The sequence below is a fragment of the Chenopodium album genome, chromosome 16 (genome assembly GCF_948465745.1).
Source record: "Chenopodium album chromosome 16, dcCheAlbu1.1, whole genome shotgun sequence".
In the NCBI taxonomy this organism is placed as follows: Eukaryota; Viridiplantae; Streptophyta; class Magnoliopsida; order Caryophyllales; family Amaranthaceae; genus Chenopodium; species Chenopodium album.
In genome coordinates, this window is record NC_137849.1 from 35,198,831 (window position 1) to 35,270,919 (window position 72,089).

A 72,089-nucleotide genomic window follows, 5' to 3' on the forward strand; every position below is an offset into this window, starting at 1 on the left:
GAGTCTGAGGTAAATTAATCTTGCTAATAGTCTGAATTCTTATGGTGGTTGGCCTGTATGTCCTAGTTCTTATGTGAAGTCTGGTGCTCAGTTGCTCTTTCTGTGCTCAGTTGCTCAAGTGCTTGAATCTGTAGTCAGGTGGGATCATTATTGTCTGCCTAACAAAGGTAATAAGCTCTTAAACCCGTATCCTAATCAGTGAAAGTGACCAGTTTAGGTCCTATGACATGCATGCATAACTCTGCAGAACAAAAGTCAATGCATAGATTTGTGACTTATTGCCTGCATCTGATCCATATAGGGAGAAAACCTTTAGTTTGAACTTAATGCATGGAATATCAGTTAGCTAGTCATATATGAACTTTCCCTAGTAGGTATGTTTCCAGTAGAGTTAAAACATGTTTAGCATGGTGTATCAATTAAGCAAGTGTCAAATCTAGTTATTAATAATTCAATCCATGAATAATAAAATGATTACTCTCACTTGATCATTTCTGTTTTTTCATATTTACATAAGAATTGAACAGCCCTTGGCAGTAACATAGGACCAATTAGGTTGAAAATTACTTACACGAATAATCAAACACCGATTCATCTATTAAATGGGATAATGTTTGAAGCTGTTAGTTATCTAAAAGTAGCTAAATTAGCATGCCCTAATGAATGTAGGAATCATACTTATAGTGACTCTCCCAAATGATGCACTGATAAGAATTTATTAGTTCATAGAATATTTAAAGGTTGTAGGTTCATTCTTATTTTCATCATATTTTGAGATGAAGAAATACCAAAAATGTGTATCATATAATACATAATATATAGCAGAAATGACAGGTGAAAGTACAATCTACCATGATAATTTTGTTTCTATATGTATTTTGTAAATTTTCATGTAAAAATGTGCCTATTTGACCAGTTACGTCCATTCATGGATGTAATGCAAGTTTGTATTCCTGTTCCTCAATGGTGAAGGAAAAACTATAGTTTTGTTCTTGCTAGTTCACTTTATAGTCTGCCAACGGTGAAAACTGGACATAGTTTTCTCTTTTGAGGTAAATCAAGAAGGTGGAATTAGCTATGTGAATTGAACATCAGGCTAATAATCTGCTAGGGGTCTGATACTCTGAAAATCTGAAAATCTGAAAATCTGTTTGTCATCAATAATGTCTGTCAACTGGTTGTCTTGTGTGTTCTTTGTAGGAAGCAAGATCTAGATGGCAGAATATGAAAAACTTAGACAAACAAGGATAGAACAAAATAGAAGCCAAATGAAGGATTTGGGGGTTACATCCATGGCTTATGAAATGAAAGAGTCGATGAAGGGCTCGAAACAAACGAAAAAGCACTGACTCTTAATATTGTGTTATTTCATTTTTGTTCTAGATGTTTGATATATGATGCTTTCACAAATAGGATCAAAGGGATCAAGATGAAGAATTGGGATAACAAGTGAAGATGCTACAAGAAGCACTAACTGTTACTGCTGTTTTGATGCTTTACTGCTATTTTTTTACTGCTGCTGCTGCTGTTTTTTGCTGTTACTGCTGTCTGTTGCTGCCCCCTGCTGCTGCTTGCTGCCTCCTGCTGCTGCTTGCCGCCACTGCTGCTGCTGTTTGCCGTCACTACTGTTTGCTGCCACTACTGTCTGCTACTTCTGTTTGCTGCTACGTAATGCTGTCTGCTGGTCTGTTACAGCTGCTGCCGCTATTTGCTGTAATTAATGTTGTTTACTGCTATCGCTGACTGTTTTTTGAAATTTGGAAGTTTTCTTATTTCCTCACTTTTTGCCAGCTAGAGATCGTAGTTAATTTTCATTTTGTTTGGATTATTATATTGTTTGGCCAAACATAAAAATTGGTGTTTATGAATTTTCTTATAAGACTTGTGAAATTATTTCAATTCAAATTGTTGTCTATCATATATGTTAATTTCTTATTCATAGTTGTTATACATATTAATATTAATTTTATATTTAAACAAAAACATTAATAATAATAATAATATTATTATTATTGTTATTATTATTATTATTATTATTATTATTATTATTATTAAGGTGTTACATTAGTTCAAAAAAGTGATAAATAATGTCGGATAAAGTGATACTATATGATTGAAAAATGTTACTAAAGATAAGTAAGTGTTCCATAAGAAGTATAAGGTATCATTTTAAAAATGATACTAATAATATAAAAAAGTGTTACATAAGATGGTTTATAGTAACACTTTTAAAGGTGTTACCAAATATTACCCAAAGTGTTACATAAGACCTTAGGTAACACGGGCGGATGTATCACCCACTAAAGTGTTACCTATTGTCTATAATAACTCTTTTACCACTTTATGTAACACTTTTTAGGTGTTACTTAGGGTGTGTTCTATTCACTTGATTTTCATTGATCTGAACTTATCTTAACTTATCTGAACTTACCTGAACTTATCTGAACTTATTAGACCTTATTACAACTTATTTTAGTTGTAATTTGTACTTTGGTAACCCTTATTAGAACTTATTAAACCTGAACTAAACTTATTTGAACTTATTATACCTGAAATAAGTGAAAATAAGGTGAACAGAATAGACCCTTAAGGTTAGTTTTGTACTAGTGTAGATATTAATATTGTATTCACCGAGATGAATCAAACTAATCCTCATTTGTCTATGTTTATTCTTATACAAAGAGAGAAATTTTAAAAATTTATTTCATTTTTAATAATCACATGATTGTAAATGGAAAGATCATTATAAAACAAAAAGTGTTCATCATTTTTCTATGATTATAATGCACTTTTTTCAATATTTTTTTATGTCATGCATATGAGAGTATTAGTATTGTTTAAGTGACAATTATTGGAGCTTGGTACACATGTTAATGCAAAGTTTTGACTAATAATATCAATAAATAGAGTCACAACAATTAAAAAGTTATAATCTATTCATTAGGACGATTTTAACAAGCTAATTATCAACATACTTTTTTTTTTCCTTATGTATACTCACCAATATATATTGGTCAAAGTAGGTATCATGATTAGTGCAAAACTTCCTAATGGGGCGCTTAAAAAGCAGAGGGAGTATTATTTTTTTTTTGAAATAGAGAGAGTATTATTTGAATTGTATTAATGTTAATTTTATTGCTAATATAAACAATTTATTATTTTTTTTACATGTTGATAATTAGATACATTAATCGTTAAAAAGTAGTGTAAGTTGGGTTAGTAGGAGAGAGATATAATAAAATATTTATGCAAGTGGCAATTAGTGGAAGAGAATTATAATACTAGTAATAAAATAGTGGTAGACTCTTACTAAATTAGAAGTTTTTTAATTATTATGAAACGGATGTAAAAGAAATTTGTTGTGATTATTACGAAACGGATAGAGTACCATTTTGTAAATTTTTTTTTTTATTAACCTTACATTACTGTATCCATATATAAGTAAGTGAAGCGATTCTCTTTTGCATGTATGTCAATGCAAAAATTTAACTAATTAAGTAAAAAAAATAACAATTGCATATTAATAACCTATTTAATGAGACGATTCTAACAAGTACCTACAAGATTATATTTATTCTTATGTATAAATCACAAATATTAGTCAAAGTGAATTAGATGAAATATTCATAACGTTTCAATTCACTTATTTAAGTATGGAGGGAGTATCATTTTTTAGTTACTCTTATCCATTATACTCGTACATGTCGTCAAAAGTTAATATTGTATTTAATAGGTTATGTCACTATGCAACCTTTTAGGATAACACCCCCCCCCTCTTTTTTTTTACTCTTCATCTCTATCTTTTAAACTCTCGTTAATGCTTACCCTCCGTGTCTTCCCCCATCTTTATATTATGCTGAGTATTACATAATATTCTGTAAAATTGATCGCAAGTTAGTGAACACGATTTTTTTATTGTGTTCGAGGTAAGCGCTTAAAAGTTTTGTAGTACTTCTCCGTTTTTTTTTTTTTTTTTTTTTAATGTGATGTTAGATATGAAGTATTTCATGATTACTAATTAATACTATGTATTTTATAATGCCCCATTTCCATAATAATTAACACATTCTGACTTTATTTACATTATCTTTTATAGCACACCACCCTAATAATGTATATATTTGTCTCATATATCTTCGTATTAATACATAAAATTAATATTGCATATACTAAGGGTCTGTTCTCTTCAAATTATTTTTAGTTTAGCTCAGTTCAGTTCAATTCAGCTCCAATAAGTTCAGTTTAGTTCTTACCATAATTTTCTTCTCTCGTAAAATATTCAGTTCAGTTCAGTTCAGCTCCAATAAGTTAAGTTAAGTTAAGTTTAGTTTAGTTCAGCTCAATTCAGTTCTGCTCCAATAAGTTTAGTTCAACTCAATTCAGTCAATCAGAACAGGCCCTAATACATAGAATCTAAGATTGTTTAGTGTTATATATTCTTTATTTAATAATAACAAAACAAAACAAAAAAAAAAAACCTTATGACAACACATGTATCTTAGAAGAGAGAAAGTAACAATTAATGAATGAATATTCAAATATAATAGTTGAAAAATAAGTGAAACTACTAAATCATAAATAGATAAATGACAAATAATAAAAATAGCAATGTTAGACTACTATAAGATGATCATTGTACAAAATCAATCATTTGGAAAAAAGGGCACAATGGAAGCTTTTTCAAAGCACTCTTGAATTATTTACTAAGTTAATTTATTGAATCAAATCAAGATGATTTACGAATGTGAGACAACATGAACTTAATTCCTTTATTGTATGTTAGTAAATAATCCAAATAATTGAAATGTGTGACAAATCATATGACAACATGAATACATGTATCTTAGTGCAATAATTTGATTCGTAATAGCTGAAAAGCCTCATCAAATGGTAAACTGATAATTAAATAAATAATACTCCATGGTAATGATAACAAAATTATACGACTATAAGATGATAATTGTAAGAAGTGTATTGGAAAAAGGGCCCACTAAGGAAGTTTTTACGATGAAAACATAAAATCACTCTTGAATTATAAAGCAAGTTAGTTCATTCCGTACTTATATTTTTGTTTACGTTCTTGTCTTTTATATAAAACGTCATTAGATATATTAATAGTTGAATATATGTATTGACAACTATACTCTATTTCGTATGTATATATAATCATTGTAATATATATTATATACTTTATAATTCTTCTGTTTTCTTTTAAATGCAACATATCTTCTTTGCACATAATTTAAGGAATAAATTAAGTAATGCAAACGGACAAATTATTTAAAATATTTTATATACGTAATATATGAATAGCTCATTTACAAAAGTGATTTTTTTACACTGAAATACGAATATAGACACTTAATAACAAAATGAAGAAAGTAAGTATTATTTGTTTTAATTTTAAAGTTGGTTGACGCGTGCGTGGCATACGGCGATCCAACTAGTTTAAACCAAAAAAAAAACCCCTAAACTACACATGTTAAACATACAGAGTTACTATACAGTTACCAATTAACATTTTCAAAAAAAAAAAAAAACAAAAACATATTAGTTGTTCATCCTTATCGAAAACAACCAATACTCTTTCAAAAAAAAAAAAAAAAAACCCAATACTCTTTCCTCGATAATAACTACCTTTTGTTTTTCTGTTTTTTTTTTTTCTATACAATTCTCTCCCTAAATTATTACTCTGTATTTTCAATCTTCACTGTTTATATTTATAATTGTTCATTAATTTCACTAACCTCCTCTATCCTTCAAAAAAAATATTATTTTGTCTAATTACAAATTGTTAATGTGGCTTCAGTCAAGTGATAATTATTTGTTTGTTCAAGTTTTTATCTAATTTTGAGTTTACTTTGATTATTTTCATGAAATTGATTATGATATTATTGATTGAATTTGTAGGGATTGCGGGTTGTTTGAGCACGATTAACATCATCTATCAACAGTTCAACACTACTATATTGGAGGATTACTAATTCACGGATGTTCTTTTTTTTATTATTTGCATTATCTTAGTTAATTTACACTTTTTTATTGGTGAGTTGGGAATTGTCTTGATTAAATCTTAATATTTTCGTTACTCAAAGTACAGTAGTCACTGTATTTTTATTATTTTATAGTATTATCAATCATTAACTGTACAAGCAAAAAGCATGACTTTTGTTTTTTCACGAAGGCAAGTCAATAGTTCGATAATGTATCAATTCCATAAACCAGTATAAATTTTCTGTTTCTTTTTAATTTACAGAATATCAATTGTATACACCCTTTTTATGTATTTAAACCTTTACACCAAAATTTGGAATGTGAACACAAGTATACTTAGATTATATGTTTTTTAACATGTAAAAAAGATTTCTTACGTTCCTCTACACCGTTATCGTTTTTTTTACGTTCTTCTCTGTACAATTGATTTTACAAAATTCCTTTGTTTTACATTTTATTTTATTTTTTTGGTATGAAAAGTGAATTTTATTTGTGAGGGTAATATATAGAATGATTGAAGTATATGAGTGTGCTTACGAATTTTTTCATGATAAATAATGTCAAATCTTTGTGAAATAAATATACAGAGTCTTTCATTCTTATTGTATAAATTCTACTCTGAAATACCATACTCCCTTCGTGTTTTTTTAAGTGATACACTTTCCTTAAACAACCGTTTTTTTTTTAAGTGACACACTTCCTGTTTTAGAAATTCCTTACATTTTAATAATATATCTTCACCCCACTATCTCTTACTTTATCATTTCTCACTCCTTTCATGGTCCCCACTTCCTCTCACATTCTTCAAACCCTTTTGCATGCACCCGGTGTACAGTATTTTTACTGTACATCGGGCTGTTTGCACGTGCCAACCATTTACTAGTTTTTTTTTAAAAAAATCAAAATCGCGGAATTTCATACCTCAAAATAAAAAAAAACGCAGAACAACAATGGAGGAGAGAGAAAGTGAGAAAACGCGGCTCTCGATCATCAATTGAGGAGAGAAAAAGTGAGAAAACGCAAAAATTGCAGAAATCGATCATCAATTGAGGAGAAAAAAAGGTGAGAAAACGCACAAATTAAAGAATTCGATCATCAATTAAGGACAGAGAACGTGAGAAAAGTTACAAATTGCAGAATTCGATCATCAATTGAGGAGAGAGAAAGTGAGAAAACGCACAAATTGGAGAATTCGATCATCAATGGAGAATTCGACTTTCGATACCACAAATTGTAGCAATCTCATCCACGAATTGCTACAAAAACAGAGGTAAATTGAAACTGAATTTGAAATCGATTTAAATCAATCTATTATAGAAGAAGAAGAAACTAAGAGTTTTGGAGATGAATTCGTACCAATATTCAACAATCCAAACAATGGAGACGATGCAGAAGAAGCAATTAACAATGCAGAAGAAGCAATTGACAATGCAGAAAATCAAGTGGTTCCTGGCAAATCAATTGATACAAATTCGGAACAAACAACCAAATCAAATGCAACTGAAGGTAATTTCTATAAACTTTTTAGATTGTATGCAAAAAGTAACCCTTTGAATGCCTAAATGTTACCCTTTTCATGCATAAAAGTGACCCTATTTATGCACAAATGTTACCCTCATATTGTATGCAGAAAATTTAGATTGTATGCAGAAAATTTAGATTGTATGCAAAAAGTAACCCTTTGAATGCCTAAATGTTACCATTTTAATGCATAAACGTGACCCTATTTATGCACAAAAGTTACCCTCAGATTGTATGCAGAAAATTCAGATTGTATGCAAACAGTAACCCTTTGAAAGCCTAAATGTTACCTTTTTCATGCATAAAAGTGACCCTATTTTCACACGAAAGTTACCCTATATTTGCCTCCAATTTTAATGATATGCTGCCTCTAGTTATTATATGATATGTCTGTATTAAATAACAGATACAAATCCAATTGATGCTTCTGGTTTAGATCTTAGAGGATCATTTCTTGGTGTGGTAAGAGAAACTTTTGAAGAAATTTTGGAATTGTAGGAAAAACATGTTGCTATAATGGGGTTTTCAATAAGAAAACATACAACTAGATTCAAACAACAAACAAAAATAGTAACTGAGAAAAATTATGTGTGTTCTGCTGAAGGAAAGAAAAATTCAGGTCAAAAGAAAACAAAGTTAGTTGAAATGGTTGATGAAGAGGATGTAAATGTAAAAACAAGAAAGCCAAGACAAGTAGCCATTACAAGATCGAATTGCAAGGCATGCATAAGAGCAAAAGTGAATAAAGAAAGGCAGTTTGAGGTAGTGGCTCATGTTATTGAGCATAACCACGAGCTAACAAGGTCACAGTGGCATTATTTGCATCATTCTGAAAGAAAAATGACCGAGGAAAAAGCTGAAGCAATCAAAACAATGAAATCTTCAGGTCTAACTACAATGGACACTTACAATTACATGGCTACAGAGGCTGCAGGAGAACAAAAATGTAGGTCATAGTGTTGTAGATTACCTGAATTTCTGCTCAAGGATAAGAATGGAACAAATTGAGGCTAGAGATGCTCAAACTTTAGTGAACATTGTAAATCAGGAATAATCAGAAGATCCAAACTTCTTTTTTAGAGTGAAGTTTGACAATGAAGGGAGAATTTCCAATATCTTTTGGAGAGATTCAATGATATTAGAAAACTATAGAATATATGGAGATTTTCTTGTCTTTGATACAACATACAGAACCAACAGATACAATCTTATATGTGCTCCATTTGTTGGCATAAATAATCACTGGCATAATTGTATGTTTGCATGTGCTTTTATTGGGGATGAAAAAACAGATTCATTTGTGTGGCTACTAGAAACCTTCTTGAAAGCTATGGAGAATAGAAGACCAGCTTCAATATTCACTGACCAGGACCAAGCAATGACAAATGCAATTGAGCAGGTAAAAGATTTATATTGACATTTTACAGATTTTAAGCTCTGACAATAATGTTTTTCTTTTTCCCATAAAGTTACCTTTTTAACTGCACAAAGTGACCCTATTAATAGCATAAAGTGACCCCTTTATTTTCAATGTAGGTGCTTCCTAATACAAGGCATAGACTTTGTATCTGGCATTTGGAACAAAATGCCATAGCCAGATTTGGGGCTCTCAAAAAAGACAAAGAATTCAAGTATGCATTCAACCAGTGCTTAAAGATGTGTGTGACAGAATAAGAATTTGAACCAAAGTGGCAGGCAATGATGCAAAAATATGACTTGACAGTACACTCTTGGTACCAAAGAGTGTATGAGTTGAAAGAAAAATGGTGTCCTGTCCTTAGTAGAGATTTCTTTTCAGCAGGAATCCTATCGTCACAAAGGAGTGAAAGCACTAATCATGCTATAGGATTCAGAGCAAGTAAAGCAACTACATTGACAGAATTTTATACCATATTTAAGAAGACAACCAATTGTTGGAGAAGTACGGAGAAATATGATGAGTTTACCTGTAGCAAGTCAATAGCATTCACTTCATTGCCACTGTCCGGAATGCTAAAGCATGCTGCACAGGTAAAAAGTTAACTGAAAAGTACTTAAATTACACATAATATATAAAAATTTAAATGTAGATACATGATTTTGGTAAACAGGTTTTCACTTTATCACTCTTTAGAGATTTTGAAAAGGAATTTGGATACTCTATGGCAACAACTGTTCAGATGTTAGGGAGAAGTGAAGAGTGCCTAGTTTATGAAGTAACCCTAGAAGACAAGCCATGGTCTGCACATCAAGTAAACTATATACATGAGACCCAGAGTGTATGGTGTACATGCAAAAATTTTGAAGCATCTGGATGGTTATGTTATCATTGCATCAGAATTCTACATTTGCATTCAGTAACAAGAATACCAGACAATTATGTTTCAAAAAGATGGACTAAGTTTGCAAAAACAGAGGCATGGGATAGGTTGAAGAATCAGGATCCTACACAGCCATATATTCCATGGAGGCAAACAATGATGAGGAAATACTACAATTTAATCTTAAAAAGTCAAGAAACTGAAGAGACAAGAGCATTTATGGAAGAAAGCTTCAAAACAGTCTTAAAATGGTGGGAAACTTACTTGCTAGTGCTGCTTAGAGAGAAAGTGCAGAAGCTGCTTCTAACATTCCTGATGTGGCAGACAGCACTTAAAGCAATAATGATGTTTCTTCGGCATCGAGTACAAGCACAAGTGTACCAACAATACTTGATCCTAAAAGGCTGTAACAAAAGGAAGAAGCAAGAGAGCAAAAGGAGGACTTGAAAAAAGCAAGAGAAAGAGAAAACTAGCACTGCCACCTCCACATTCATAATTTGGATCAAAGACACCTAACTTACGACTCTTTTAGGAACTTTGTTTGAACATTTTTTTTTCAAAATTAATATACATTGTATTGTAAGACTATTTTTTCTTTTTTTACTCTATTGTTAAACTATTTTGATGAAAATATCATTTACACTATTATTAGCAAATGTTTAATTACTGGAAACATAAACTTTTTTTTTTTGACAGGCAGGAAAAACATGAACTTATGTTACCCTTTTCATGAATAAAAGTGACCCTTTTCATGCATAAAAGTGACCCTATTCATGCATAAAAGTTACCCTTTTATGCTACAAAGTTACCCTTTTCATGAATAAAAGTGACCCTTTTCATGCATAAAAATTACCCTTTTCATGCATAAAAGTTACCCTATCTACCCACAAAACTATCCCTTATCATGTATAAACTAATTCTTTCTACCCAAAAAAGTAACCCTTTTTATGCTACAAAGTTCACCATTTTATGCATAAAAGTGACCCATAAAAAACATACAAAAGAACCTTTCAAATTACTTAATGTATGCACATACATCAATATTCCAAATGAACAACCAAAAACTATACAATAAGTTTAATTACATCATTGAACTTGATGTATATGCAAATACATGAAGTTTTTTCATTGTTCAAAAAATACTACTAGACCTAAGTTTTTTCATTGTGCAAACAGTCATTTCACTGTTTAGAAGGAGTGTACTTTTTTTGTCTACTTTTTGGTCCTTTTTCCTTTGGGCTGTTCTTCATCTGCCTCTGCCTTTGCTGCTGCTTCTGCTGCCATTTTTCTATCTTCATTTTCTTTCTTCTTCTTCTCAGCAATTGCAGCCTTTCTTCTTGCTTCAATTCCCTGGACATAAGCAGGATCTTTCTTCTTCTCGTTGAACTTGGCTAATTCTAACAACACATCATTCCTAGATTCATTCATATCACACAGCACCAGTGTGGTACAGATCTCTCCTCGCAGAAATTTTCTTCCAACAATCTCACAACAAGAAAAAAAAATATCAATATGTATTTAATAAAAGCATTAGAAAGGAAAAAACTACAGACAAAATATATGAATAATTACTGTTTTAAGTTCATTTAATTTGAACAATTCGCCAACAAAATGGAGCATGTGATACATGACAAAGACCCCACAATCCAAATTGTCAACTTTATCTTTTCTCCATTCGAAATCAACAATTTGAAACCCATAAGAAGGTAGTTGAGAACTCTTTGGATGATTTCTTTTGGCAAGAAAAGCACCCATTTGATCACACTGAGATAAAATATAAAAGTTTAGCATACATTAAAAACAAAAAAAAAAAGTTTAAATGGAAACAATGAATCAATAGAAACATAACAATAAATCAACAGAAACATACCAATTGTTTAGACAAATCTTTAAAATAATCCACACTAGAATCACGCCAGATAATGTTGTCAAGATAATATACAACCTCTTTTGTATGATCAATAACAAACAAAATGTAGTGATTATCATAAAGAACAGGATAATAGATCTGAAACAGCAAAATTAAAAGTGATTTAGACATAGCATATCGTAAACATAACTCTTTTAAAGTTATGATAGTGATACCAGTTCAACATCCATTATATCACATTTAGGATTCTCATAGCACAGCCAACCTTCCCATAGATCGTGCAAATCCTTCACAGCACTAGAAATATCACCTTGGCCAATGTGATCACAAACATGCAAGAATACAAACTATTAAAGTATAAGAACTCATTAATATATATATATATATATATATATATATATATATATATATATATATATATATATATATATATATATATATATATATATATATCAAGTAAATGTGTTTAAATGTAAAAAAAAATTAAACTACTTACACTTTACCTCACACCAAAGAAGAATTTTCGAGGACCAGAAGCCTCAAAACATGCTTTCTCATTCAGATACAGACAGTAGCAATCAATAATGCACCATCGAATCCTAAGTGGAGCAGCAAGGGACACCATGTCTTCTCTTGGAATTAAAAAATGCATACCAAAAGTAAAAAGGTTCTCACTGGAACAATAAAAAAATAAGATCAGCATTAAAAAAAATAGAGGAAAAAAAAACAGATAAAAAATCATTATCATAACAAATGACACTTAACTTCCTCTGCAATGAATCATCCTTCAACAAACAATAATCGAGAATTTCCAAATGTAATTGAGGCATACTCTTGTAAATCCGAGCATTAGCCTTCAAAAACAGAGTCACAAAAAACACATCCACACCTACTGGCCCACAGTCCAGAGAGCATTAAGATTTGTAGGATCTGATGATATGTCTAGGAACAACTTCCGTAGAAGGTCCAGCACCATTACCACTATTACCACCTTCATTAACAACTTCTTTAGCAGGCCCAGTAGGAACAACTTCATTGTCATAATTTAAACCTTGTGCATGTTCATCTTCAGGAACATCTCCTTTATGACCTTGTGCAGGTTCATCTTCAGGAACATCTTCTGTACGACCTTGTTCAGGTTCATAAAAACCACGAAATATCTCATGTACAGACTTCATCTTATTACACTCATCAATTAAACCACCTAAAAGCTTCAGATAATGAGGATCAGAGAATAGCTGTTGAGTTTGAGAAACTGCAACAGCATTATCAGAAGATAATGAAACAATATTGCGAGAAGCAATCATCTCACTCAAGGTTTCAAAACCCTATGTTTGAACCAACAATAAAACATCCATATTTCTTTTTACCAAAAGAAATGTCTCATGAACAGCCTACAAACATATGAACAAAGAAGAAAATAAACAAATGTGACAAATAAAAAAGTGAAAATTCAGGATATATTCATAAAGTGACCTTTTTAAATGCATAAAGTGACCCTTTTATATGCATATAGTCACCCTTTTAAATGCACAAAGTAACCCTTGTAACTGAATATTTAGGGTAACTTTAGTGCACATAAAGAGATAATAACTAAATATAAAATAATAATAATAATAAAACAGAACACTTACATCAGTTGAAATTTCTTTAATTTCATCATCAGTCATCACACCTTCCGGAAGATCAAATGCAAGAATGCGGCCAGTTCTACCACTTGTAGAAGCACCATAATCATATCCCAAAGTGCGAGGTTGCTCAACAACATTTTGCTTAATCACAGGCCGTGACACAGGATATGTAAGGGTATCCAATGGTCCCTTCCCAAAACCTCCAGCATTGATCTCTAAATTAATCTGCTTCTTAATCTTAGCATCTGTCCAATGCTGAATCAAAGGAACAGTACTACTTTCCTTTTCTCCTTGAAAATTTAAACGATGAAAATACATAATTTGCAAAGCCAGCAAACAACCACTAACATTTTGAGCTTTTTCATCGTTCTTATACTTCTTAACAGCCTTCTTTAACTTTTTCAAAACATATGAACACCAATCAAAATTTTTGATTTCATCAACTTCTTCAACAGCCTTCAGCAACTTCAATGAAACAATCCTATTAGTAGTAGGAGCTAAAAAGCTAGACATAGCATGAAGAACAAAACACCTCTTAAAATCTTCCCCTCCATCAACCAAATCAACCATCCGAGACTCCAACTTTGACAAATGAAGAACTTGCTTATCAGAAAGACCATAATTAGATCTCCATGCCTGAATGATACATTTATCTACACTTCCATCTTCAGCATTTTTCTTAAGTTCAGGAACAGGAATATCACTCATGGGCAAGCAAAACACATCGCATATATCGTTTCTAGTAACTACGAATTCTTTACCAATAGCAATGGTAAACATGCAGCTACCACCATTAAAGCGTTCAACAAGCCAAGGTAGCATTTGACGATTAAGTGTTTTCAATTTCAAATGTAATAAACCACCAAAACCAATTTCTTCAACAACTTGATTTTGGTTAGAACAAAAGGTCTGCATCATAAATTTCAATGTATGTGGTCTACACCTTGCAATCAAGCGTCTTTGTTCCCTAAAAAATAATAATAATAAAAAAATAACTTAAAAAATATAAACTAAAAACAACATATAATTAAAAAATGCAGATCAAATAACATGTATACTTACACAACAGTCTGAGAATCAGAATCAGAAACCATTTCGAATTCAGAAACAGAATTAGGCACTGTTTTAGCCTTCTTAGGTACAATTTTGGCCTTTTTAGGAATTGGTTTAGCCTGCTTAGGAACTATCTTGTCCTTCTTAGGAGCTGTTTTAGCCTTCTCAGACTCTGGTTTGGCCTTCTCAGAAACTGTCTTAGTCTTTTTAGGAACTGTTTTAGCCTTCTCAAACTCTGGTTTAGCCTTCTCAGCAACTGTCTTGGTCTTTTTAGGTACTACTTTGCCCTTAGCAAGCTCTTTAGGCATTACTTTTCCCTTTGAAGGCAATTTATAACGATATCCACCTATTAATGCACCTGTATCTAATTAATACAGAGAAATAGCCATAAATTACAAATTCACAAAGTACTCATGGAAAAATTCAAAATATATGCATAATGACCCTTTTAAATGCATAAAGTGACCCATTTAAATGCATAAAATGACCCTTTTAACAGCATAAAGTGACCCTTTTAACTACAACAAGTAACCCTTTTAACAGCATAAAGTGACCCTTTTAACATCATAAAGTGACCCATTTAACAGCATAAAGTGACCCTTTTAACCACAACAAGTAACCCTTTAAATACCATAAAGTAACCCTTTAAACAACATAAAGTGACCCTTTTAACAGCATAAAGTGACCCTTTTAACAGCATATAAATGACACAAATGTCTATTACTCAAACACAATGCACATATTCCTTTTACTCATACACAGATGCACAAACACAATGCAGATATGCCTACTATACTCATAATCTAACTAAAACATAAAATCTAAACCTAAAATCAGTTTAATTAGTATTCTCCACCTAAAACCTAACATACAAAATTTGAAGAATAATAAGCAATGAATAAAAATTCTAAAAACAAACATGCACTATTAAAAAAACAAACAAACATGTATAACAAAATTTGAACCAATTATAAGCGAAATTCAATTGAAAAATTTGAAAAAATAATGAAAAATTTAAGTAAACACACCTTCTTCAGCATCTACAGACTTCTTTGTACTTCTCTTCTTCACCATTGCAAAATCAAAGACTATGAAAATCGAAAACAAAATCAAAATCAAAAAACCTAAAAATCGAAGAATCAAAACAACTTAAACTAACAAAAATCGCAAAAAAAAAAAAAAGTAAACGAACCTGAATTGAGCAAATAACAACTTCACAAGTGAAAGAGAAGAGAGAAAAAGCTCGAAAATCACCAATTGAGGAGAGTAAAAAAGATCGAAATCGCCAGTTATAGAGAGAGAGTAGAAGTTCAGAGAAAAATCAAGGAGAGAGAAATAACAGGTGAATGAATGAGGAAGAGAGAGAAATAACTTCTATATTTTGGCAATAATAAGTGCGGCACGTGCAGGATAGAAAATTGAGCAGTTATTGCTCTCCAAAACTGCCGCCACTCACTAAATTAATGTAAACCCGTTTTTATTAAACATTTATGCACATTATTTTACTTTATCATTTCTCACTCCTCCAATCTACCCCACTAACATCTTATTTTATTAAAGTCAATAAAATCTCCTAAAACTACGTGTCGGTCAAAATGTGTCACTTAAAAAAACACGGAGGGAGTACTTTTTTTTAATATGTTTTTTTTTTTTTTTTAAATGTTTTCATTCTTATTCTAATAGAGTGACAAATGGCTTTTTATGATTTTTTTATTTAAATTTTGCACTATCACCTTAAAACTTCTTATAATAATGTTTTTATTTTGCAAATATCTTATAATATTATGCACGCATTGCGTGCGTCTCTAAACTTGTCCTATATATAAGTGAAGGGGTTATGGGTGATAAATTTCAGTTTTCGAAAAAAAAAGCTATATTTCTTAAAAAAAAAAAAACTACCATCTAAAAAAAAAAAAAAAAACTAACACCTAAAATAAACTACCATCTGAAAAGAAAAAAAAAAAAAAAACCTTCCATCAGAAAAGAAAAAATAGAGAATTGAACCTGATATATTCACACACACGAATTTTCGTGTGTCACTTAGCTTGTATATTTAGCTCCACATAAGGTAAAATATACATGCAATTTAGGATAAAAAAAATTCAATTAACATTCAATAACATTAATAGAATTGCCATACATAAATCAAGTCATAATTGCCAGAGCAAATTAGATAATTTCAATCATCTTTATTATGTTATAATAATCATGATTTATAAATAAGCTAAATTTAGAGATAACATTTATAACACTACCTCATCAATGAACTCTCAAAAAGCTAAAAATTAGTAGCAATCCGAAATCAGTTTGCTAGGTCGATGCAAAACTTTTTTAAATTAATATTGGCATTCTACTACAATGGTGTATCTTTATGTGAAAGTTGGCTTATGTGGAATTTTGGTGAAAGTCAATATATCTCGTCATGGAATGTAAATTGATATCATGTATGAGTATTGCCAATTATTACTAATTATAATTGATCGACTATGGACTTTAAAACTATAAATCTCACTTTCTTTCATAATTACAATCCATCAATTACCATGTATTCGTCGACTCTCTTTCATCTATAATTTCTGTACGAATCAAGGAGAAAAATATGACGTTCATACAATAACTGGTCAGACCTTAAAAAAAAACCAAGAATTATGAGGCAAACCGTCTAAGAAACCGATGCTTCTTCTATTAAAAAAAAAAAAAAAAACAAAAATACTAAAATTGATGAATTAATGACGAAAAGTAAGCATTGGTAGAATACAAAAATATGGTGTAAATTTCTTGGGGTTTGTTTGTTTTGGGGTGTTCTGTGTTCATTTGCAAAATTACCACTATTAGCCCTCTCTCTCTCTCTTTCTCTCTCTTCCTCCATTACAATAACCAACAACAACACCTACCTTTTTCAATTTCCCGACGCCGCCATTTTCTCTCTCCGATCACCATTTTTCCTCTCTTTCTCTTTCCTATTTTTCTGGGAAAGAGAGGGAAAATTGTGTTGATTTTGTTTTGGTATGGGTGTAATTTCAACTTTCAAGCTGTAGCAGAGAGAAGAAGAGGAAGAGAGGGTTTCTTTGATAATTTCTGATTTTTCTTATGGAGAAGCGGGTTTATCAACTTTGGAAAGGCAGCAATGTAAGAATTCTGCATTTTTTTAAAGCGTTTTGTTAGGTTTTAGCTCTTCATATTTGATTTTATGTTTCATTTTTGTTGGATTCTCTATGCTTTAATTTTCATGTTAATGGTAGAAATTAGTGGGTTTGTTATAATTTTTTTTTGGGCATTTTGTTAGAATTTTGCTGATTTTTTATTTCTTCGATGTGAATTGGGCATGATTTTGAATTTGAATTTGGGTGTATATTGCTTTGAATGGTATGTTAATGTTAACAATTAGTGGGTTTGTTGTACTTTTTAGTGAGAAGTATGGTGGGTTTTTCTCTTTCTTGAGAAATTGGATATAAACACATGGTTACAGTGCTGGTTAGGGTTGTAATTTTGGAGTTGGGGCTTTTGAATTTGGGGTTCTAGTGTTGCTAAATATCTTCTTAATTGGTTCGTTATGGGAATTACTAGTTTTGACAGTATAGGTGGATTTCTCGGGTGGTGGAATCTTGTCGAAGATTCAGGATTGGGGTGATATATAGTATTGGTGATGAATTAGCAAGCATATTGAAATTGCTTTAGCATTAAAAATGTGACATATGTTGCTTTGGAGCTATATATTAGTGTCGGATATTTGTTGGTCCATTTGATTGAATGGGTTTGTTAAATTGCGTCTAATGAGCAATGTTGTTTTTTATTGTCATATTGTGTGTGTTTACCCTTCAGCATGGAAACACTCGACTTATTTTGGTATTTGCATAATTGTCCATCCATAGTGAAGTAGCGTGCTTTTGGGAAATTGGCCACTAATTTGTTTAAATCTTCTATTTGTAGACTTTTTAACTGTCTGTTGATCTAGTGGAAGAGAGACTAGTATGAGAAACTAGTTTTATAAATCTTTTACTCTATTGTGGTAGTTTCCTGCTTATACACTTACATGCCCTTGATGAACGAGGGGGTTCACATGGATAATTTACTTTTTTCCTTAAGCGGAGGTTATTTGCTTTCAGATGTATTTGGATTTTTATTGGATTTTCTTTGAATAAAGATTTAGTTAAGAATCTCATTTGGTGATAGATGCCAAATATTACCTTTTCAGCCCTTATTGTTGGAATTTGGTTTATAAGTATCTATATCCTTTTCATCTATATTTATAACCTTGTTGGACTGTTTTTTTTTTGTACTGTTACAGAAAAGTAAGAGCCTCATATATCTCTGTGATCTTTGATGGATTAGACTTCATTTTGCATGGCTACCCTAGAATTTGATCTTGAACCTAGAGTATTAAAATTCGGGTGCAAAAATGAGCTAAGGGAGAGGATATTAATGGTATATATTCCTCGATATTGAATTGTAGCCACAGAAAAGAAAATGATACAGAGTACAATGACTACAGTCATTTCTGATCAGGCAAAGTCATAGTCAAATATAGACTCTCGATAGAGATGATGGAGGATTGAAAAAAATGAAAACAAAGATAGCATTTTTTTTTTGGTAAAGTGATCCATATGAAATCTAATGAATTCGTCGGTTCTGTCTGAAATGAAATAATAAATGGAAAGACATCACTTGGAGATCCTAATCTTTAAGGAAAAAAAAAAAAGAAATAGAAAGTAAAGAATACTACCTCCATGGATTCTACTACCTCCATGGATTCTGCTGTTGTTGGGTCTAATCAAGGTCTATGCATCAGTAGCCTTTATTAGTTTATTTGAACTCTTGCAAAAAGTTTATTGTGATCGATTCATAAAATAGTTTGCTGTACACCATCTTTATTCGTGTTTCTCAGGGAACAATTTAATGAATGATAGGATTAGTAATTATTTTATTTTATTTAGTTTTTTTTATAAAAGATGTTACATTATTTTCTCCCCAGTCCCCACCCCCTTATTTTCCCCCTCATTTCGTTAGGGTAGAGGGGAGTATTGCTTTTTGAAGGTATTCAAACAACATCAATATGCTGCTTAATCTGTTTCTTCTGTGGTTGCTATAGGCTGCCATTTAAGTCTTATATCTTGTTTTAACATCCATGGGTTTTAAAAGGAATTGCGTATAACTGTATAAGAAACAGGCGTTGATGTGTTGAAATGAGGATGCAAATTGTATTTATTGGCTGTATTCGCAAAATTTTTTACCTTTGCTGTTTGTCATTCTTTCTTTGATTTTGGGAGTGCTAAAGTGAAGGATATTTTTTTTTCCTTTTTAAAATTTATTTAAAACTAGTCACCTATTATATTTTTATTTATAATATTGAAATTTGGACTGGCTACTCGCCACTTCACCAGTGTGGTCATGTATGTGTGCCTTATATGAACTTTTCTATGTATGGGAAGGAAAATTTTATGCAGGTGAGGTGAAGTGCTTGATTTGGCTAAGCTGTATTAGAGTGTTACAGACGTGTGCTGTTTGTTGTTTTTTCTTTTGTTTTATTACTATTCCTTGGCTGCTTTATTAGTGGAATTCAGCAGCATTTTCAATTTATCGTGCATTTAGCCACCTTTATGTAGTACTCTGCGTGTCTGTTTTTATATTTTATTTTATTATTTTATTTTTTATTGTAGTGTGAGTTGTTATTGGTTAATTGGTTTTAAATGTGCAATGTATTGGCCAATGTGTCAGTTCTTTAGTTTCCCACTTTCCCCAGCCAATTTCCTGAGTATCCTGACCCTTGAAGGACAGCTACATATTGTTTCATGTAGAGCCAATTAAGGTAATTCTAGAAATTTACACACTGTTAATAAGCTATATTACCAAATTAAAAAAATTATGCCATGTCCTTTCCCACACTTACTCTGTATCGATTATCAAAGTAAAGTGCACTTATGTTCTTTGCAACCATTGTTGCTTTTGATACTGAAACTGTTATTGTCCTTTTTACTTCCTCCTTTACTAGTGCTGTCTGCATCACTGGAGTCTTGTGAGGGTCATAGCGCTTAAGGTCAAGGAGAATGCAGAACAAGCAACTTGCAATTTTGTAGCATCATAGACAGAAACTAATTAACCAAGGAAATCTCCTTCCCTTGGATAAATAATTATGAAGAGCTTATAGTAAGCTATCAATGAGGAGCCTCTTAGTACTTAATGTCTATAAGGAAATTTGGTCTTTGGCTTTTCTTCAGGTGCAAGAGCGGCTTCTTGTTACTGTTAAGACCTTATATTGAATGACCTAATTTGGGTGCGTACATTTTCTTCCTTTATATCTAGGGTAAAAAATTGTTACCAATTGTTGCATCTGAATTATAACTTTCCTTCATAAATAGTAATATCTCCCAGTTTTTGGGTCAATGGGTTGTATTGTATTTTAGTGACACTTGAGGTTTTTTTTTTTTTTTTTTTTTTTTTTTTTTTTTTTTTTTTTTTTTTTTTTTTTTCAAATAAGAAAGAATGCAAAGTGTGACACTTGCTGTTTTCATCCATTGGATTTCTAGAAGACTCCTTGTCCTTCACTGATATTTTCTAACACATATATTAGATACAAAATCTTCCTTGTAGTGACCCATATTTCATTTCCATTTACAGATTTAGACGTTCATTATATGCCGGAAGTCTTGATGCACAGGATATTTGTCATTCTTTACTCCTCAAACTTCCCATAATTTTACTTATTTGATACAGTTATATTTCTTCGTGTCCTTGACATACTTGTATCATTAAATTCTACAATTTTCCTGTTTCATATCCCTGTGCCCATCCCCACTCTTTATGTTTTGCATGTCATTTTTGCTTTTTCCACGTAAAGCTAGAAGTTTTTTTAACCTTTTGGTGCAACGGTGTTTAAGTTGGAATTGGAGATTGTTGATGATGAAACTTGTGTTGGGGATACAAGGACTTCGTTGAGCTATTCTTGCTTCTATATTGGATTAAATGTGTCAGAAAATTTTACTGTATCTTTATTTTATTAATACCTTAAGCCGCTTTAACTAAGGATCTCGTGATAGATTTTTGAAATAACACTTTTCTAGAAGCTTTCAGGATCCGTATTGCACATAGGATTTAGAACAAAGATGGACGTGCATCAAGTAAAAGAGCTGTAAATTGAATTTTGTTTGGATCTATTCCTTTTTTTTTTTGGGTGAAATGGAAGGTAGGGAGACAAACCTACGGTTTGCGTTCTAAAAATAAGATTATGCTGTTTTTTCCCTCTGTGGTTGCACATGATTCTGTGTGGTTGCAAGTATGCTATTCTTGTAGATTGCCTGTTTTTCCCCTTCCTTCTAGCCTTTTTACTCTCTTTTGCTGATCATTTATCATTTTATGCGTTCTCCCTTCCTATATCGTTAACGCTAATGAGTCTCACTAGTTTGGAATAACCTATGATAGAAGCGTTTAAAAAGTGTGTGGCATACTGATGTGTTTTTATTCCAGAAAACGATTATAATAGTGGAAAAACATAATAAGTTAATTTTTTTTAGGGTTCTTTATAGCTGACCTGTTTCCTCTTGGTTATATCGGTACTTAACTTGGTCTGAAATGCAATGTTTTTCTCTAGTTATATCTGGATTTGTTTACTAAATGGGCTTAAATTTATTTTAAGATTTGTAAATTGATTTAGTTGCAGCTTATTGCTTCCATAGTTTAGTTACAGTTAGAGTTTGAGCAATATTATTGTTTAGAAGATATTGCCGTCTTTGCCGAGATGTCTAAAGCATGAATTGTCGGAGTACATTTTGAGATGGATTTTGCCAATAGCTGCCCTAGTATTGAAGAGGAACTGATTAACTGACCATATAATGAGTTATTCTTGAAGTTTCTCTTTTCATCTCTGGCCATGCAAGTACTGCCTGCATGGGAAAAGTTGGTGGTTACACTGATTTAATGACTGACTCTTAATATTTTCCCTTACTTGCTCATCTCTTCTGGACTGTTTAGCTATAAGGCTCTGTTCCCTTTAGCTTAAAATTTCTATATTCTTTTAAATGTGTTTGAATCGGTAAATCAGTTTTTATTTGCAATTATCAGTTTAAATCATAAAAACTGCAGCTTGATCAGCACTCAGCATGAATTAGTTTTAACAACAAAAACAAAAACTTTAGACTACTAGAGAGCCAGTAAGAGTCAGTTTTAATCAGCAAAATAGTCTTAATTAGTTGAGTCAGTATAAATAAATTTCATTTTAGGAATAGTCAGTTGAAGAGAATAGGACCTAATAGGACTGATGGTTGTATCAATTTTCTTTGTGTATACTGAGTTCTTGATTATTCTATCTTTCTGGATGATAAGAAAGATGTTTTCTGAAAGACTCCATATTGCTTCCTTAATTAATTCAACACTGTTCTGATATCTACTGGCCCACTAGGAATTATACGCATAATTTGACCTATATTTATTTGTGACAGTGAACATATTTAGTTGCTTTGATTTAGAGAGATATTTCTCATGCTGAATTTATTATGTTCCCAGCACTACAATATAGTCCAATCATATTCAAAAATTTGATTTTAAGAAATGCATCAGTCAGTAAAATAGTATAAGCATGCTGTGGCTGATACTCAATCACCCATTGAAGTATACAAAGGTCCTATATGAAGGATATTACTTTTGTCCAGCAGAGTAACATGTTAGTTGGATGAAGTGCACTTAATGGTTGGTAGTTGAGCTGCTTTATGTTTTCCCGCAAATTTGGTGCCTATGTATTAAAGCATTCTTTGTGACTAAATAAGAAATATTTTATTAAATACCAAACATAGAAATTGTAAAAGATGCTTGGGAGTTTGGCCAAGAGGTATATTGTACAATTTGAGCTCACATTACATGCTATAATTGATAATGAGTGAATAGAATGTAACAGAACCCCTAGCTTTAATCTGACTACTAACAGATAACGAATAGATTGAAATAAAACTCCTAGCTTGGAAATGGCTATGTTTTTGTTTGATTTTATCTGTTTTTAAAGTGGCCCCTCATTAAACCTAAGCATGGTTGCCTGTCCTCCAGAGGGATTTTGTTGGGTCATTAACCTGCTTTTCTTGCACTGATAATCTAACGTGTTTATTTTTCCTTCTTTTCAATCCCTCCAGAGTTGACAAAAGTATGTTCTATTACTTCTATGTTTACTTGTGATTCCTGACTTCCTGTTTGTTTTCTAGCTTTGACTAGTTGTGTTTAGTGAAAATTTTAGTGTTTTAATCTTCTACTGACATTTGCAGATATTTCTTTGCGATGGACGAGTAATCCTAGGGCCAGATGCTAAATCACTACTTATCACCGTATTGCTGATCACTGTTCCAAGTGTCGTCTTTTGTATATTTGTAGCATGGCATCTCCGTCACCAATTTGCTTCATATAATGCTGGATATGCAATCATGGTGGTAGCCGTTATTTTTACAATATGTGTAAGACTTTTGATGGACCTTATTCTTGGCTTTTATGTTAAATATTGTTTGCATATATAACTTTTACATGTTGCCCAAGTCTTTATATTCTTGGTTAGATTGAATAGACTGCTCACCATCAAAAGTATGTTTTATTTTTTTGGCCATAGTCTTTTGCCTATCTCATGAATGTGTGATGCACAGTCCATATTTCTTCAATTTATTTATGTCTTATTATTTCTGTTTCTTCTATTTATTGATGCGTTACTTGTGTTATATTCATTGCTATTTATAAAAGGTATTACTTCTTCTGTTGCGTACTTCGATGAGGGATCCAGGGATTGTACCACGTAATTCACATCCGCCAGAGGAAGAATTCCGTTATGACTCTTCTGTTGTTGAGACTGGTGGAAGACAAACACCAGGCCTTCAGTTTCCTCGGACAAAAGAAGTTATGGTTAATGGAATTCCAGTGAGGGTAAAGTATTGCGACACATGTATGCTTTATCGACCCCCGCGTTGCTCTCATTGCTCAATATGCAACAACTGTGTGGAGCGTTTTGACCACCATTGCCCTTGGGTTGGCCAATGTATTGGTTTGGTAATTTTTTTTCTACTGTCTTTCTTCTTGGTATACTGTGCTATGTGATTAACCTTATACATACCTAATTTGGTTACCTACTTATCTTTGATATTTTTGTTTTTCTTGCAGCGCAACTACCGGTTTTTCTTTCTCTTTGTGTCATCAGCTACTCTACTGTGCATTTATGTGTTTGCCATATCAGCCTTCTATATGAAGGTTCTGATGAATGATAACCATTATACTGTTTGGAAAGCAATGAAAGATTCTCCAGCATCAGTAGTCCTTATGGCTTATTGTTTCATATCTTTATGGTTTGTCGGTGGACTCACTGGCTTCCATTTGTACCTTATCAGCACAAATCAGGTCTGTCATGTTAGCAAAGTGTTTTTTTTTTTTTTTCCATCCACCCTTTCCCCACCCAAATTCTTATTTTTTTCTTAATATATATTTTGAATCTTCTAGTCATTGGTTGCTTTTATATTCTGTCATGTTAACTCTTAATGTTGTCTGTTTGAAGTGCTGCTTATTCATCCCCAACCCCTTGAATTATTAGATGTAACCAACTAAGCTGAGTCATACTAGTTGCATTGGCTCTGTGGGTTTTTCTTAGAGGCTATCTGTATAATCCATGGTAATGTTTAGAGATGATTATGAGAAAATATATTCTTGCTGCTATCGCTCCTTATAACTTAAACAGATATGTAGGTGAAATTTTAGATAGTACAGGAAGCACTTTTTCTTTACCTATACACATGCATGGGTTTTGGGAAACATATACATTGTGTTGTCTCTTCGCCAATGTTTTTCAGTTGCTTTGAAGTCATTAACTCTATGATTGTTTTTTGGATACCTAAAACTTAGATGTCGCTCTAAAGTGTATGACAACGATTTGTTATTGGTTTACTAGACCATTTTTGGGTCATTTATTTCTTCTTTAAATAGATAAAAAAAATTGAACAACAATTTTTGTTACAAAGGGGTTTGTCTTAGTGTATTTGATATCTCGGAAAGTTGTGTGTATCAGGTATGATGAGGCAAATCAAAGAGTCGAATAACAAAGTCCATTTATTCTAATTTAATTTTCTCTTTAAGTGAATAAGTCCAATATTATTTTGGGGTGTGGGGGGTGAGTGTTGAAGTGGCTTTTATTTAAAAACACGAGTTTCATTTTTGTTAAAGAAGCTAATAAGCATGAAAGGAACCACTTTTAGCTGGTGTTTTGAGTTATATTTGACCATGAATAATTAGAAGATGATAGATGATAGGACAAGATGATAGATGATAGGACTCCTTGCCTTTAGTCGTGATTAGTGTCGTCCTGCTATTTACTTGATCGATATGTTCATTTCCTAGTTAATGAGTTTGATGTCCTGAAGTGGATTCATTTGCATAGAAATAAGTCGATTGTAGCAACTTTGAAGGTTCTGAATTTAGAGTGAATAGTCAACTTTTGAACTACAAAGAAGCTTATACTTGATTAGGTTGAGGGAGAAGGATGTTTGCTGTTTAATTCTTTATTCAATAATTCCACCGAATGAGGATTCTTGGTAAAATGGTTGGAACAAACTGGATAATGATTAACATGTGGTACTTCAGAAGTCCCCATAGCACATAACTTTCTCTCTCCTGATTTATTATAATTAAAAAAAAAAATTGAGGGATCTAATGTTGGAGATTTACTCGACTTGGAGTCTTTATTAGTGATTTGCTGATCTTGAAAATATTTAGTTCAAATGCGAGAAATTTGTCTGATTGATTTTTTGTGATTTATCTTGTGGATCAGCTATGCCATCTGTATTTTTCGATTTTGTTTATGATGCATATATTATCTTGCATTTCTTGATATTGGTACTTCGTTTGTTTGTTTGTTTTTTCCCCCCTTATCAAATGGTCACTGCTTCTTGTCACTTGATGTACTTTAATTCATTTCTCCATCAGACGACATATGAGAACTTCCGTTATAGAACTGACAGCAGGCTCAATGTCTACAATAGAGGGTGTTTCAATAATTTTGCTGAAGTGTTATTCTCAAAGATCAAGCCATCAAGAAACAAGTTTCGAGCTTTTGTTGAGGAAGAGGTACCACGGCCACCACCTCTGCGTACCACTCCAGAAAATGAACCTGTGGATGATACAGGTGACCAGCGTACCAAGGTAGAAGATGATTTGGACTTTGGGGGAGATCTGCTAAAGATTTCACAGCGCCGTAATGTTGAAGATATAGAGGATACTATGCGTAGCGGAGGAAATCATGTACTTCATGATAGTTCAGAGGGTGAATCTTATGTGGGTTCGGTCCGCTCGGATTATCATACTGCTCCGATTCGTGCAGATATCCGGCACTCTAGTTGGGGTAGAAGTGAGAGCTGGGAAATTGCACCTGATGTCTCAGCAAGACATGCGCATGAAGGATAATGCTGCGCTTCTAATATGAAATCATGATTGATGGAAGTTGATATAGTTTTGTACATTTGATCTCTGGGATTTAACAATCTGACCCCCATTTGGTTGGTGTCTCTTATAGCACAGCCCCTGCCCCTCAGTCTCAGCCTAGGGATTTCATCCTCCAAGTTGTATCTTATTGCATCAATTTTTTTGACATTATATCCGAAGCAGTAGTGAATAGAATCGTGTGAGATCTAGAAAGATATAGTTTTGACATGGTCTGTTGCCTTAACTGGGATCATATCGGCCTTGCTGGTAATTCTTTTGTAAATACGAATTTGTTGGATGAAATTTTGTAATTGGTCTGGGAACTCTATGCTCTGTACTTTCTGCGTTTATGTTTGTGGTCGAAGCATTATTATTATTTTTATCAAAACTTTGTAGCTTCTGTGTAACAGTAGCCACAGCCAGAAGTAAACATGGGCACGGGCCGTGCCCGTGCCGCCGCGGGCCGTGCCTGGCCGTGCCGGGGTGGTGACCGTGCCGTGCCGTGCCGTGCCGGTTCTACGGCGGGCCGTGCCGTGCCGTGCCGGCAATTGGCACACCCCGGCCCACGGCACGGCACGGCCCACGTGCCTAACGGGCCGTGCCGTGCCGTGCCGCGGGCCAAACCGTGCCTCTTGATATATATTTTTTTTTTTTTAAAAAAAAAATGTTAAAAAAAAACGAATTAAAAATAAAAATGCATATAATAAAAAAAAAAAAAACACGAGTGCGATAATCCGAAAACATAAAAAATTGAAGAATAACTTATTTTATTATATGACGGTAGCCGGTACGAATGTACGATAATTCAATAATACAAAATTACAAAATAAGTAATGATAATTAAAAATCGTACAATAGTGTATGAATATTGAATAACTTCATTTATTATACGGAATACGAAGTTCGATAATACAAAAAGAATACAATATTGTATAATGTAAATATGTAATCATGTAATTATTATTGGTCGTCTTCGTCTTCGCCTTCGTCTTCATCTTCGTCTTCGTCTCCTAGAGGTTCAAGGTCATCCGCCAATTGAGTGGATTGAGAAGTATGAGAACTAAAAGAAGTCGACGTTCCTTCATCGTCGTCGTTTTGTGCATAAGTACGATCTTGAGAACGTGTTTCGGCATCCAACCAATCCTTGAAGCAAACACACATTTCAAGTGTTTCGGGTTTTAGTCTTGTTCTTCTATCGTCTAGAACTCTTCCCGACGCACTAAAAGCTCTTTCGGAAGCAACGGAGGAGACTTGGATAGCAAAAATATCACGAGCCATTGCCGACAAAATTGGATGTTTCACGGCTTGTGATTTCCACCAATCGAGGATGTCGAGGCCAAACTTCTCTTCGTCGTCCATGCCTTTCATGAAGTCGTAACTTAAGTACATTTGCAACTCCGAAACATCGCTTTGTGTTCTCCTAGATGATGATGATTCTGTACCTGAATACTTAGACATCAAGTTAGCAGCTTGTGCAAATAAACCTTTGGCCCGTTTACTTACATTTTTGGATGTTTGAGAAGGGGCAAATCGAGACACGGTTCCATATTTACTTTCATAAACATTATATAAATTAAAAAACTCATCCGTCACCTTATTTTTAAAAGTTTCAACATCATCTTCAAAATTCATGTTACTATAATAAATATCAATTAATAAAAAGGTGCCATCATATTTTTGTCTAGGATCTAAAATAGAAGCAAAAATATAAATCTTAGGAATATCGGTGTAATATTTACGCCATTTATCCTCCATGGATGGAAGATATCCACGATAAACGTGTTGTGATCGGTGTTCCGCAAAAAGTTGTGCAAGTAAACATGCATTGCTAAGAAAAGAATGAGCACAAGGATTATATACAGAAGAAAAACAATGTGTCATACCATATAGTAATTGTAAAAACTGCATATATTTTTCACAATTAGCCCAATCATCTTCAAGTAAAGCATTTTGTGGATATTTCATATTATAAAAAAGTGTTAAATGAACCTTGTACTCGATTGCCCGACTCAACATTTCATAGGTGGAGTTCCACCTAGTTGGACAATCCGGTGCTATTTTTATGGTTTTTATCCGTTGTTGCCTGCAAAAACCTTTCCATTCTTGATATCTCATGTTAGAGCTATTAATAATGCAAATAGCATTCCTTATTTTGTGATAAAATGGACCAATTGCTTGTGTTCCATCCTTCACACACAAGTTAAGAACATGACAAATGCATCTAACATGAAGTGCTTCTCCATCTAATACTAAATCGGTTAATTGGGGTTTAACCAAATTCGCACTATATGTCATAGAAGTTGCGTTATCGAAAGTCATAGACATGATTTTATCCCTAAGACTATATGCATCAATAGCTTCCATTAAATGATGTGAAATGTTAAGACCGGTATGAGGGTATTCAAGCATTTTGAAATGAATGATGCGTTTTTGTAACATCCACTCATTATCTAACCAATGACAAGTAACACATAAATAGTGAAGTCCGTACCCACCATCCCATGCATCGGCGGTTAAAGAAACTCTACAAGGAAGATTAGCTAATTCATTTACTAATTTCAATTTGTACTCTAGATAAGTCTTCATGGCAGCAGATCGAACGGTTTTTCGGGACATTTTTTTGTGTTTTGGTTGTAGTGCTCGGTTAATATAGTTGTTGAAGGCATCATTTTCGGCGAAAAGAAAAGGTTGTTCTGCATGTACAAGCATTCTCCCAAGTTCATCCCTATCTCTCTCGTAATTGTAAATGAAACCTTGTGGATGGAATTGAGAAATTTTAGGTTGGGTTGGATCACTAGATGGTCCACCACATTTTTTTGTATGCCTAGTAAGGTGTCCCGTCCCTCCCTTGGTATCGGCCGAGAAAATTTTACCACAAGTCCGACACTTGCATTTTTTTCCATCTTTACTTAATTGATAATGTACCCAACATCCACTCTTTCTTTTGGTTTGAGCAAAATCCTCTTCGGTACACCACTCTAATATGTTAGGATTATGGGTGGATGGTTCACTCGACCCGGAAGCTTGTGTTTGGCTACCTTGGGAAGGAGGAGGAGGAGGAAAAGGAAATTCATATTGTTGAAATTGGGTTTGTTGAAATTGGGTCCAAGGAGCCATATCATCCATTTGTTCTTGCCCTCCCGTGTTTTGGGGATGAAAGAAAGGGGTGGAAGTGTTTGGAAAGGGCATGTTAGGAGAGGGAAAGGGCATGTTAGGGGGGGGCATAGACATTGAAGTGTTTGGGTTTGGTGATTCCCTACGTGTTGACTTGGCTTTTCTAAAGGAGGAGGAAACGTTCGGGTTTGATGCCATGATTAATTAATAATAATAACACAACTAACAATAACAAAGTAACAATTAACAACAATGAGATCAATGAGAATTAATTAGTAAGTAGTTTTTATATAAATTAAATTTTCAAAAATAATTATAATAATAGTAGATTACTTGGATCAATGAGATCCCAGGTAGGAGAGGTTAGGAGCGACGTTGTCCAGAGCCCAAATCCCGCCTTAGACAGATTTCAACAATCCAAATAACCCACAATTAAAATAGAAAGTAGTTTTTATATAATTAAGTAGTTCCAATAATAATAATAATAATAATAATAATAATAATAATAATAATAATAATGATAATAAATTAATAATAATAACAATAATAGTAACAATAACAATAACAATAACAATAACAAATTAAAATAAAGTTGAGTTAGATCTTACAATGACGCTTCAATGCTTTCCCGAATTTTTAATTTCCCGAATGTAAATATAACAAATTTTTTTTTTTTTTTTTTTTTTTTTTTTGGTAGTAGACTAGTACAAGTAATAATAGTAAAAATGTAAAATTTATAAGAGAGTAGGAATTTTTTTTTTTCTTTTCACAAAAGAGAGGAAGATTGTATGTTTTTTAGGAATTTGAGAATTGAGAATTTGGGAGTAAGAAAATTAGAGAATAAGAGAGAAGAGATGAGTTGATGAATTGTGAAAATTTTGGAGGAAAATATGAGGTATTTATAGGGGATTTGGGTGGGAAATGGGGTGGAAAATATGGCCGTTTATAGCTGTTGGAAAACGGCCATATTCCAACGGCTAGTGGCACGGGCCGTGCCGTGCCGTGCCGTGCCTGGCCGTGCCGGGCCGTGCCACGTGCCGTGCCGGCGGGTCGTGCCGGCGTGCCGGCCCACGTGCCGGCCACCGTGCCGCCCGCCGTGCCACGGGCCGTGCCCGTGCCGGTCCCAAAAAAATTGTTCACGGCACGGCCCACGGCACGCCGGCGTGCCGGCGTGCCGTGCCGTGCCGGCCACCGTGCCCGTGCCGGGCCGTGCCGGAGTCGTGCCGGGCCCGTGCCGCCCGCGTGCCGGCACGGCCCGTGCCCATCTTTAGCCAGAAGAGTGCCATAGATTAACTAATTGCTGTATTTAGGTGGTATGATCAAACTGGACTGACTTTTAAAAAAATTAAATTTTTTTTTTTGCCACCGCGCTTCCTATTCCTAATAAACCTTGTCGGGGCCATACTACTACCGGTGAGACGATCATTCTAGTAGAGTGTACGACACTAGAAATACGGTCGTGGGTCATTCACCGTGTATGGACATTATTTTCGAAATTAGACACAAGTCTAACACAAGCATGACAGTCTGGCTTACGTGCCATCCTACCCAATTTAATTCAATTATTTTAACAAAATAATTAACGGATTATTAAGGAGGCATGTTGGTATGACATGTGGGCCAAATTATATTTGGATCCGCTTATCAAACTTCGGCATGTGCTCGGTAATTAGTGCCCCACTTTAGTCATTGGTTGAATTTTTTAAGCAATTACAAAGCCTTTGTTAAGTATTTGCCAAATGGTGCATTTTTTTTTTTTTTTTGAGGAAATGGCAAATATGACATTTGTTAGGTAGTCTTCTTCCACACTCCCATGGAAAAAGAATAAAGAAAAAAAAATATTAAACTCTAGGCTTACAAGCTCCGGAAAAAAAAAATATATAAAATAAAAAAAGAGAATACAAATACGGAGTACAAAACAATCAATTCATTTGATAGACAATAATAAATGATACGAATTATGAAGTATGGAGTAAATAATATTGATATTCAAGTCTGTGACATTTTTTTTACAAAAAGGAGAAAAAATTATAATATTAATCATGAATTTATAGAGTAATTTGTTGTGAAGATCTTCAATCTATTTACATGATAGTGTCCCTTTTAATATTGTCATCCTTACCCTCAGACCTTATCTCAATGTCCAGGAATCGAATTTCAGACTTCTAAAATTTAAAGTAAGAATCTTGTTACCAAGTGGATCAATTAGTGATCGTGTTTGTTTAATGTATAATACACATCTTGGTTTTTTACCTTGTTCATTTAACCTTCTAGAAAAGAAATTAAAATGGACTTTTTTTTTTTTGAATACCCAAAAAGGCCAAGAAAGTCCCTCAAAAACGGATAGACTTTACACACAATCAATGTGTAGGGACTATAAAGAATCATGCATTGAAAGAGAAGTTGCCAACTCCAAGGTAGGTTTTAGCCATGCATGGTTCACTTCATCTGTACAAATTCTAAGTATAGGTTTGGTTTAGGTCATATCTCGTGGAACCTTAGGTAATAAGGTTAGACCAATTTTTGTATTGTTTCTCTAATTTGGTAAGTATTATTATTAGCGTTAGGCTTATGTCTCTATTTATTTACTTCAAAATAAACAAAGCTTAAAGTAATCCTTTATTTCCACTTGTCCAAATCTATGCCTAAAAAGGATATTAATTATTAGGTAAATAGCTAATCCTCTTTGATTTCTAGTGGACATCTATTGGTTCTTGGCCCACGTAGTTGGATTGATCTCCTTAGCCTTCATCAATAATTATTAAAGATAAAGATTATTGTTATAAAAAATACATAAAATATTATTAACAATATCAGCAAACAACACTGACATATATAGAGACATATATTATATATTTACTAATGATAAGTTAGCTACGTCCATGGATAGGTGACTAGATAGTGTTTATTGATCTTGAAAATTGTACAAATTGCAGAATAGTAGATTTGTAGCTTATGTAGTACTCTCAAAACTAGTAACAAAATAGTATGAAGATAGGTCAATGAAATAAAAATCCAAAAGGCCACATAACAAACACTATACGTAATGGTTGTTTGAAGAGGGCTAATTGATTCAATGCGTATTCTAACATTGGTTGAGGAGCTCTAGCTAATCGTTTATTAGAGATTGAATTGGAAACAAATTAATTCATAATTGCTATAATTTGATATGTCTCCTCTATAGTTGTTAGAGATCAAATCAAATAGATCGATGTGACCTAATTTAAGTATTTAGTTAAGAATTGTCAAGTAATTAATGTTCATCAGGATGGACCATGCCAAATCCGATTAAGATCTCACTAATCGGACTCTAACCTATCTTAAACCTAATTGAATTAGTCTAATTATTCATAGATTTGGACAATTTATACCTAAATTCCACTCGTCAACATAAAATTTTCCAGGGCAATCCAAGTGGCACACTTGTTAGATAGTCTAATTACGGGTGCTTTTAATTTATCTTTATTAATAGCGTAAAATCAATTAAGGTGACAATTGTTTGATCTCTTTTAGCAAAATGTATTAACAAGTCAACCTAATTCAACGACTTAACATTTCAATCCTTTGAAAGTACTCAAAGGTACCATAGCTCATTCGAAAATTGCTACTCATACATGGTATGTTTACCCTAATCCAATGTGTAAGCAAAACTAGCCGAAAGATATAATACGGTGGTCAACATTCGAAAGAGCAAAACAAATTTTTGTCAAAATAAGTAGTTTTCAATTGAAGCGCCCACTAGTACGGAAAATCAACATTCAACCTTTGAACGCACACTTGTAAGTAATAAAGACTACAACTTGAGATCTCACACTAAAAAGAAACCAAAAAAAGATTAAAAATTTAAATAATTGTGGATATAAATTAATTAATTAATATCCCATGAATAAAAAAGCAATAAGAATAATATCCAAAAAAATCCTAGATTCTCGAAAAGGCAAGTAGTAGCATTCCATGAGTAACACATCAAACTCTCTTCCTTTATCCAATCATCATTTGTGGGGGTCTAGAGATTATTCAATTTTACAAATTAAACGTTACTATCAAAAATCTATTGATATTTTGACTTCTTACTTTGTCCTTTCTAAGTTAAAAAGTCTCTCATTCTATGTCTCTAATTTTGCTATATCATAAATTCCATTCATATGATCTTTTTTATAGGGAGTACATACATATTTGTGTGTCTTTTATATTCTTATTTTGTCGTCTTTTTTAAATATCTGTTATATACTCTTTTATCTTTTATATGAAGCATAAGAGTAGTTATGTATGATGCTCTTCAAATTTGTTGCCGGAATGTTATCATGTATTCTTATGTTTCTCGAAATGAGGATTCCAAATTTCAGTTTTTAATAAGATATATAATATAATTAATGACTTTGGACTTTTATTAAGGACTTAAAATTGTTGAAAATTATTAAAGTTTAATAATAGTCCAAATTTATAACATTATTTTTACAGAGTATTTATCAAATTATGAAATTTCAACACTAATTAACTTGAACTACTACTCAATTACAAAATTACAACCATTGATGACACTAACTTGTCATTGTAATCAAATTAGTATAAATAATTGATACAAAAACATCACTAGAATGGTCTTTATTTCTTTAACTAGTATCTTGTTATGTCACAAGGTGTCTTCACTGTTAATTTTAATGTCTATTTATAGAATTTATAAAGACAAATTCATGTTAATAATTGTAATTAGATCATTATTCATATCAATAAATGTATGCCCAATAATTAGCTAGGCTTGAAATAGAGGATAATGCATCATCTAAACTTTTTCATGTGTAGTGAACTAACAAAATGTTGTATCCTAATTAAAATTTTCCCCTAAATCAAAGTACTAACATAGTTGTACTTAGTATATGTTTTAAATATAAAAAATACGGAGAATAACATAATAATTGAAAAAATTTACTAGCATAAGAAATTAGGATGCAACTTGTATAAACTCCGAAACTAAATATTCTTTATATCAATAACTTTGCTTTTGTTTACAACATCAATCAAATTTACATTGAAGTTTCAAAGTTTTTCTTGATTGTGATCAAAGCCTAGCTATCTATCCCAAGTATCAAAGAGCTTATAAAAAAGAAATTCAAAATCACCACCACATCTATTTATGCACCTACATCACCTACCATAACAATATATCAATGACGTGGTGATTTTGAAACATTCGTGAAGTAATACAAATCAACTATTGTACGAAGGAAAAAAAAAATGAAATATTATTTTGCCCCTAAAAACAGAACAATATATAAGTATTAATGAAACCAAAGAATTTAACTTTTAGCTAGAGGAGGACGGAGGGTGGTAAGGACCGGGTTGAGACCAATAACCACTGCTACCACCTTGTGACGGTGGCCGGAAAACCGTTGTTTGATCACCGGTGAAATTTTGAGGAAATTGAAAATTGGCCGGACTATAAGACGATGATGATAATTGCGGCGAGGAGAAGGAAAGTGAAGGAGGACCCATTAATTGGCGGGAAATTGAAGGGTAAAGTATATGCTCTAAGCCAGGAAAGTTGAAGTCACCGGAGCTTTGCAATAGTTGAGAATATTCCCAGTAGTCTCGTGCCACGTCGATAGTATTCTGTTGCGGTTGTTGTTGTGGTGGTTGGAAATGGATTGTTTGAGACATCCTGCTCGCCGGGAAATAAGTTTCCGGCGCCGGCTCCGGCGCCGGTGTGATGGTAGTGGTGGTTGCCGGAGTTGGACGAGCGGGTGTGGGGACTGATTGGACAAATTCGGGGAAGTTGAGTTTGGCGCGGTTGCCACGGAAGCGGAGGGCCGCCTCGTCGTAGGCACGAGCGGCAGACTCGGCGGTGTCAAATGTGCCCAGCCAAACCCGAGCTGCTTTGTGTGGATCACGTATTTCGGCAGCCCATTTGCCCCAAGGTCTTTGTCGAACTCCCCTGTATCGGCGTTTCCTTTCTCCTCCTTGGGCTTCTTCGTAGGTCGAGGGGGTGGTGTTAGTGGTTGTTCGCTGTGGTTGTTCCACTGAGGTTAGTGTGGCAGTGGTACTCATTGTGGAGCTTGAATGAGAATGAGATTGTATTTGTTGCATGGAACTTGGTATGTGCATTTCTTCTTTAACTGCATATATAGCAAAGAGCATGGCAAGTTTAGTACCTACTTATAAAACCAATATAAAGTTACAAGCTTACAACTCAAATTCTTTATGAACACAAATTGTTGGCAAACTCTCTATTTATATGGAATAAGTAATATAAGTCATCATAAGAAAAGTAAAAATAGTTAACATTTGTAGATAAAAAATGTTTAATCTAACAGTTTGACAGGATATAAATGATAGGTATATTAATAAAAAATATTACATAGCATTTTATTTAATTTGACTTATACTTTATTTGTATTTTTTTATACAGTAATTTTTTTTTAACGTTTAGAGTAGTTAGATGTCGAAAAGTAAAAGCGACAAAAAAGGAATACCCCATTAGTATCACATTACCTGAAAATTTGAAATAGTTTAATCTTTGGATCTTAAACAACGAATTCTTACCCATACATAAAAATCAAGAAACACATGCAATTAACATCTAATCATATATAATAATTAGGAGCTTATATTATTCTACATTATTCACCATAATTCTTTAATTTATAACTAAAAGTATTCAATTAACGACACCTAGCTATAGTTGAAAGGATTATTCTACAATAATAATCATAGACAAAGAACGAGGTCATGACCAGTGGCATCCGTTAGGTACGTAAACAATCTTGCTTCTTTGTTCTTATACTTCCTATTACGTAAGGACTGTTATCGTTTGTATTATTTTAGAATTTCGATTTTCGAAAAATATAAAAATGCTTTGATCCATGACATTAAACGACTTAAAATATACACATTAATTAGTTGGTAAAGTCTTACAGATGGTACTCAATATACAAGATTAATCCGATAAAAAAGAATATGTAGTTCCTTGTATGCATATATGTATATCAAGTGCATGAACTTATATTTGTTGATTCATGAATCTAGCAAATACATTTCTAGCGGGAAACTTAAACTACTGAATTTATTTTTTCTTATACAAATTCATGAATTGAAGATGGTCAAGGAAAAAAGGAAAAAAAAAACACACACACACATGCACGAGTAATCAACGCACAAATTATTTCTTACTTTTCTCAGCAGTTAATTTATTTTTTCCTCGACATGCAAAAATATCAAAGTATAAAACATTGTATTGATAATCATGAATTAAATAAAAAGGAAGAAAAAAATAACACGACATAATAATTTACTACGTATTGCTAGTTGAATTAACAAGTAGACTTGGTCATCATTTAGATAAGAAGGTTAACTCCTCGATGATTTGGATAAAACTTATCCAACCTAAAATAAAAGAAATAAAGAATAATAAAATAATTGTAAGAAACCAAAAACTAACTTATCACATAAAATATGACCTACATAATAAATCAACTAATTAATAAACCTTAATCATATGATGACTAGCCTCATTTATTGTCATTTCAATTTTATATTATACTCCTATATCTTAGAAAATAATAGAAGAATTATTATGAAAATTAATACTATTCTACTATAAAGTATATTCGAGCTAGCTCACATTTTATGCACTACGTATGTGCAATGCTAATATGCAATGTTTGACAAGTTATCTATGAAAAATCTTCTCCTACTAAAATCAATCTTTATTTACTGTAAAATAGGTATTTTATACAATAGTCGCTTTAACGTAATCTACTATTAACTAGTCATTATAATCCATCATATTATAAAGAAATAACAACGTTAATTATTTGCACTTTACGGGCCGCCAATATAGTATCATTTACAAAGAATAAGAATTAGGAATATAGAATTTTAAATGTGTTTATTTAACAAGTCCAAAAAAAGGACATAACTTTATGGTTGAACATGATTTTATGCAAGAGGCAAGAGCACATGTAATATGCGTATCTAACAACTTACATATACCATGTTCTAAATTAAAACTAGGATATATAAATTATATAATCAATAATAGTGGTATTAGAAAAATGACAAAATAGATAGATATGATATATTGATATGTACTTACCACCACTTGCACTAGATGATGACTCTCCATATATCAAAGGTATATCCCCTAATTCACCACCACCGCTACCGCTAGCGCCATCGCTAGCGCCACCGCTTTCGCTATCTTCCCTCCCTCGCTTCTGCCCCACCCACGGTGTCGTAACCGGGTATCCGTAAAATGACTCACTCCATCCACCACCACTACCACCAACACCGCTACTAGTACTCATAGTAGTATATCCACCACGGCCGGAAACTACGTCGGTCAAAGCCATAACCATAGCCGAAGTCTCCCAATTAGTCTGAAACACGGGCGCTTCCGCCTCGGTCTCGGCTGCCACTTGTTCTCCGCTGCCTACGGTGTTAGCTCTCTCTTCATCACCTCCACCGCTTGATTGAAAGCCCTCGTACTCCCTTTGGTTCGCCACCTTTGATACACACATGTATAACTAACAAGCACGTTACTTATTGTTACCTACTTATATACCAAGCAATTTGTTTCCACCACTTTTATTTTAGTATTTTTCCAAATAATAAAATAGAAAGACCAAAAAAAGAAACTATCCAAATTTAGTAAGGAAATAGTTTAATTTCTCTATAATTTTCTTTTTAATTTTATTATTTTTTGTAGTTTTTCAGAAGAATATGTATTTGAGAAAAGAGTGGGATTATATATGGTAACACCCACGCACGGATTGGTAGTGCCGCAAGATGAACAGAGTTGTTACTCTGAACCTGGCCCTGCTTTATCAGAACCTTTTTAATGATATTTATATTATTTATTTTCTTATAAATTATATAAGAAATAAATCAACGGAAAGAAGAATTCAAATTAATAATATACTTTGTAAATGGTTTCATGTAAATTGAACATGTGATATAATAAAAATGAAGCAAATTAATAAAACAGTTGCCGACTAAAAATGTGTTCACACTTAGAAAAATTAAAAAAAAAGATGAAGAGGGTTTGCTCTTATTATGAGTTAGGGGGTTTGTCGGTGAAACTATAAAGAGATGATCATCGTTTCAAACTTGAATTCCTTTTCTTTTATTTATTCCTCTTTAGTTCTATCTACATAGTACTAGTGTTTTTTTAACTCCACTTTTTATCTTGTACAAGTGTGGTAAGTTGATAACTTTTTTTATGTCATTGTAGAGTTGTAGTGTAGGTAATTTGAGAGTGGAGATTCCTTAATCTAACTTAATATTTTCAAAGTGTTTAACTTGTAAATATCGAATTTTAAAATTATGATGGTTGAGGACTTAAGGTACAATCATGATTCTTCTCTTTAATATATATATATATATATATATATATATATATATATATATATATATATATATATATATATATATATATTATATATATATATTATATATATATATATATATATATATACTTTGTTTGTTATATATTAGTTTTAAATAATGAAAATTATTATTTTACTTGAAAAGTACTCTTGTTCACTTTTACAAGAGTTAACCAAGTGGATATAATATAATTATGTCTTTAAGTATGTAAGCTAGGGGAAGAGGATTTATAGACAAGCTGAGGGGATTATGTAACTGAACTAGAAAATAAATCAAAGCATTATAATCTTAAATAATACAATCCAAGAGAAAAAGGGGAATAATTTAACATACGAAAAGAGTACATGCGTGATGTGAGGTTTTGAAGAATTTGTATTTATACTCCATTCGTCCCTTAATTAGATTCCTACTTTTCTCTATTATATGAGCAATAAATGCTAGAAGTAGAAATCTAATTAAGGGACGGAGGGAGTATTGTTACTATAATGAAATGGAAAATTTGTCAATTGCAGCCATTTAAAGTTTGTATTTTGTAAATTGTAGCCATTTTAAAAAAAAATTGCAAATTGTAGCCCAAAAGTTCTTATAAATTGTACCCAATTTAACTTTTTTATCGGTTCGCGTGTCGAAAAAAAATATTTGGTTAAAGTTTTAGGAGCTATTTTAGCCCTTAAGAGACCGAATTGAGCTTGAAATATAACGTAAATGCCTCGTTTTGCGTAACAAAAATGTATCGAGTTGTGGGCAACTATTTTTAATTTGCTGTAAAAACGAAGCACTTATGTTAATTTTTTCCGATTTCGAGCTTAATTTGGCCTCTTAAGAAATAAAATGGCCGCTAAAACCTTAACCGGACATTTTTTAACACGCAAACCGATAAAAAAATTGAATTAGATTTCCCAGGGATATCTCTATAAGTTCTTTATATTTAGATAATGGTTTTCATCGCAAAAGTTGTAATATACAAACACTTTTAGAGATAGAGGGAGTAGTTAAAATCAAAAGGGTTAGTGAATAGTAAAGGTAGGTAAAATTGGCCCAACAGAATTTGTGTTTCATGAAGCCTAAGCTAGTTCACTAGTTGCAATGGTCCCATGACTCCCATCATCATATATGAAGTATAAGCGATAAGCTTGCTAGAGAGCAACCGAGTTGGGAGGATATATACGCAGTAGCAACTAGCAGTACTTTATTTGTCACTTTTCAACCGATTTGCTTTTTTCCGGTCTTTGGGGAAATGATGCATTGATGCACTTATCCTTCTAGCTTCCGTACTATAATATTTCGAGTTATTCCTAAGTTACTTCCTCCGTTCCTCGTGTTTATTTAAGTACATTATTAGCTTAGGCACAGAGTTTTATATAAGTGAAATAAAATGAGTATTTTAATGTATAAGCGACTAAAGTTGAGAATGAAATATGTTGATAAAATATGAGCTGAGAGGGATATATTTAAGTGATGTATTTAATCAGGGCCGATTCTGAGATTTCGGGGGCCCATGGGCGAAAGAATAAATCGGGGCCCTATTGTATGTAGTACGAAGTATTTTTTTTTTTACTTTAATTTGTTAATATTGAAGAGGAATTTTTTTTTTAATATATACTTCCTCTGTTTTTTTTACTTGCAACACTTCTCTTTTCACGCTTGCCGATGCATTATTTCAATCGTTGATATCTTTAATTAGAAATATGTAAAAATTATAAACGTTAGATATTAAAATAGTATAAAACGAGACGAATCTAACAAGATCACACATGACTATATTTTTTCTTAGCTATAAATCGTCAAAGCTAGTCAAAGTGGAGTACATGAATAGTGTAAAAGTCAAACTGTTGCAAGTATAAGAAAACGGAGGAAGTATATACTTTAATATGAACAAATTATCATCCTTAAGAAAACGTTTTGAACAAAAATCTAGCTTTGACTATAGTTAAAAAACACTTATAATAAATCAAACTCAGTGGAAAAATAAATACTTCTACAAGTCTATAACTATATGGATTGTAAAAAAAATAATAAAAAAAAGGGTATAAAAGAAGCATTATGATCGATTCTCTCTTACGAATGAAATTGATTATTCTTCATCATCTAAAATCTACATCCATAAATAATACTTCGTATTTATTTTATTTTTTTAGGAACATAGCAATAGATATATCATTATAATATAACAATAATTTAGGCTTTAGTGGTTTATATACTATGCAAGTAGTAATTTTATTTTTAAAAAAGGGGGAAAAAAAAAACAAATTGGAGCTAAGAGTAGTCGAACCACTGACTTATGAGTATATGAAGTACTTACTAACTTATACTAACCACCAAGCTACAAGAAATCAGAGAAGTTGATAAATTTATTTCTAAATATATATAACTGTAATGAGGCCCTTTCTGAAAGTGAGGCCCTCTCTGTCCGTGGGCCCTGGGCGGGTGCCCCGGCTGCCCTGGGTCAGCGACGGGCCTGTATTTAATTTAGATATAGTCATTTTAAATAAGAAATACATTTTTGTACGTATATGATGATTGTCTACATGTATTAAAATATAATTAGTACGTTTACACATAATTTTGAAGGCCAAGTAATGAGGTCTTGGACTCTTGGCATAATGGTATAAGCTAAATACCAGCGTAGATAAGTTACGGGTTATGGTCTATACAAACTCTTAAGCTATTATCCAGTTGCTCCAAAACCCCAAACGAAGAAAATTTAGACTTCTTTGGACGATTAGGGCCCTAATTCATGAAGGACAACTTTTGAAGAACTGCATTTTCTGGAAAGTTGGAAGGGAGCAGGTTGCAAAGGCTCATGATATTGCTAATATATGTAGGATTAGTTTGTATAGTTTCTCTACTTAGTTTTGTTTGTTTAGTTGCTGTTGTAAAAAAAAAAAAATGTAATTTGTAATATTTTTTTGGCTTATTTTGACAAATAAAATGTAGATCCTTGTATAAATTTGAATTTATTTTGTTTTGATTAATGACCGTAGTTAACACCTCTTTAGTATGTCAATTCAAAAGTGAGTTTATCTACCAGCAAATTGAACACATCATTGTGTTTTAACTTTTTAAATTGCAATGACACACTTGTATAAATGTATATAGCTACATAGGCCCACATTAACTAAGTCACCATAGATAGGCCTATGCCCGACCTGTTCTTTAGTGCTGCTTGCTCTGCTCTATTTTGCTATCCTCTACTCTTTTTTTTTTTTAAACACTGCTATGCTCTACTTAGTAATAATACAGTAATAATTAATAAAATTCTTAATTAATAAAATTAATAAAAAATTAATAATTGAATAAAATTAATAATTAATAAATAATAATTAGTAATAATTAATGATTAAAATAATTAATAATTAATAAATATTAATTAATATTAGTAATTAATAACTAGAAACTAATAATTAATAAATAATAATAATAATAATAATAATAATAATAATAATAATATTAGGAAGGGCTTCGTTTTGGGTTACATCTTAACGTGGAAAAAACTGAAGTTTTCTGGCTTACAGAAGACCCTCGTTGCAAGCTTGTGGGTGTCTTTCCACCTAATGTTGCTCAACCTTTGCGTGGTGTTAAGTTGCTTGGTGGTGTCGCTAGTTCCGATTTTGATTTTAGTGCTGATTTTGTGATGCAGAGGGTGACCAGACCATTGTACTTATGGATAAGGTTGCTATGCTGGATGATCCTCGGTGTGATCCGTTGTTACTTAGGGCATGTACCGGAGTTTCTAAACTCTACTTTGTATTGCGTACTTGACCTCCTAGTACTTTTGAGACGGCTCAGCGCACATTTGATGGGGCTCTTCGATCTTCCTCGAAGCGTATTGTTACTGCTTAGGGGCCTTGGTTTGGCGATTGGCAGTGGCGGCTTGCCACGTTACCATTTGCGTTTGGAGGGCTTGGTGTTTATTTCGAAGGTGATGCTCATCATTATGCTTTTCTTACTTCTCGGTTACAGTTTGTTGAGTTGTAGACAAAGCTTCTACGGCATGCTGGCATTCTTGGTCTTGGACGAGCCTTTAAAGATGCGTTGAGTTTGTTTAATTGAATGGTGGAGTATGACATTTTGAGTAATCCTAGTGATATTGTTGCCCCTAAACTCATGAACAAACTGGCAGATATACATCTCACAAAGGTTACCGCTTATGCAGAATTCGCCTTTTCTTTATCTCCTCGACAATCAACATTGTGGAAATCACAAAAGGAAGATCACACCTCTGCTTGGCTTTGGGAAGTCCTTATTTCGGGGTTGGATCAAACGATGAACGATAAGACTTATCGATGTGTCTTGTGCTACCGGTTGGGTGTTCCATTGTTCTCTATTACGACGCTGTACTCTGCTTGTTCAAGGGTTTTTACCGAGGATATTTTCGGTGATCACGCGATGTCGTGTGCTGGTATTGTGGGCATTAAACGTCGGCATTAGTTGTCTGGGATACCCTTGTTGATGTTTGCTATCGATTAGGGATTTCAGCAAGGAAATAGGTTGACATTGGGTTGTTTGGAGGGAACGACGTGGCCTCAGACCTGCAGATGTGTTACTTTATTCCTGGGGTCATGGTTGCGATGTCTGTGTTGACTTGACAGGATTTTCTCCTTTGACACAGTCTAGGTTATTTGACTTTGTTCCTGCATGGGTTGTGGCTGATGCGGCTCATCGGAAGTGGGTCAAGTACGAATCCAGTTGTCGGGAAATTGGATATGACTTCCTTCCTTTCTCTTTCTTTCCACTTGGGGAATTAGAGAAGGAGGCAGATGCATTGTTGAAGCGGATCAAGTTCTCGAAGACTCGGGACATTGGGGCACGTGTTGTTGCTCATATCTTCACTAGGATAGGATTTGCTATAACTAGAGGAGTGGGGGCCCAAATTGTATCTAGCTTTCACTAATTTTTTATACGTTGTATGACTTTGCCTGTTTTTAAGATATAATAATAATAATAATAATAATAATAATAATAATAATAATAATAATATGTTGTACCCAAAAGCTCAAGGGAACAGGGCCATAGTGTGTCCGAGGTTTAAGGGCGGTACTTGAAACCACATTAATACCTTTAGTTCTTTGTAAGGAAATATAACAAAAATTTATCAACGTACAAATAGTATATAGAAGGACAAATTTAACAAAGTTCCACCTGATTTTATTTTTTCTTATATATTTCCTCCGTTTAAAAATACTTGCAACACAATCTTGTGGCATGCACATTAAGATTGAGACTATATATGTAATGTAAACGACTAAATTATCAAAATAATTTTTGCATATGGTACCTAATCCTTTTTAATCCTAGTGCTATAATTATTTTTGAAAAATTGTTCGTTTACGTTCACTAATCAACTCCTAAAACTGCGTGTTTAAAGGCTATGTTGCAAGTAAAGTAATGGAGGAAATATAAAATTACAAAAAATGGTCAAAGAAGAGCATGTAAATTAATATTTTTTTTTTGAGGGGAAGCTTGTAAATTAATATTGTAATAGTATAACGTGTGTAAGCTTAAGTAATAAGTTTATGATTCAAATTAATTATTTTTTTTTTATTTTTTATTTTTTATTTTTTTTATGGAAATCAAAGAAACAGATAAAGGATTAAGTTGAATTCCCCTAAAAAAACGAAGGTTGATGGGGGAGTGGGTTCTATTCCAACTTTCTAAAAGCTATAGGACTAGTTAGAAAATTAGAATTATAAATTAGATGCATTCAGCATGTTTCATGTATTTATTGAATTTTTCAACAATATGAAACAAATAAAAAGAAATAAAGATAAGAAAAAAAGGAAAAAAAGTTCTAAATTTGATTTTTCAGTCATAACTACTAGTATATAGTTTTTTTTAAAAGAGAATAATGGTCCAAAGCAAGTTTTTAAATTTTTTTTTTGTTTTTGATTGTTTTATTTTGATTTTTTCATTTCAAGGCTTGATTTTTATATTAAAAGGAAGTTTTGATATGTTCGTACTTTGTGTCCTATAGTTATTTCAACCTTTTTAGTTAATCTTGTTAGAGAATGTACACTAAGAGTTTGTTCGGCAAAATATACCTGTAATGGTAGTTGTTAGCTATGAATCTGTGATTTTTGTAAAAAAAAAAAAGGCTATAAAATTGTGATACTAGTAATCTGTATGTGTATATATTTATCTGTTAGCTGTTTGTGAAAATAAACGATTAAGTATGAGTTTTTGGAAAAAAGAACTATTGACCGTAAAATTCTACAAATATAGAAGATAAATTCCAACACCTGCTTTAACAAAAGCTAATAATATTAATTTTACACAAAAGCTACTCCAACCACTAAACAGTATTTTCACCACTACAATGTCAAACACTCATAATTTTTACTAAGTAATGATTTAAATAAATCAAACCACAAAAAACTACTTAAAAACTAGTGCCGAACACGCTCTAATTTTCACCTATATCTAATGAAAAAAGTCATAATAACGTAATAAATTGTGGAAATTAAATGATGGAATATGACCAAAAACATATACTTTTATAAAATTAAAATATAAAAGGCGTTTTTTCTTGTAGCAAGTTATCAAAACATTGAAAACTTATTAAATTCATCTTATGTATTGTCCCCCCAAAAATTTGAGAAACTAGAGCACGCACGGTCTAAATGTGTTCAAAATTAGGGGTGGGTGGGAAGTATACTTGCTCTTTAGTCTTTTCCAACAAAAAGTGCCACGTTAAACACAGTGATAACTAACTTTAAGCAGTTAAACTCAATCACAAACTATTATTAATGACGTTGCAAATAGTAATACAATAAAAGTAATCATCTTTGTTCTTTAGTTGTTACTATTAATCATCTTAACACGTTTGTTTAAATAGTTTTGCACTATTGAAGAAAATGTACATGCAAGTGTCTATAATTGAATTAATTAATTTGATTACTTTGAGGAAGTGGCAATTTAAATAATTAAGGTGTAATTAAGAAATGTTAACTTAGTTTGACTATCGAGGAGTTGTTTGGCAACAAGTGTCTCGGTGGGACTTTGTATTTTAGTGAGTTGATGATGCTTGTGTTATATATTGTTTAGTTTAAGGTTTAGAAATTAAAGATTGGAATTGTGCACATGACTCAAGGAATGACGAAAGATGATGAAAATATAGTTAATTATTTATTATGTACCAACGATGTTTCGCGCTCCGTTTTATCTTGTTTGTTCCATATAGATTGAGAATTTGATCTGGAAATAATTTAAATGCCTCGTTTTATTTATTAAGAAATATCTTAATTACGTGTTTATGATTTAATATGTAAAATGAGGCATATATATAGTTTTTTTTTTTGGGAAATCTGAGTTTAATTTGGACCTTTAAGGTCCTATTTTTAATCGAAAATATCCCCTAAAACCTTAAATCGATCATTTTTCAACGCACAAATCAATAAAAAAAATATTAATAAATTGAGAGTGAGCCCCACTAACGGAATTTTTAACGGCAGGATAACGGCAAGGTTATCGTATGAAAACAAAATGTATCTTTGGGTTACAGTGTAGAAAGTGATATATGTTGGAGCGCAATGTAAAAAAGCGAAATTAACAGGGTTAATATATAAAAAACCCAATTTAAATTGTTATAACAAATATGTGGGAACGATATGGAAATCATATAAAGAACACAGACAAAACTTGTGTGCAGCGATTCACCAAATTAAACTATGCATTGGCCAAGTCCATAGGGGTAAGTGAGAGGAAAATTTTTATTGCCAGTGCTGTCTCAGACAATTTTGAGGCCCGGAGCAAAAATTTAAATAGGGACCCTGAGTTCCCGACCCTAAACTACAAAGTGTATTTTATACGTAATTCAGCAAAAAAAATATTTTGCCCTTTATATTATTTGGATTATAATTTGAATTATTTAGTTATTTTTTACCACCATATTAAGATAAATTTTAACGGATACAACAAAATTTGAAACAAGAGAGAGACGAGGGCAATATTACACTCCTATTTCATGATAATCGCAACAATAACACATATGTCAATATACAAATTTGACTATTAATATTTGTAAATATACATTATTAAAAAGTATAAAAAGCTAATATATAAAGATTAATCCATGATTTTTTACATGACAACATATATTTTTTATATATTGGTAAAAAGTACTCATTGTCAAACTAAGCATATAAATAGTGTAAAAGTTTGAAGCTAGATATTACAATTATTATTAAACACTTTTCATATTTATCTAATACTAGTATTAAAAAATCTAGTATTTAAAAAATTTATTTTATTTTGTAAAAAAAAAAAGTATTTATATAATGATGGGGCCCACAAATAGAGGGGTCCTGAGCCGTCGCTCAAGGTACTCCCCCTAATAGGCCCTGATTATTGCTCTAGCTTAAGGAATACAAATTAAAGAAATAGATTCAAAACGATAAATAAGTTTAATTAGAATGATAGTTAGATAATAACCTCAGATTATCTCAAATTTTAGAATATCAGTCTCAAATATTCTCTAATTTCTAAGATCTCTTATAGTCTAATGACTTAATATAACCGATATACATCTAGCTACGAGTAACCCTCAAGGAGTATATGTATAGTAATCCTATAAAATAAAATCGCAAAAATTAACGCATCAAATTAGGACCTGTTCACTTCAGCTTAATTTCAGTTCAGTTCAATTTAGTTCTGTTCAGTTCAGTTCAGTTCAGCTCTTAATTTCCTTCTCTAGTAAAATATTCATTTCAGCTGTATTCAGTTCAGTTCAGCTCCAATCAGTTCAGTTCAATTCAGTTAAACTCCAATCAGTTCAGTTCAGTAAATATAAACATGCCCTTAGTTGCACGCACTTTTGGCCACCCGGTTAGACCCGGTGAACTCGCCAGCTCAAGCATGCATGCCAATGAGTATCATATGACCCCTTAACAACATATGAATAAGTACAAGTATACCAACATATTCCATAGCTAATAATACTAGATTCAAGACATATTTAACAAATCTCTACTTTGACTTGAATCCCCTAACATTAAACTGATGCATTATTAGAAGCATTGATCTCAATGCCATACCAAAACAAATAAATGTACCAAATGTATCGAACAAGAGACTCAAGCCTTGTGTGAATTGAATCACCAAATATAATAGACCATGAAGAAGATGGTACCCATGAGAAAGTGGGAAATATATGTTATGGAGTTTAAGAACAGTGAAAGGGGACTCACCAATTGTAATTCCTATCAATGGTGTGTGGAAAGTGTTTAACGGTGGGTTGGACAAAGCTGCAATAGAATGGATCATCTTGTGATATGTGGTCGTTATAAAAGAAGGAAACAAAGTCGTCACATTAAGGTTAGCATTGCACGAAAAGTGACAAGTACTTTGGTGGGGCATCCAAGCCAATTGCAAGACAGACATGGTTGATATCTTCCACAAACTAAGGATCGTAGACAAGGAGGTTAAAAGCTTAGTTAAAGATTCAATTTCTCTCTGTCTTATCTTAAACTAAGTTTAATTTGTTGTGATCACGTTTGTAGGGATTTGGTGGCTAGTAAAAGGAATGGTGTCGTTCGAACAAGTGTATTATTCCAATAGAGGGTTCGGAATTATTAGAAAGCTAATTATTTAGTGAGGTCAAGTGATTGGAATGCCTAGCTGGAGGCTGCTTCCGATCAGTAACATTAATGCATAATTAATATTACAGCTTAATCTTGACACTCAATCGAGTAACCGATCAGAGACGACGAATTAATCCAAAGGATTAAATGAGTCATAGAGTATTACAAACAAAGACGTCGGAAATAGAGCTAGGAGCGTCGGAACCGAGCGTCGTAAGTCCAGTCGAATTTAGGAATCGACGAGACGAGAAATCAAGCAAACAACAAGTTATTTCTCGGGTAAATCCTAGCCTTGTATTGGCCTAACCAATCGAAAGCTAGAATAACTAGCATGGCTAGTCGAAGCCATTGCCGCAAAGGCAAGGCTCGGTAGCAAGCTCAGCATGCCTAGCATGGCCGAGCATGATGGCCGAGCCAGCCTTGCGTGCAAGGTTAGGCTGCTACAGCCAGCCGCACATACTAGGAACAAGTAGCAGCCAACCCGCGCCATCGCAAGCAAGGCCAGCAGCAGCGACGCAAGCACACAATGCGTGCGGGGCTGCGGGCCGTGCGTGCTGGTGCGCCTATTAGGCCGCACAAGCATGTGCGCACGTTGGCAGGCCCAGCCAAGCACTGGGCCGTCGGCGTGGCTCGCCTTGGTGCCCAAGGATGGGTGCCGCGTGGTGCATGCTGGTTGGCTGGGCTTTAAGGCTGGCTTTGTGAGGGGATTGCTTGGGGAGCAAGGGGTGGTTGGTCCCCCACCTCCTTGTGGTCCTCACCTAACCCCTTTCTCTCCTTGTGACACTTGTTGTTTGTTGATTGTTTTGCTTTTTATTTTATTTTTGAATTAAAATAAAATTGCAAAAAGGCATTTTACCAACTCTCTCACATTGATAGGAGATTGAAATTCTCAAGGGTATTTCCCTATAAATACACATCATTAGGAATTGGGAAATTCACTTGAGTTGTGAACTTAAAAGGATCTCCACAAGCGAGAACACTTTCGTTCTAATACTCTAAGTATCTTTGTCTAGGCTCGAATAAGCTCCGGGGTAAGGGCCATTCGGGTCGGTCTTGAGAATGAGAGCCGTCAGAGGCTATCGCGAGTGCAAAGCTTTGTAAGCTTTCAAGTAAGAGCTCAAGACAAGCGAAGCATACACGCGTCAAGGATATATATATATATATGTCTTTCTCTCAATTGTTAAATAATTATGTTATTAATTATGTTGTTAATTAATATGCATGTTTTAGTTGCTTTAATTTGTGTGCGGTCATGGGATGAGTTTTAGTTTCGCGTGATGTCGGACATCACGAAACCCAACAGCTAGAACCCATCATTGAGCCAAAAGGGCAAGGCAAAGCGAGACCTCTAGCCATCCTAGTTTGTTTCACTAGTGCTGTTAAAGCGTGCAATGAAGAAAACCGAAGGAACACAAGTAAATCAGAATTAATCAAACACGAAGAACAGGACATCGATATTTTCTGCCATCATTGTTGCATCCGTAGAAGTTCAGCTCAGGGCCTAAAACTAAAATGCATTAAGAAGTTTTACAGAGAGAAAACTAAGAATAAGTTTGCAATGAATGAATAATGAAAATACAACTTGCATAGCTATTTAATACTAGCTAGCTTTTATTTATAACAATAGTTGACGTGTAATAGCTGTAACAAACTCCAAGAGAAGCCCAACCAACTTGTGCTGACGTGGAAGAAGTTGTTTGTAACACCCTAGAAGTTCCTTTCTTTTAAAATACCTGTTTTGCCCTGTTCAAAACCTTAAATAGGAATATCTAAGACATTACCGCCACCGTGAAAACGGCTAAGGCAACAATCAAAGACACACAACGGAAGACTAATTTCAAAACTATTCAAAACAAGTCAACTTGAAAAGTCAATCAATGAAAGTAAAGTAAAACCAAAGTCAAACGAAGTAAAATAAAATCAATCTACAACTTAGAACCATTATAGGCCCTTATTAAAACCAAACCAAATTCAAAACCTTTTCATTAGTCATGCATAATAATAATATCATGAATAATTAAAGCAATAAACACATCATATACTTATAGAAACTAGCATGATTCGCTCTTCACTCATGCCCATTCATGAATATGCTTCATCACCTGAAAAGCTTATCTTTACCTATTTCCACTACTCTCCATTAAAAATGGGTCATCATAGGGCCAAGATAAAGACAAGGCCAACAAACACACAAAACACACAATCAATAACAAAGCTGAGTACATAAGCGTAATTAACACACTAGCATACAATTTCCTATCAACACACAACTTACCTCGTTGCACATGTTTTTCAAGCATACAACAACCAATAAAAGTTCCTCACTAGACACTACATAATTTATTTAATGATGACTACGCATCGAACGGGTTTCCCACTCTACCTCCCCAAAAAAAATTGAGGTTACTGACACGGGAGCTAACCGTGCCAGCATCAATAACCACACATAGGTGGCGGAATTCCTGCGCATAATAATAATAAAAGGAATGTACAACGTCCTGTACTCCAGTAGAAGTTATGATCAAATATAAAGTCACATAACTCCCCCAATATGTTCATACTCAAGGTATATACGTTCCAAGAGTTTTGGTGCGTAATCTCTTTCACTTTACGTTATTTACAGATTATTAAACTTGGTGATGACTCTCAAACCATAATCATTCAATCAACAATAATTATTCAAACAATCAAATATACCAATTTAATTCTTGAATAATTAGTGACCACATAGTATTTAATGTTGAACCCTTTTTAAATCTACCTCGGTGTCAAAGACACCTTAAACGCATAAAGCGCCACAAATCCTATCCCTCGGTGTTAAAAACACATTAAGTTCACTAAGACACCAACATACAATTTATTCCTCGTGTACATAGACACTTATATAGCTCTTTCCTCATGCTTATAGCATCAATAAAAATTATATGAACCATAATAAAATTCCTTTTCAATATTCCAACCCAAATTAAACATTCAGTTTAATTAAACATGCTCTCTAACATGCCATAAATAAATATGTGGTTCATAAATAATATTCCAAACTATTATTTTCCATCCAATAATCCGTCACAAATAAATCATGCTTCATAATCCAATCACCAATAACATCCAAATCATAATTTCCATTCCAAATCTAGCATAATATTACTTGTAATCAATTAAACACATTTATCGTGCTACTACATCAACATAATTATGCTAAGTACGCGAACGTACCTTGTATGCGATCTTAATATCGCCACAATTAATAAAAATCGCTCACTTCAAAGTCTCCTTGTAGACACCCAAATGTGTCTCCCCAAAACCAAATCCAGTGATGAATACCTTTTGCATCATTTATCGAATGAGGTGAAAGTGTGGAAAGTCTAATGATGAGGATGTTTTTATTAAAATATTTCTCTTTCTGTTTTCAAAAATATTTCTTTTCTTGCTCCTATTTTATGAAAAATAGCTAGTCCAATTTGGTTTGGTCCATGATAAAGGTCCAATAATAGTGTAGTTGGATTGGGTTTGAGAAGAGCTTTCCAATGATATATTATAGGCCCAATTCCGATGACTTATGAGGAAGTTATGGATTAAATTAGATTAGGCCCAGTGATTTTAAAAGGTGGCCCGATGATCTAGAGGAGGGCCTATTAACTATTATTTTAAAAAGATAGGATGTTTTATTTAGAATAAAATATATTAAATCTGATTTTGAAAGCTGCTCGGACGCTTAATTACCTGCAACCGGTGTTGAAGGTAATTACGTGTGGAAAAGCACGTTGACTTTTGGATCAGCGCGAGACGACGACGTCGTCGCCAGGCGCTGACCTTCGTCGCCTGGCGACGAAGCTCGTCGTTTGGCGCTGACTCCTGTCGTTTGCGATAGGAGGAGTTTTATTCCGAATATGATTTTCTTTGATCCTGTGCTATTTTTCTTATAAATAGGGGTCGATTTTCCCTGTTTTAAAATCATCTACAATCATCAACAATCACCATCATCTCTCTCTATTCTCTCTCTAAAAAAGCTAGAAGCTTTCTCTCTCTCTTCTTTTTCTAAACCTTCCCTTTTACAAAATTCCGCATTCACAAGTTCTAGACACACCTAGCCAAGTTCGAGGTTGCCTTCACCCTAGACGTGAAAGGTTGATAATTTCTGAGGGTTTGGTCCCAAACCTTATTACAATTCTTTGATTAGATTTATTGTTTTTCCTCGAAGTTACTAACGCGTGTATTTTGTTATTAGAAAGAGGTACGAGGCATTGAAGTAAGTACTTTAATGCCTTTATTGATATAGAAATCATGCTTAGATTATTTTGTTAATTCCTAATATCATGTTAGGATGTTATATTGTTTCCTATTATCACATTTAGGATTAACTAATATTTCTGATATTATTATGATGCTTCCTATTTCTTTCCTAATATCATGTTAGTGTCATGTTAGGGCTAAAGCTTTGATTTTTAATGTTTAGTGACATGCTAGGATTTGTTATTAATCTTGTTAGTATCATGCCTAAGATCTTGCTAATAATATTATGCTTTAACATGATTATTTTTAATTATGATTGCTATTATGATTATAATTATGATGATTTTTATGTTGCTTGATATATATATTTATTGTTATTGCTTGATCACGCCCTCTATTGCAGGATTAAAGGGAATTTGTACTTGTAATCACGCTTAATAAGATAATTAATAATCTTGTTTAGGCTAATATGATTATAATTCAAGTGATCGCCAACAATAGTCTTGTTTGTGCATTAATATTTAACCAATATAGATAAACAGTTTTAGGGTTAACCTATTGATTGCATGTTAGTCAGAAAGTGCACATGAATACGAGAAGAATAAAGTAGAGGCCTATTTAGGGCAGGTTTAATCTCTTTTAGGTTGGATTTGTACCTTCATCCCCGAACTTTCAGTCATGGTTCCAGACCTATTGGAGTTAACGATCTCTTGGATCGTTAAGGGGTGTAACCTTCACCCTATGAAAGGTTTCACTACTAAAATTCGGCTAAATTGCGACCGTTTTTTTACGACCGTCAGAAAAACGGTCGCAAAATTCATATTTTGCGACCGTTATTTATGCGGTCGCAATATTACGACTGCTGTGACAACGGTCGCAAATTTGCGACCGTTTTACGACCGTTTTTAGCCTTTTAGACGGTCGCTAGGATGTTTGAACAATTAAAAATAATTCCGAATTAAAATAAATCGTTTGCGACCGTCAAAGACGGTCGTAAATGTCAAAATCTGCGACCGTCTCTGACGGTCGTAAACGTCATAATCTGCGACCGTCAAAGAGACGGTCGTAAATGTCAAATCTGCGACCGTCTCTGACGGTCGTAAACGTCATAATCTGCGACCGTCAAAGAGACGATCGTAAATGTCAAAATCTGCGACCGTCTCTGACGGTCGTAAACGTCATAATCTGCGACCGTCAAAGAGACGGTCGTAAATGTCAAAATCTGCGACCGTCTCTAAGACGGTCGTAAATGTCAAAGAGACGGTCGTAAAAGATCCTTTTTTTTTAATTAAAAAAATACGGTATAAAAGCATACCTTACTCACCTAAACCCTATTTTCTCATCACGCCGCTCCTCTTTCCTTACTTCCTCCCCCTTTCTCTCTCCTCCTTTCTCAGTTCTCACCCATCTTACTTCTTCCTCCTTTCTCATTCCTCTCTCAAACTCCAATTTCATTTTTTTTCTCTTAGCTTTCTTTTCTCAACGCCTCTCCTCCCTCTTTCTTTTCGGCTTTTGGTCTAAGGGTTTGAGCAATAAGTGGTGTTCATGGTCAAATTCGACCATAAAAATTCCAGATCTGGAGTTTTTATGGTCGAATTTGATCATATAACCCCAAAGAGGAAGAAGTGGAAGAAGTATTAGGAAAGGTATGTTACTTTTTCTGAAAATTGTGTTTGTTTGTATTTATTTTCGTTTTTGTTCCAAATTTGTTTGAGTTTTTAAATTGTTCGAATTTCGTTTATTTTGGGTATGATTTTGATTTTGAGTTTTCGTTACTTTTGTTCGATTTTTTAGGATGGGTTAAGGTGTTGTTGATTTTGCTTTCGAATTTACTTGTTAATATTCTTTGAGGGTTTTCGTTGATTTTGTATTCCTTGGTTTTTGTTGATTTTGTTCGTGTTGGTTCGATTTTTGTTCGAAATTTGTGTGATTTTTGTTTGTTGTGGGTTTATTTTTATTTTTGTTAGTTTTTGTGGGTTTGTTTTTGTTCGATTTTTGTTCAATTTTTTGTTAGTTTTTGTGCGTTTGATTATGCTCGAATTTTTTGTTGATTTTGATTTAATTTTTGTTCAATTTTTGGTTCGTTTTGTGTAATTTTTGTTCGAAACTTTGTGGGTAATTTTTGTTTTTTTTTTGTGAGTTTAATTTTTTCATAAATCTAAATGTTTTTTTTTGGGTTAAAGAATGGTGGTGGTGGTGGTGGGTAAAGCTGGCGAGGGTGGTGACTGGTGGTGTTTTAGGGTGGGTAGTGGTGGTGGGGTAGGCTGTGACGTACAGGAAGTCTGGAAGTGGATGGAGTTGGCTGGGGGCGTGGTTGTGAACAGTAGGGGTGGTGTGTATTTTCTTTTTTTTTTGTTTTTTTTTTAAATTTTAGCGACGGCCAAAAGCGGTCGCTAATTTCCAAAATTGCGACCGCTTCTTTTACCGGTCGCAATTATTAATTTTTACGACCGTTTCTATTACGGTCGTTGAAAATAATAAAAACGGTCGCAATAAATCTGCGACCGTCAAACAGTCGTAATAATTTTTTTTTGCGACCAGGTAAATAACGACCACCCCTTTACGACCGTTGACGGTCGCAATTAGTAATTGCGACCGTTTTTTCTATTTTCTGCGACCGTTAGAGGCGGTCGTAAAAATCTTAATTTTTAGTAGTGTTTACAAGTTCCTAAAACTTGTTGGCGACTCTTTTACTCTAGCTTCCTTCCCTTTGGACGCCACCATGCTTAAGTGTATGATCGCAGTGGGGTTCAAGTTTGGGATAATGCTTAATCCTAAATGTGATACTAGGAAGCAATATAACATCCTAACATGATACTAGGAATTAACAAAATAATCTAAGCATGATTTCTATATGAATGAAGCCATTAAAGTACTTACTTTGATGCCTCGTACCTCTTTCTAATAACAAAATACACGCGTTAGTAACTTCGAGGAAAAACAATAAATCTAATCAAAGAATTGTAATAAGGTTTGGGACCAAACCCTCAGAAATTATCAACCTTTCACGTCTAGGGTGAAGGCAACCTTGAACTTGGTTAGGTGTGTCTAAAACTTGTGAATGTGGAATTTTGTAAAAGGGAAGGCTTAGAAAAAGAAGAGAGAGAGAAAGCTTCTAGCTTTTTTAAAGAGAGAATAGAGAGAGATTATGGTGATTGTTGATGATTGTAAATGATTTTAAAACAGGGAGATTCGACCCCTATTTATAAGAAAAATAGCACGGGATCAAAGAAAATCATATTCGGAATAAAACTCCTCCTGTCACAAACGACAGGAGTCAGCGCCAAACGACAAGCTTCATCGCCAAGCGATGAAGGTCAACGCCAGGTGACGAAGGTCAGTGCCTGGCGACGACGCCGTCGTCTTGCGCTGATCTAAAAGTCAACACGCTTTTCCACGCGTAATTACCTTCAACACCGGTTGCAGGTAATATAGTGTTCGAGCAGCTTTTGAAATCAGATTTAATATATTTTATTCTAAATAAAACATCCTTTCTTTTTAAAATAATAGTTAATAGACACTCCTCTAGATCATCGGGCCACCTTTTAAAATCACTGGGCCTAATCTAATTTAATCCATAACTTCCTCATAAGTCATCGGAATTGGGCTTATAATATATCATTGGAAAGCTCTTCTCGAGCCCAATCCAACTACACTATTATTGGAGCTTTATTATGGACCAAACTAAATTGGACTGGCTATTTTTCATAAAATAGGAGCAAGAAAAGAAATATTTCTGAAAACAGAAAGAGAAATATTTTAATAAAAACATCCTCATCATTAGACTTTCCACACTTTCACCTCGTTCGATAAATGATGTGAAAGGTATTCATCACTGGGTTTGGTTTTGGGGAGACACATTTGGGTGTTTACACTCCTACAATTTAAAATCATATAAGAGTATTAAAATCCACTCTACACAAATTTCCAGCAATATGTACTATTATAAAACCCCTCATAATTTATTTAAAATAAGCTGAAATTATATTTAAAACATCATACTTTAATCCCAATTAATGGGTAATTAAGATTCCTTGAAGAAATTTGATTTTTAATGCTCTACCAAAAATTCCAGCACTATATTTTAATTAAAACTTGTTTTAATTAAGTCTTAAAACACTTTAATCAAAGGTCTAAACCATTATACATCATAACCCTTCAATAATTTACAAATCAAGAACCTAGGGTTTCAAAAATTGAGGTTTTTTAACTAAAAACATAATCTGAAAATTAATTAGCATATTACTTATAATCAAACATCAAAATCAAATCCCAAAACACATAATTAACAATTAGATTTAGGAATAAATTGGTTTTTAAAAATAAAGTTTTAAATTTTTTTATTTTTTTTCGAAAAAGGTGGCTGGCCGGCCACCACTGCCGGCTGCTGCTGCTGGTGGCTGGCGCTGGCAGCCCACCGGTGGTGGTGGTGGCCGGCGGTAAGGGGGAGGCCGAAAAGGGGAAGGGGAAAAAGAGAAAGAAAAAGAATAGAAAAATTAAGAGAAAAGGGAGATAAGGTTACCTTGGGTTTTCTCCACTCTAGGCAAAGTTTGATTTGCCTCATATGTGGGATATTTATACCTCTTCTCTAGAAACCCTTCTCCCAAAACTTTCCTCTTTTAATTTTCCTGATCCCTCTCCTTATAAAACTTTACTTAAAATAAAACTTTCCTAAATTAAACCCCAACTTAATTAAAATAATTAATTAAATAAACTTTTCTTTTATAAAATATTTCCAAACTTACTAAAATAAATAATTAAAATACTTCAAATAAAACATTTCAATTTAATTAAATACTTCTCAAGATACTTATTTTAATTAAAATACGTATAAAAATACAAGGTATTACATTGGTATAACAACTTTTATTAACCTGTGATGAGGTGTATACTCAACACCCCCCTCAAACACGGCAGGGCTTGGTTATGCAAAGTTTGCTGAGAAGATCATCGAACTGCTAAGAAGGTAGAATCTTGGTTAGAACATTTGCAAGTTGAGAAGAAGTTGGCAGATAAGTGAGTTGAATCAAGCCTTCCAAAACTTTTTCCCTAGTGAAATGACAATCAATGTCTATGTGTTTTGTCCTTTCGTGGAACACTGGTTTATGGCAATATGAATAGCTGACTGATTATCACAGTGTAATGTGACAGGTAGCAAATTAGTCACCTCTAGTTCAGTCAATAATCGAACCATCCAAGTAACTTCAGCGTGCACTAGCACTAGCCATTGCCCTATACTCTAATTCTGAAGAAGACTTGGAAACTGTCGATTGATTCTTTGATTTCCAACTAACAGGAGATTTCCCAAACTGTAAAACATAACCAGTAATGGACCTTCTTGAGTCAGGACATGCAGCCCAATCATAGTCAGAAAACACCTGTAATGTGATCAATTCTCCTGCCTTCATTAAGATGCCTTGACCAGCTATAGCAGAAACATAGTTCAAGGTATGATGTAGGGCAGACAAATGGGAAGTCTTGGGTTGCTGCATGAATTGGCTCAAAGTCTGAAAAGTGTATGAGAGGTAGGTCTAGTCTTGTGTTTGTCAGAAAAGTGAGTTTACCAACCAAGCTTCTGTATAAGGAAGAATTAGGAAATAAGGTTCCATCAGAAGCCTGCAGCTTGAGGTTAACAGGGTGAGGAGGAACCACATGCTTGAAAGATGATAGGCCACACTTAGAGAGAAGCTCCCTTGTGAACTTGCTTTTAGTCAAAATGATCCTATCAGGTTGATAACCAACCTCAATACCCATAAAATAATTCAATTTACCAAGATCCTTAATGCTGAAAGTGTCATGGATATGTTGCTTCAAACTTTGAATAATGGAAGGATCATTACCAGTGATGATAATGTCATCCACATAGACAGCAGTAATAGTGATCTTAAGAGTCTGATTTCTTAAAGAAGAGAAATGCATCATTTTACTCTAGATAAAACCTTGGTTCTTAAGCTCAGGCGGCAATTTGGCAAACCATTGCCTAGATGCCTGCTTCAGGCCATATAAGGACTTAGTTAGTTTGCAGACATTTCTAGGAACATAAGTCAGCCCCTTAGGAATCTTCATATAAATTTCTTCATGGAGATCTTCATGAAGAAAAGCATTGTTAACATCTAGTTAAAACAAATCCCAACCTCTGCAGGCAGCCAAAGCAATTACAACTCTCACAGTTGATATCTTCACCACAAGAGAGAAGGTCTCCTCATAATCCACCCTAAATTTCTAAGTGTAACCTTTAGCAACTAACCTAACCTTGAACATTTCAATAGTACCATTTACCCTTAGCTTGATCTTGTAAACCCATTTACACTCAATAGGCTTTTCACCAGCAAGAAGATCAACAATATCCCAAGTATGATTAACCATTATGGTATCTAACTCCTTGTTCATGGCTAAGATCCAATTTGGATCAGATTTTGCTTCAGTATAGCTTCTTGGTTCAGAAAATGAAGAACAATAAGCTACAAAAGCTTTGTGGACTTTGGATATCTTGGAAAAACAGACCAGATTACACCAATGAGTAGTACTAGGTTTAGCATTATCAATAATAGAAGTGTTACACACATAGTCTATCATCCATGAGGGTGGATTTCTAGGTCTAGGTGGCAAAGGTATGTCAATAAAGGGGAGGACAACAGATAAATCCTGAACTCTACTGTCATGAGAACTAATAGAAGTGGAAGGAGAAGAACTGTGAGATATTGATCCCCGGTGAAAGTAGCTGTAATAGTATCCTGCTCAGAGATGTCATGAACATTATCATCACCTTGAGCCATATTAGCAAAACATTTCTGAGGTAAACCACACTGAGCTCCCCCTTTGAAACTAGAAGGAAAACCATATAGTTGATAGCATCTGTCAACAGTGTGACCATTCAACTTGCAATGAGTACAGAACAGATTCAAATTCCTCTTCACACCCCATTGATTTGGTTATTGAAAAAATTACTCCTATTTTGGCCTGAAAATTTGTTGTTTTGACCATAACCTCCATAAGTATGTGTATATCCTCCATTATTCTGATTGTAACCTCCATTAAACCCTAAGTTAAACCTACCTCTATTGTTAGAAAACCTTCTCATATCAGCTCCAAAAGCCATAGCATCATGAGTGGAAGAACTCAGATAACTAATTAATGGATTGTCGTGAAATTATTTCGTTGGTGAAAAATTATGCGAGAACGCAAGGGTTATCATACTTTCAAATATAATCGGTTGAACTAGAAGGAAAACATCTTCACGGCTACAAATTAAAGGACCGTTAGATTGTCTCTCAACAAGGTTGTATTTACCAACGACAAAAGCGAGAGATCAGATGTTTCACTATGCAAGATCTACTCAACGATCGTAGTTTTTATAAAGCAAATTTTTTATTTGATTCAATATCTTATGTATTTGTTAAACTCAAATCTCTTTTGTAGATGTCGTATGACTTTTTAATAATGATTTTTTTTTTCTTATTAAAAAAAAAACACTAACTTAGTTGGTTAAAGTCTTATAGGTTTTACTCAGAACCTAAAATCAAATTATGTCTATATCATTTGCCCTTGTGGCCCTCTTTAACAAATAAAAAAAAAAAAAAAAAAAACTATACAAGTATACTCCATCCATTTACAAAAATGCTAACTATAGTTTGAACAACACATAATTTTAGGAACTTAATTTAATGAAAAGATGGTGTAGATGATAACGTAATTTGATGAAAAAAGTGTAAAACAAAAAAAAAAGGATTTTAAGGCCCTGTTTATTTCACCTTAAAAAAAAAATACTACCTCTGTTTTTTTAATTGACACGTTTTGAGTTTAGCACTACTCACACACTCCCTTTTGACCGTGTTTTGTGTTTTATACGTAGTGAAAAATATATTTATGTGAGATCTTGTTGTATTCATTACGATATATATTTTCAAAATATCAACTTTTCATAATTTTTGCTTATCGGTATTGTAGACACCGAAATATGTCTCCCCAAAACCAAACCCAGTGATGAATACCTTTTGCGTTGAATGATTATCGAATGAGGTGAAAGTGTGAAAAGTCAAGTGTTACGGTTGGTTTTTATTAAATTCTTTCTTTCTGTTTTTGAAAACAACTCTATTTTATGAAAATAGCCAATCCAGTTTAGTTTGGTCCACGACAAGGGTCCAATAATAGTGTAGTTGGATGGGGCTTGCAAAGAGCTTTCCAACGATATATTATAAGCCCAATTCCGATGAATAATGAGGAAGTTATGGCCAAAATACTAAACTAAGCCCGGTTTGATCTTTACATGCGGCCCAATGATCTAGGGGAGGGTCCAATGTTAATTATTATTCCTAAAGTTATTAGAATTGATTATAGTCTTCTAGAATTCTCTAGAAGGTTCTCTTTAATCCTAATAATATTAGAATTAATAATTATATTTTGATAAGTTTTATTTGGAATATAATATTATTTTATGAAAGATACGATTTCAGTTTTCATACGGACTTTACAAATCAATTTTGATTCATATATGGACTCCGTGTTGAAAGCGCGTAGAAGTCCAGGCTGTCACCAGACGACAGGCTTTGTCGCCACGCGACAGACCCTGTCGCCTGGCGACAAAGTCGGTTTTGCAGCGACAGAGTGGAATTTTATTCCTTATCAAATTCTACTTATTTCCGGACTGTTTTCTTATAAATAGGGTCCTGAACCTCCGTCTTTAATCATCAAGAATTCTACAATCAATCATCGTCTCTCTCTCTAAAGCTAGAAGCTTTCTCTCTCTCTTTTTCTAAACCTTCCCTCTTACAAAATTCCGCATTCACGAGATCTAGAAACACCTAGCCAAGTTTGAAGTTGCCTTCGCCCTAGACGTGAAATGTTATAATTTCTGAGGGTTTGGTCCCAAATCTCTATTTCCATTATTTGATTTGATTGTTTGATTTTATATTTTCCTTGAAATTACTAACGCGTGTATTTTGTCATTAGAAAGAGGCACGAGGCATCAAAGTATGTAATCTTATTGCTTTATTCTTGTAGAAAGCATGTTTAAATTTGTTTAATTCCTAGTATCATGTTAGGATGTTATTATTGCTTTCTAATAGCATGTTTAGGGTGCCTTTTACTCTTTTCTAATATCATGTTAGTATCATGTTAGGGATAAAGCTTTGATCTTTATTGTTTAGTGACATGTTAGGGTTTGTTATTAATCTTGTTAGTATCATGCCTAGGATCTTGCTATTATTATGCTTTAACACTAACATGAACATGATTATAATTTTTATGGTTATTAGTATGATGATTGTTATTATGTTGCTTGATATATTTATATTGTTATTGCTTGATCACGCCTTTTATGCATGTTTAAAGGGAATTTGTACTTGTAATCACGCTTAATAAGATAATTAATAATCTTGTTTAGGGCTAATATGATTATAATTCAAGTGATCGTCAATAATAGTTTTATTTGTGCATTAAATTCAACCAACATAGATAAACAGGTTTAGGGTTAACCTATTGTTTGCATGCTAGTCAGAAAGCACACATGAATACGAGAAGAATAAAGTAGAGGCCTATTTAGGGCAGGTTCAATCTCTTTTAGGTTAGATTTGTACCTTCATCCCCGAACCCTATTTGGTTCAAGACCTTTTGGAGTTGACGATCTCATGGATCGTTAAGGGGTGTAATCTTCACCTTGTGAACGGTTTACAAGTTCCTAAAACTTGTTGGCGACTCTTTTGCTCTAGCTTCCTTCCCTTTGGACGCCACCATGCTTAAGTGTATGATCACAGTGGGGTTCAAGCTTGGGGTTGATGACTTGAAATATTCTCTACAGTTTTTGGCGACTCCACTGGGGAGGATTTCTATTTTAATTCCTAAAATTTATTTTGGCAATGATTTAGAATGAGTGGATGAGACTCGAAAAGTTCTAAGTATTTCATGTGCGTAATTTTGATTAGCATTATTGTCATATGCATAAAAAAGGTCATCATTGGATAGACCATCAGAAATGAGTCAAAAACATAGGATTTTTACACGTAGGAAATTTGAGAAATATCTTTCACAACTAGAATTGAAATAACGCTGCGAAATCTGGAAAATTCTAAGAACGTAGATACCTGCTGAGGTATGTAGGAACTAGCGCCTAGAAAACAGGATTGTCGCCTATAAAGTGCTTCTGTCGCCTAGCGACAGTTCTGTCGCGACAGAGGTGCTTTTGCAGCGACAGTCCCAGTAGTCTGGCGCCAAGTTCTTCCAATACCGAGCCAGAACTCTGCCTTCTTGTTTTGACCATTTCTAGCACTGTTGGCTCGATTCTACTTCCTGGTTGAGTTTTTCTCTCTTTTCTGAAACCCATATGTGTTCTACATATGGACATAACCCTCTGGGGGTTCACGCTCCATCTACCCAATCGAACGCTCCTGGCAACGACGGGTACATCCGAGTTTGTGAATCTACCAAACCATGGAAGCAAGTTTTTAACTTGCGGGGTCCCATCCACTCGCGCCAACCCTTCCAAAGGTAAGGCTTCCGCGCGGTGCATCCGGACTCATAACCATGGACCCTCTTTGACTAACCCATATCCCGAACTTTAGAGAACTAGAGCCATGGTTAGGTTGCAAACTCATTGCATCATATTGTGACTATTTGAACTATTTGTGCATTTTTTGCTTGTTCATACCTTATATGTGCTAACCGTTTGTTTGACTTGTGTTTAAAGTCTAAATAAACCAATTAATGAAAAAGGACTTTGTCTAATTAAGGAATTAATTAATTAATTTGACTAATCAAAGACTAATGAAGTAATTAATCTGACTTAGTACTGGAAACAGTCCCAGATTAATGTTCCAGCAATGGCGCAGGAGTTTGGGCTGTGGCGCCGCAGTTTACTGCTTGTCGCCTGGCGACAGGTTTGTCGTCTGGCAAAAAGCTTCAAACTATGGCGACAGTTCTGTTGTTCCGGCGACAGTCCAGATTCTTACTCGAGTCATCACGAAGAGTCTAATTAAACAGTTTGCTAATCAGTTCGATTATTTTATTAAAAAACAGTACTTTTGTTAAGTCCTTAATTGAGTCTAGTCACATAGTCTAGCCGCACGGTCATACACAAGAGTCAAAGCATGTCACCTACACTCACTAATGTTAGCACACACTTTATATAGTCACCATGACCATGTCTTAGGTTCATGCATGAGTCGGTTTTTTCCGTCATTTGAGTTGGGGGTACATTCTATTTCTAATTTCTTCATATCTCTCCATTCTCTACATCCTTTCCCCATATCACAATATTCATTCTTCCTACCTTTTTCCATCTATTGCATGTTGAATAGAGTTGAGTCAAATAATTAACAATGAATATCCCTTAATTTCCCTTTCCACAGTACTTGGTCAAGGAGAGAAGGACGATTAATAAAAGACAACACCTTTATTCAAATTCTACTTTTTGATAAGCCAATCGGTCGAAAAAGAAAAGCTAAGAAGATAATGGCAAGTCAAAAAGAAGTCAACGAACTCAAGGGATAAGTGGCTAACATTGCTGAAATGTTGAAGAATCTGACTCTCCAAATCAATGACCCTGTGAGAAAACAACAAATGGAGCTCATCTAGGAAAGTTTGAGCAAATTATCCAATGACTATAGATTGCAGGGCATCAGCTCACAAGGGGTCTCGGTGGACAAGGATCTTCTTCCGCAGAAGTTCAATGCCAACGACATCCCGAAATTCAAGGCAATGGATAACCCTTATTTTCATTTAAGAGCTTTTGAAACTGTAATGAATATTAAGGGAATAGACAAGAAAGCTTTTCATTCTGTGTTTTCTTTATCTTTAGAAACCGTTTGTCAGCAATGGTACTTTTCTCTTGATAAAGAGAAAACCTCTAGTTGGGAGTCGATTGTAAACGCTTTCATTGATAGATATAAATGCAATATTCAAGTCGAAACTAATTATAGACAACTTGAGATGCTAAGACAAAAAGAGAATGAAGGCTTTACTTCTTTCTTTAACAGGTGGAGGGAAACTTCCGCTAACATGATTGAAGCCCCTACTGAGAAAGAGTCCGTGAGGATGTTCATCAAAAATTTACAAGAAAAGTATTCAAAGCACTTAAAATATCAACACAACTTGAATACTTTCAAGGCCGTCTATGACATAGGCATCGAGATCGAAGATGACCTCGCAAAACAAAAAGCTGCTAACAATAGTAACCACAGTGGCTGGAAAGGAAAGAAGAACGACAATCTTTCTTCTTCCGAAAACGCCCACTCTAGTAACAATGTTAGTAAATTTGATCTCAGTGAAGTCTTAGTCATGGATAACCAAGGATCTAAGAAACAACTAAGGAAAGACTTCACCCCCATTGGGATGAGCTATGATGCTGCTTTCGACCGACTCCATGCCAAGGGACTCATTACTCCCATTGGACCTATTCAAGATCCCGCGCCCAAAAAAAGATTGCCTAGTTGGAACCCCGATTCACATTGCAAGTACCATCAAGGTAGGGGTCATACTACTGAGAGCTGTTGGAAGCTAAAAGAGGCCATCCAATACTTGATTGATAATAACAAGCTTCCCATACCTCCAGCCAGCAAGAAGAGCGAGTGATGACAAAGCGAACAATACAAGACAAGAGGCGAGCTTCAACGACAAGATTTCATGACCTCTTTTTCTATTTCTTTTTCATTTTCCCTTTCCCCAATAAGTCTAGTAATAGGCACCTTCTTCCTTAGATTTTTTATTTTGTACGTTTCTTTTCTCCCTTTAATAAAATGAGCGTTTGTTTCCTTTCATGTGATCATTACATTGCATTGCATTCATAAAAAAAAAAAAAAAAAAAAAAAAAAAAAAAAAAAAAAAAAAACTAAGAATAAGGTATACTAATGATTTGAGGCAACCCCTTGTAGCCACATCATATCACCTCTCACCCTTTTAAATATACAATCCTTTTTTGATAAACCACTTTGAGCCTCGTCTAACGATAGACCTTTCATTTTTTCAACTCATATCTACTTAACCTTGGGATGGGATGATGTGCAACTTACGCAATTTTCAATTTCATAAAAAGCTTGAGTGACTTCAAAAGATTAAAATACCAAGATAGAAACAATAAAAGTGTACAAAAGGGCAAGTGTTCCAATATCTTTGACATGAACATGTCTTTGATATGAACACGTCTCAAATTGCGTTTCTTATCGAGTGCTCGGTACCGTGCCTGAGAAACATGAATGCCAAGTGAGTGATAGACCGCATGATCGGGATTGCCCACGCTTATAAAAAAAAAGAGATTTGAATTTGAAAAAATGATAAAGGAAAAAGAGAGAGCAAAATACAAAGAGTTAAAACACTCAAGCATACAAATACAAAGATTCAAAAGCAAGGTTGCACACCTTAGGGCTTATCTAGGGTCTTGAGCATTTTATCCCCTTCTTCTTCAAACCTTTAGCCTAACCACGTTACAATCCTTAAAAGACCTCTTTGAGGTATACACATACTTGTGCGAGGTTCGGCTAAAGCTACGTTCGGCCTGATTCCTAACGGATACGTAGGCAACCTCACGTCGAGGTGCGATCGTAATAAACATGCATTTATATTCACATTCACACACTCACACCATGATCATATCAAAGGATCTCCAATGCTCATCCTTTTCCATTTAGAGCTAGACTTGGGGGCTTGATCCTTACATTATTAGCCTACCCAGCCTAAGAGTCACCACCATTGGACTCTATTCAATATTTTTCCACGCACTTAGCCCTTGCGGCCTAACTTTAGTGTCACTTTCACACACTACACAGATACATGACCAAATAATCCTACCTTAGGAACCCTTTGTCATGAAATCTTAACACAACATTGAAGCATACTTTGTCATAACAAAATCACTCATCATTGCATCATAAAGTATGAAGTGCTTAGCCTCCGTGCCTAAGTTACCCAAATACTTTCATCATTGAGTCAACAATTGAGATAGCCTAGAATGAGTTAATCCTTGCACCTTGAGAGATAGTATCAAACAACGTTTAACTAAGCTCATTCAACATGCACCTTCAAAAACTTCACTCTGATTCTTTTTCGCGTCTTTATTTTTCGGGAGAAAGTCGGTACCCCCCACAAAAATGACGGAAAAATTTGCTGCTTTTCACAAAACAATGCACACACGGGTCATGAGTCACACGTGTCATTTCACTTTAAGTCGAGTCAACCTCGAGTCAATCACCGAGTCAAGTTTATACCTTGAGTCGTGTCAAGTCAATGAGTCAAACAACACTAAGTCTTAGGTCAACCCTAAAGAAAGATAAGCAAAGTCCTATAGTCAAATATAAATGCAGGAGCATCCCAGCAAGCAAGAACATTCCCGGATTTTTTCGAAAAACTGCGAATATGACACATGAGATTTTTCCAAGATGAGAGGAGTTACATAGATTAGTAAATTAGAAATGAGGAGCTTTAATTTACAAAAGATTTGAGAAGATAGCACGAGATGGGTGGTCTTCGATAGCGTTCGCTAAGATTGTGGAGGTTGTCACCAAGATTTGAGAAGATAGCACGAGATGGGCGATCTTCGACAGCGTTCGCTAAGATTGTGGAGGTTGTTACCAATATTTGAGAAGATAACACGAGATGGGCGGTCTTCAACAGCATTCGCTAAGATTGTGGAGGTTGTTACCAAGATTTGAGAAGAGCGGTTCGTGATGAGGCGGTCTTCGACGGCTTTTGCTATGATTGGGAAGGTTGTCACTATGATTCAAGAAAAAAGCTCGAGATGTAGCAGCAATGATAGACGACGTTCCCTAGGATGTGGAAAATGGTCACAAGCGGAGGAGAATGACTACAAGCAGAGTCATCTTCGATAAAATAGGAGGCAGCTACAAGCAGAGCGATCTTCAACAAATGCAACAAACCGGTTACTCCAGAGACGTGTGCTCGACGGTGCAAGATACTCGTTTCTTAACTCTCTTATCTGTTTAACTAATGCTAGTTTGCAGGTATCGGTGTTACAAGAATGATTTAGGATCGCAGAACGTTCTGATTCATTCTCCGTCCCTATCGCTACTTTGACTTTCGTTTTCGAAACTTGTGTTTCTCCAAACTCAGTCAAAGTGGGGGCTTCTGTAGACACCCAAATGTGTCTCCCCAAAACCAAACCCAGTGATGAATACCTTTTGCGTCGAATGATTATCGAATGAGGTGAAAGTGTGAAAAGTCAAGTGTTGCGGTTGGTTTTTATTAAATTCTTTCTTTCTGTTTTTGAAAACAACTCTATTTTATGAAAATAGCCAATCCAGTTTATTTTGGTCCACGAAAAGGGTCCAATAATAGTGTAGTTGGATGGGGCTTGCAAAGAGCTTTCCAACGATATATTATAAGCCCAATTCCGATGAATAATGAGGAAGTTATGGCCAAAATACTAAACTGAGCCCGGTTTGATCTTTACATGCGGCCCAATGATCTAGGGGAGGACCCAATGTTAATTATTATTCCTAAAGTTATTAGAATTGATTATAGTCTTCTAGAATTCTCTAGAAGGTTCTCTTTAATCCTAATAAGATTAGAATTAATAATTATATTTTGATAAGTTTTATTTGGATTAAAATATTATTTTATGAAAGATACGATTTCAGTTTTCATACGGACTTTACAAATCAATTTTGATTCATATGTGGACTCCGTGTTGAAAGCGCGTAGAGGTCCAGGCTGTCTCCACGCGACAAGGTCGGTTTTGCAACGACAGAGTGGAATTTTATTCCTTATTAAATTCTACTTATTTCCGGACTGTTTTCTTATAAATAAGGTCCTAAACCTCCGTCTTTAATCATCAAGAATTCTACAATCAATCATCGTCTCTCTCTCTAAAGCTAGAAGCTTTCTCTATCTCTTTTTCTAAACCTTCCCTCTTACAAAATTCCACATTCACGAGATCTAGAAACACCTAGCCAAGTTCGAAGTTGCCTTCGCCCTAGACGTGAAAGGTTATAATTTCTGAGGGTTTGATCCCAAATCTCTATTTCCATTATTTGATTTGATTGTTTGATTTTATATTTTCCTTGAAGTTACTAACGCGTGTATTTTGTCATTAGAAAGAGGCACAAGGCATAAAAGTATGTAATCTTATTGCTTTATTCTTGTAGAAAGCATGTTTAAATTTGTTTAATTCCTAGTATCATGTTAGGATGATATTATTGCTTTCTAATAGCTTGTTTAGGGTGCCCTTTACTCTTTTCTAATATCATGTTAGTATCATGTTAGGGATAAAGCTTTGATCTTTATTGTTTAGTGACATGCTAGGGTTTGTTATTAATCTTGTTAGTATCATGCCTAGGATCTTGCTATTATTATGCTTTAACACTAACATGAACATGATTATAATTTTTATGGTTATTAGTATGATGATTGTTATTATGTTGCTTGATATATTTATATTGTTATTGCTTGATCACGCCTTTTATGCATGTTTAAAGGGAATTTGTACTTGTAATCACGCTTAATAAGATAATTAATAATCTTGTTTAGGGCTAATATGATTATAATTCAAGTGATCGTCAATAATAGTTTTATTTGTGCATTAAATTCAACCAACATTGATAAACAGGTTTAGGGTTAACCTATTGTTTGCATGCTAGTCAGAAAGCGCACATGAATACGAGAAGAATAAAGTAGAGGCCTATTTAGGGCAGGTTTAATCTCTTTTAGGTTGGATTTGTACCTTCATCCCCGAACCCTATTTGGTTCAAGACCTTTTGGAGTTGATGATCTCATGGATCGTTAAGGGGTGTAATCTTCACCTTGTGAACGGTTTACAAGTTCCTAAAATTTGTTGGCGACTCTTTTACTCTAGCTTCCTTCCCTTTGGACGCCACCATGCTTAAGTGTATGATCACAGTGGGGTTCAAGCTTGGGGTTGATGGCTTGAAAACTGTAGAGAATATTTCAAGCCATCAACCCCAAGCTTGAACCCCACTGTGGAGTCGCCAAAAACAGTATATGTTTCTTTAGTCACGTTTTTCAATATATGTTTCAATATATGACACGTTTCTTTAGTCACGTTTTTCAATATATGTTTCATTTTGTGAATTAAATTAATAGTGAATACATTAATGTAAACAGTTAAGTTATGATATTTGAATTTTGAAAAGTCATTGATACTAAGTTTGTCAATTTGTGCTTAGATATCGAAAAATGAATATTATAATAATGGATCATTAAATGAGAAGAGATTAAGTTGAAAGAAGATGATTATATGTGAAGCTGAAAAATGAAGGGAAATATAATTATGCAAGTGTAAAAAATTGAAATTTAACAAAGCTAAAAATAAAAAAAAATTCAAGCCATATGTATGAATTTATCTTTTATGGATGACCTAATTAATTAGGTTATGTTCTCCTCATATTTATTTTGCTTAATTTAAATTAGGATTTTTTTACTTTTACCACAAAAAAAAATCAAAAAAATGTTTTTTACCACCAAAACTTCTAAAACTTTTATTTTACCACCAAATAAAAAATTAAAAATTGTTTTTTACCACCTGTTGTCAAAAACCTAACGGAATTTTTTAAATTCTTCGATTTTCGTGTCAAACACATGCTCTTTAGGGGTTTTGGGGGGCACTTTGTTCTATGGGGCCAATTTGAGGTTAGAATTGACAAAAAATGATCGGAAATGCCTCATTTTGCGTGTTTAAAAAAACCTCGATTTGCGTGAACGCGCAAAACGAGGCATTTCCGATCATTTTTTGTCAATTTTGACCTCAAATTGGATCCATAGGGTCAAAGTGCCCCCCTAAACCCATGAAAAACATATTTTGCGCACGAAATTCGAAGGAAATTTTTTTAAGCCGTTAGATTTAACGGTTTTCTTGTTGTTTGGTGGTAAAAAACAATTTTTAGAAATTTTTTTGGTGGTAAAATAAAAGTTTTAGAAGTTTTGGTGGTAAAAAACAATTTTTTGATTTTTTTTGGTGGTAAAAGTCAAAATTTCCTTTAAATTATTTTTGCTGAATTATAATTTTTTTTTCTATCAATGATATTAAATTGTTTAGTTGAACGAGTATTTTTTTTATACCTAATTTAAATTGTTTTTAGAGATTTAAACTGTATTTTTCTATTATATACATTCTTTAAAATTAGTGATTTTAACTAGTTAAAACTTATTTTTACTAAACGAAATTTATTTTTCCTATACTTAACTTATTCACTGAACATAAACTTTTTTTATATAATATATTTCAATTTTACTGAATTAAATTATTTGTACATAACATTATTTGAAAAAAGCTGAAGTTGAAAAGATCTTACTTAGAACAATATATTCTTAGTTTTTATATTTTAGTTGACATACTTTATATTTAATAATGCATGATTTCAAATATTAATATCTTTAAGTATCTATTAAAACAAATTATTAAAAGTTTTTGTTTAGAAAAATATACTTTCTACATTACAAAAAATAACATGTTTAATTGGTGTAAAATTGACGCGTATGAACCAAAATGAAACAGTAGATGAAGTAATTAATGGGCACTCTAGCAAAATAAGCGGTGTTCCTTTGAAATGTTTGGCCAGTTTGACAGTTGACTTTGTTCATTGTTCAAATAAGACTTGGCTTCTGTCCTAGAAAACAACGATTTTCATACATAATCCTAGTAGCTTACTAAAAAGTCTATCTAGTTGAGTCAGAACTTCTTCTTCTTACAAAATTCAACTTTACATCTTTAAAACGAAACAAAATCCTTAAAAACTTTTCTTAAAAAAATAAAATCCTTTTCATAAAAACTTGATAGAATTGCTGCATGTCTACATGTAACGCAAAATGACAGCAAAAAGATTGACTGAGCCAGCAAAAGTCAATTTTTCCTAATGAAATAAAATGGATTTGTATTATTAATTAAATGGAACTTTTTTTATTGAAACAATTTAAATGGAGTTTACTAGATGACTTTTGAGTGGCCAGCTGGCACAATAAAACTGTAGTCACTGTATTAAATTAAATCATAGCTATTCATTTTTATTGACTATTGTGATCTGTTGATATG

The 72,089-nt window shown here is 33.6% G+C and overlaps 2 protein-coding genes across 2 annotated transcripts; one reads left to right on the plus strand and one right to left on the minus strand.

The window, feature by feature from the left end:
- The first annotated feature begins 17,137 nt into the window (after window positions 1-17,137).
- On the plus strand, window positions 17,138-27,115 carry LOC145586405 (protein S-acyltransferase 8-like). The gene is made up of 5 exons (XM_081643241.1): window positions 17,138-17,498; window positions 23,612-23,797; window positions 24,075-24,377; window positions 24,489-24,722; window positions 26,298-27,115. Exons 1-5 carry the CDS (start codon window positions 17,460-17,462, stop codon window positions 26,772-26,774), a joined length of 1,239 nt encoding a protein of 412 aa, XP_081499367.1. The 5' UTR covers window positions 17,138-17,459; the 3' UTR covers window positions 26,775-27,115.
- Window positions 27,116-34,866: 7,751 nt separating this feature from the next.
- Window positions 34,867-38,422, minus strand: LOC145585166 (uncharacterized). Its single transcript, XM_081641896.1, has 2 exons — window positions 37,999-38,422; window positions 34,867-36,019 (listed from the first exon to the last, which is right to left on the minus strand). The coding sequence occupies exons 1-2, from the start codon at window positions 38,420-38,422 to the stop codon at window positions 35,211-35,213; spliced, it is 1,233 nt and encodes a 410-aa protein (XP_081498022.1). The 3' UTR covers window positions 34,867-35,210.
- Between the last annotated feature and the right edge of the window lie 33,667 nt (window positions 38,423-72,089).

Bases quoted from the DNA above. Each gene is read 5' to 3' on its own strand.
- LOC145586405 (XM_081643241.1), top strand. From the start codon at position 17,460: ATGGAGAAGCGGGTTTATCAACTTTGGAAAGGCAGCAAT. The intron at 17,499-23,611 runs GTAAGAATTCTG...TGACATTTGCAG, and splicing joins AACTTTGGAAAGGCAGCAAT to ATATTTCTTTGCGATGGACG. The intron at 24,378-24,488 runs GTAATTTTTTTT...TTTTTCTTGCAG, and splicing joins TTGGCCAATGTATTGGTTTG to CGCAACTACCGGTTTTTCTT.
- LOC145585166 (XM_081641896.1), bottom strand. From the start codon at position 38,422: ATGTGTGTATCAAAGGTGGCGAACCAAAGGGAGTACGAGGGCTTTCAA. The intron at 36,020-37,998 runs GTAAGTACATAT...CTATATATGCAG, and splicing joins ATCATCTAGTGCAAGTGGTG to TTAAAGAAGAAATGCACATA.